The 72,089-nt window shown below is 38.2% G+C and overlaps 1 protein-coding gene across 2 annotated transcripts; it reads left to right on the forward strand.

The window, feature by feature from the left end:
- The first annotated feature begins 8,550 nt into the window (after window positions 1-8,550).
- VAPA (VAMP associated protein A) lies at window positions 8,551-52,444 on the forward strand. Of its 2 annotated transcripts, XM_039219079.1 has the most exons (7): window positions 8,551-8,887; window positions 30,592-30,744; window positions 34,829-34,932; window positions 35,329-35,409; window positions 41,842-41,976; window positions 46,435-46,608; window positions 49,767-52,444. In XM_039219079.1, the coding sequence occupies exons 1-7, from the start codon at window positions 8,809-8,811 to the stop codon at window positions 49,923-49,925; spliced, it is 885 nt and encodes a 294-aa protein (XP_039075010.1). In that variant the 5' UTR covers window positions 8,551-8,808; the 3' UTR covers window positions 49,926-52,444. The 2 variants fall into 2 exon arrangements, with proteins under 2 accessions (XP_039075010.1, XP_039075011.1); XM_039219080.1 differs by lacking the exon at window positions 41,842-41,976 and having other exon boundaries at window positions 8,556-8,887.
- The last annotated feature ends 19,645 nt before the right edge of the window (window positions 52,445-72,089 follow it).

Genomic DNA, 72,089 nt, shown 5'->3' on the forward strand with positions numbered 1-72,089 from the left:
TCTCAAAGTGTCTTGTTACAAGGGACTTATCTCAAAGGGAAAAATAGTAACTTTACAGTGAAGAACCTGGCAGACACCACCTTAGCCACACGAGCAAAGCTATGAAAACCAGAAATAAACTGGCATTAAGTACATCTGATTAAATGTACTGAGAAGGGCCGGCTATCATTACTGCAGTATCCTTGCTAAAAATGCAGAACCTCAAGCCAATCAGGAGGAAAAAAATCAGACAAACCCCAAATGCGGGGCATTCTAAAATAATTGGCCAATACCCTTCAAAAATATTAAGGTTATGAAAGTCAAAAAAGACTAAGTAATTGTTCCAGATTGGAGGAGATGAGGGAGAGGTCACAACTAAATGCAAGATGGGGACCTGAATTGTATCCTGGACAAGTCAGAGGACATTAGTGGGAAAACTTTGAGAAATTCCAAGAAGGTCTATGAACTAGTCAACAGTATAGAAGCAATATTGTTTTCCTGTTTTCAGTACTTGTTCTAGGGTTATGTGAGATATTAACTTTAGGGGGAGCCAAGTGAGGGCAAGGCGTAAGTGGAACTTGATGAACTCTTTTTGCAACTTTTCTGTAGGTCTAAAATTATTTCCAAGTAACAATGATATAAGAATAAATGTATATTGAGTACCTTCTCTATTCCAGGCCCTGTTCCAGATGCTGGAGATACAGCAGTGAACAAACTGAGGTCCCTGCTCTCAGAGGCTACATTGTTATAGGCCTCATGTTAAACACTGACCGTTTGTAATAGAGACAATAAGAATACGGTCTTTACAGATAGAATTATTCTGACTCCAGGTTTACATAATTTATGGTGACACTCTGCTTCCATCTCAATGGTTTCATAAAAGCAAAGGTACGATCAAGGACCGAGCATTGTTTACCTCATTGCCAAACAATTCTGGAATTTATATACTGCTTTCTAAAATGGCATGGGGACTAAATCTTCGTGGTGAGCATAGTCTAATTTCAGCATAATCTGTTTCTTCTGAAATTGAACCATGCTGGTAAGACTGATGTGTGATAAACCACGCGTTATCTGGATTTGCACTTTATTTGTAGCTATAGAAATGTAAAGAACAATTCATACACATTAAAATCCATAGCTCGCATCTGAATTTTGATTTCATTTCCATTCTTAAGCTTTATAATTCCTCAAAATCTGTGATTCTATTGATTTTTCAACCAGATTAAAAATAGGATGACTTATATATCCCAGGTGTTTTGTGCTTGAATTTGTTTGAGTTGTGTCAAATCACCCTTTCTTGGTGAGGAAACTGGGCAAGGGGTAGCCTGGGCAGGTCGGTTCTGATGCTGACTCTTGTCCCTGACCACAGGCTGCAATGGCAGTGTTATTGAAGAAAAAGCCTGTAAGGTGAAACTGACCAGAAATGAGGATGGGTGCTCTAAGTCTGGAGTCAGAGCTCTGATGTTTAGATGACTTATTTTTTGTCCACGTGGGCCAGCCCTGGTGGACCAGTCCTATAAAGGGAGTTGAGAGAAGATAAATAGAATGTGGGGGGGAAAAAAAAAGGCAACGTCTGTGTTTTTCCAAGGTTTCCAGCATTTTTATAACATTTTTTACATCTGTAAGGAAGTAAAATCTTGTGAACAACTGAGGCTATGGTAAATTTCTCAGAGCCTTTTAATTCTAAATAGAATGTCCAATTTGAGGAAGCAGCTCAATGAATTTCTTCAAGTTTCGACGGCCATGTAATTGTATCTAAATAAAATTAAATCTACATATTTGGTTTCAACTTCTTTCAAACATGTTACAAACTGGCAATGGCTGCTAAGTAAACTACAAGGAAAATTGTACCAAGGGCAGTACCGAGAATGCTTACAATGTAGAACACTTCTCTATAATATCAGCTCTCTACTTGACTCACACATTTCAGGGCACAAACTGCCCAAAAGAAGATGGCAAGAATATTGTTACCGAATGAAATGAACAACATTTGTGCTAAACAAAACAAATGTTTTTATTCTTTTATTTTATTGTGGTAAGCTGTACCCAACATAAAATTTACCAGGTTGACCATTTTTAAGTTTACAGTTCAGTGGCATTAAGCGCATTCACACCTTCTTGCTGCCGTTACCACCATCCATCCACACTGAATGGAAACTCTGTAACCAAGAAACACTAACTTCCCATTCCCACTCCCTCCATCTGCCCCCCCCCCCCCCCCCCCCCCCCCCCCCCCCCCCCAGCAACCACCATTCTACTTCCTGTCTCTGTGAATTTGACCACTTAATGTACCTTATAGAAGTGGAACCACAGAGTATTTGTTCTTTTGTGTCTGGCTTATTTCACTTAGCATAATGTCTTCAAGGTTCATTCCTATAGTAGCATGTGTCAGAATTTCCTTTTTAAGGCTGAATAATATTCTCTTGTATGTATGTACCACGTTTTGCTTAACCATGCATCCGTTGATGGACGTCACGGCTGCTTTCAGATTTTGGCTATGGCGAATAATGCTGCTATGAACATCAAATTGTTTTGTTCTTGGAGGTGAAAACAACAACAAAACAACAACAACAACAAACTGAAAAACACCCTCTAGAGGAAATAAATTGTTGTAGTAGAAAATCTTAGAAAGATGAGTGTGAGTGAGTGTGTATGTGTGCAGGCATATGTGTTAATATGTACCTGGATATAAAAAAAATGTCATGATCTTGAAATGGCCAGATATCTGCAAAGCATGTCTGGATTCACGAGGATTTAATCCCTCCTGACAACCATAATTCAATTCCTTCTCTTAAAGCCCATCACACATTGGGTTATGCGTGTTTAAGTCCATTTAGACTGTCACATTCTTCAGGACTTAAATTAAGTGTAAGTCTTCTTTGTGTTTGCTTTAGCCTATACCACAGGGCTTGGCCCAAAGCAAGTCATCCACCAACACCTGGAATAAAGGAAAACAAAAAAAGAATCCTCATTACTTTCAGAATACTCTAGGAAATTATTTCTGGTTTATAAAGTTTCTCATTAAGAAGATTACATTTCGTTGTGGGTTTAAATGTCCAATAATTAACATATATATGGCTTATATTTCAAAGGAGATATAAAATTTTGTGATCATATCATAATCATTAAATGCCAAGCACGATGCTAAGTACTTTATACACAGTATACCTTCTAGTATGCACAGACAATATTGAATATAGTATATATTGTTGCTATTTTATAGATAAGGCCATAGTATTTAATTGTATACCAGGGATGGAGTCAGAATTCCAGTCTGTCTGATGTCCCAATCTATGTTTTCCATCCCCCATCTACTCTAGGTTTTGTTAGGGCTATACAAAGAAGCCTGTGTGTTCAGAGACTCTGAGAAGTCAGGCACGATGTCAAATGTGGATTTTATGTTCACAGGTATCTTTAAATTTCTTCTTGTTTGGCTGCCTTCAAGAATAACTGTATTCATGGGAGAAAATACATTAAAAGCTGCTAGGTGCCTGGGTGGCTCAGTCGGTTAAGCGTCCGACTTTGGTTCAGGTCATGATCTCATAGTTTGTGGGTTCGAGCTCTGCGTCGGGCTCTGTGCTGACAGCTAGCTCAGAACCTGGAGCCCGATTTGGATTCTGTGTTTCCCTCTCTTTCTGACCCTCCCCTGTTCACGCTGTCTCTATCTCAGAAATAAATAAAAAACATTAAAAAAATTTTTTTTTAAAAAGCTGCAGAAAATCTGGTTCCTTATAGGTCCTCTAATCCTTGCTACTGAGAGAAGGAAAATGAAGCAAGCAAGAGAAGAAGATGGATTCAGTGAGCAAGAACAGATTCAATGAAAACGTACAATTTTGGAGGTCAGAATATTGACCCAAATAGTCCAAGGATACTTATATGCCTCTTCTTCAGCTGCTGGTGTGCAATGGGGTCTAGTGCCTGGTGACAATGCGGGCAGACAGACATCCTCAATATGTTCCTGATGGAGGTGTGAGTTGTTACAACTTTTTGGTTAAAAGTATGCAATATATATTGAAACAGAAAATATCTTTGATCCAGTGATCCCACCACTGGATTATCTCCCTGTGGAAAAAAAAGTATTCTATGATGAAGATATACATACAAGGATGTTTACTGCGGTGCTGTTAGTTGTGATAGAAGTCCAGATCAATTTACATGTTTATCAATAAGGGAGCAAATGGTTCTAGAGTAGGGTAATCTATTCCATGGATTTAGCTGTTAAAAGACTGAGTTAGATCTATGCCAAATTGACCTGACCAGTTATCAATAATATACTATAAAGTGAATACAGCAACGGTATGGTAACATGTTATAATTTGTGTTAAACAAACAAACAAAAAACCCACCAAAAAGCAAACTGGCTGTGTTTGTATAAGTGTGGATACGGTTAGAGAGTGATATACAATCCGGGCAGTTAAACTGGTTACCCTAAGTGGAGTAGAAATGGGAAGTGTAGGAAGAAACTTTTTGTCCATATGCTTTTGGATTATGTCCTGTGTTACAACGGCACATATTGCTTTTACAGTAGAAAAGATTAACTGAGGAAACACATATTCTTCAAATGATTTTTCATAAACAAAGATGATTAATCTTACAGTCTTAACTGTTTTAAATGGTTATAAAAAGAAAAATCCCCAAGATAAATCTTTTTTTTCTAACTCTTCTTCCAGCCTTGATTTTATCTGGTGAGGCTCCCATCTGCCTTCCTTGAGAATCTGTATTTCTCACAGAGGTCTGACAAATATGCTACAATAAGCACCACCAACGAATCCACATTTATATGACATCGTATCCCTGTGATACTTCCTGGCCTCGTACATATTTTAGTCAGTTATCGGTCTCCTGTCTCCATATATCTCTATTTTAGACCCATCTCTTTGTGTGCATTGACTCTGCTTCATTCCTGTTTTACCCCCCAGCATCCTTGTTACTCAGTCAGGAGAATGGTTTGCAGTCCCTGCCTTCTAGAACAGCTCAGCAGATTTCCATCCTATTGACCTCCTTCTTGACCCACTCTTGGCTTCCCTGATGCCTCCCTCTCTGCAATACTTTAGTTAACATCATAAGCTGAAAGAACACAGTGAAGGGAATCAGGTGCTTGAAAATTTGGGGGAGAGGTGGAGAAGCAGGCTCTATATAAGGCTCTCCAGGAATGACTCCGGGGCAAGACTGAACTGCCCCACCGGGGCAGCTGCCCTCTCTGAGGCTGCACTTCTTGCCTCTGACCCAGGGATCAAGAAGCTAGACCCAAGAAGGGGCCACTGCTCCTGCTGACTTGCAATAATGGTCTCTTGATATCTAGGAAGCAAGCTAGTAAATGGCCACTGGCATGTTGGTGCAGAAAACTGCAAGTCTTCGGGCCCTCGCCTTGCCTCAGCAGAAAAACAGCCAGAAGGGACAAAAAGCTGGCCTTTGCTCTCACGTCTAACTTTCAAATCTTGTCTGAGTGTATTTCACTACTCAGACTTAACTTCAAGAACAGAATCCTAGCTACCAGGGAGTTACTTCATGTTTGGCTCTCCTGCTTGAATGTAGCCCTACAGGCGCAGAGATCATGTCTCCTGGCTCACCATTATACCACCAGCACCTACCACAGTACCGGGCACACAGCAATAATTCCACATTTAGCATGTATAAGGTAACAATGACGGATCCAGGCACTACCCTAAGCTCTTCGTGTGTGTTAACTTATTTCATCCTCACAACAAGACTCAGAGGCAGGTATTCTTAGCCTCCCCAGTTTATACATGTAGAACAGGCACAGAGAGGTGCTGTAAGCTGCTAAGATCGTACGGTGGTAAACAGGACTTGAACCCAGCAGTTGAGACCCAAGGTCTATAATCTTAATCCAACACGCTTTACTGCCTCAACCTTTATTGTGGGTATGACCATTTAAACGTTTACTGAGTTGTCTTATACCGAGAATCGACCATATATAAATTCATAATTACAGAGCACATTTATAAAGTAAAGTTTAACATGTTTAACTATGGAGAAGATAGTTTTACTTTGTTACCATAGGTACTGGTAACATTTTTTCTATCCTTGCCAAACCTATGAGATAATCTGTCCAAAGGTGAATACTATTAGTAATTCTAGTAGGTCGAAGTAATATTTAAGGACTTCATACTTCTGAGACTCATAAAAACTTCTTAGTAGCTAGAGAAATATACTTGAATTTACTCAACATATGTATATATACTCTCTCGCTCTTTCTCTACACTTGCTAATACCTTAAGAGAACATATATATGTATGGAGAAAGAGAGGGATTGCACACAGGTGAGAGAGCAAGAGCAAACAATGAACATTGTTCTCTTAATCACTTTCAGTTTTCATTTCATTGTGGCTTTGGGAAAAGCAAAAATGCACAGGATGGAAGATTGGGCAACCCCCCCCCCCCCATAGTTTAGCTCTATTACTGCCATGAGATGCTCTCACCTGTGTTTTCATTTCTCTGTTTAACAACAAATATAAAACTTGCTGATAGTTGTTCTGAGAAGAGTGTAATGATGTTTGTAAGGATCTTTGAACTGCTGGAAGAAATGTAATCATAAATACCAAAGCACAAACCACTTAAATAGTGCACTATTTAATGAGGGATAGATGATTCAGGAGGACTCTGAGTCATTATTAATGTAATGCTCTAAAACAGTAGTAGGGGAATTATTCCAAAGATGTTTCATGTATTCTTAGACTACCAGATATTTAAATTCTTATAGAGTTTAACCCTATATCTATATGATATTTGAAGCAATATTGAGAAGACAAAAATGGTTGATTCTGAAGGTGATGACGTAAATGGACTGGAAAATTGGAATACATCCAATTCAGGCTTCCCATTGAATTCATGGTGAATGGGCAACCACTGTCCCATATGGGAGTGACTGAGAACTTCCTCAGCATGTTATACTTGCTAATTGCTGTTTGCACACTGGGATTCCCAAATGCTTTCCGGTAAGAGAAATGCCTATCTAGCTGTGGAGGAGCCAGTTCAGCCAAGGCTAATTTGCCCCACGGATAACAGTTCTGAGGCAAGCAAAGATACTGGAGGGTTGTCAGTTCACAACTGAACATGTGTGAGACACCATCCTATGGAGTAATCGTTAACCTCACCTTTTTTTTTTTTTTTTAAACCTCAAGCCCTCTTTTGATAAACATACAATTGTATTTTCCTTTAATGATGATTGAAATTTCAAAATACATTTTGTGAATGAAATCAAAGGACAGGTAAATTTAGAATATATTTTTGAAACTATTTAAGCACTTCTGGCCTCCGAGGTTTTTCACAGCTTAAGACGCACAGTACAATCGTCTGTGGATGCTAGGTTAGCTATACTGGAGAGCAATTCCCAGATGGGCTTTGATAGATACTTGGATTGCTCTTGAAGACTTGGACTTTGTGCCTACGCTTAGATTACTGTTCATTTGCTCATTTATTTTCAAGACAAACTGGGCTGCTCCTTCGTGGCAGCAGCATCAATATGTCCTTTCTTTTGTGGTGCTTCCTAGAGACTTCTAGTACTGTACAGATTTATTTACGGCACCTTCATTTGCTTCATTTGATGTTCCTGTCCCCGATTACCCTGGCAATCGGTTAAAGATCTGTCACCGCCTTTGCTCACGAGATTTTCCTCATTTGGTTCAGTTTACTACACGTTACCATAAACGATGCGGATGGAATTCATTTCCAATACGGGAACATGAACAACTGTTTCGGTTTTTGTCTATCATTAATAAAACCCAAGAGACGCCAGCAACTGAACGCTGTAGATTTTGAATTCTATTTCTAGCTTGGTAAATGTTCCTTGTCAGATTTCCCCAACGGCGCGTTTGCTTCCTAAACGTGGTGTGTTTCCTCATTTGCTTTTTGCATCACCGGATTGAATTCAGGAAACAGTAGACGTTGGCTTGGAATACAACAGAGAATGTAGCCCTACCAATAGAGGGATGGGTAGATTTAGAGAACAGATTGACAAATCCTGGCCTGTTTTTCACGGGGTATATTTGACATTTCTAAGCGGGAGACCTCGGGTAAGTTTTCAAAAGTTTTTTTTTTTTTTTTTCTTTTTAGCGCAGACAGTCTCTGGGAGCCAAAAATGCGTGTCAGCGCGCCCCACCCATTCGCCGCCAACGGACCTCATTATCTTTCCCGCCCACAAACAGCCACTACTACAATTCCCAGCAAGCATCGCGCAGTGCCGCAAAAGGACTAGGTCCCACTGGTACGCTGGGAGTTGTAGTGAATAAGCCTGACTACGCTTTCCTTCCACTAGGCATTCCCACTCGGAAGACGGTGATGTGCTGCTATAGTATCTTCTCTAGTTTCGTAACCGGAGCTAAACGTGACCTGCAATTGAGCCCTTCTGCCCTGCGGTGCGCACCGCGTCGGCGCCACGGAGTTTAGCCCCGCCCCCTGCCCACACCCGTTCCCTTGACAGCTCGAGCTCCCGGCGGCTGAGAGGCCCAGAGCGCGCAGGCGCACCAGCCGGCGCCGCGCTGGGCAGAACTCGAGGGCGGGACGAGCGCTAGGGGCTCCCGGCCGCCGGGGCGCGCACGTAGGCACGCAGGGGCCGTCACGTGGGGCGCCGAGGATCGCAGTGCGCGTGGCCGCGGCGGCTGGTGTGGGGTTTAGTCAGTTGTGAGAGCCGGAGCTGGTGACCCAGCGGGCGGCCCAGTGGCCCGGCCACAGAGCGGCAGGCGTCGGGGGTTCGGGAGCGGTGAGCTGGCCGCATCATAGAGCTCGACCGAGCGGGCGCCGCCGTCGTCCCCCGCCCCCAGCTAGCAAACCGCCGCCGCGGGCGCGCCCCCGCTCTGCGCTGTCTCTCCGATGGCGTCCGCCTCCGGGGCCATGGCGAAGCACGAGCAGATCCTGGTCCTCGACCCGCCCACAGACCTCAAATTCAAAGGTAGGCTGGGAGAGGGCAGCTGACCTGGGTGCGGCGGGCGGACGGCGAGATTTAGGGTGGGTGGGGGGCCGAGGGAAGGTCGGCGGCGGGCCGCGAGTGAGCGTCCCCTCCCCCACGCCCCGCCACTTTCCATTCTCCGGCTGCGCCCGGCTCCTGTCCCCGACCCGCCTGTCTCGCGCCGGGCCCGCTCCTTCCCTCGCCCGCTTGCGCCTCGGTGCGCGCGCCGGCCGGGGCGAGGCGGAGGGGCCCGGCCCTGGCGCCGCCGCCGCCATCTTGCGGTCCCGCGGGGGCGCCTCCCGGGTGCTGTCCGCGCCGCTGCCCGCGCCTGGCACTTGTCCTTGGCCCCCGAGGGCCGTCGGGCGTTGTCTGAGAGGGTGTGGGTGGGCGGTGACCTTAGAGCGTGCGCTCTGGTCTGCGGCGGGAAGGGGGGCTCTGGGGGTGGCGCAAGCGCGTCGGTCGCCGGCGCCGGCTGTCAGCGGCGGTGGGAGGGGAGGCGAGGCAGCGGTGCGGCGGCCCTGGACTTGGTTCCGAGAGAGAACCACTCCTCGGCCTCGAGCAGAGGCTGGGTGGAGCCGGCCCTCGGCCCTCGCAGACGGGGTTGCTGCCTACCTTTTTACCTTGTTTAGAACTCGCTGTCAGGTATCTGGAGCGCTAGGGAGGCGGAGAAGCCCGTGAAGTCCTCTGGTTATGACTTACCCGGTTGTGTTGGCAGAGACCCAAGCGCGTGCGGGCAGGAAAGCTATGCGTCAGCCCTGGAATTGATAGTAGTAGGTTAATAGTAGACGTCTTCCTGGTCCTCCGGTATGACATTTCAGCTCACCTTCCGCGCAGGGAGGCCCTGGTGTGTGTCTGCTCTTGGTTAGCCCTTTAACTTAGCTCATTTGCTGCGGAATCTTAAGTATTGGTGACTTTTGCCTTTATGTTTGCGGTTTGTGTGGGGGCTGATGAGGTGTTACTCAGCTCTGGAGCGTCCTTGATGTATTTTGTAGCAGTGCCTGTGATTAATATCATGAGTCCGATTTTGGTGATTCCTGAGGAATAATCTGAGGGGCCCTTCGGCCCATTTGGGTACTTTAGGGAAAAGAGTTAAACTAGTTTCTTTTTAGGAATACCGAAAGCGTGCGGAGCTCCGAAATGAAAAGCAGGTTCCTTCCGTTCTTCATCTAAGTGTATTGTGAATCGCCTTTCGGATGATTCATTATCTTGTATTTCAATTTCAGTAGTTATGATGAGAAAATTTTTATGAAGTGTGTAGCCATTCCAGTGCTTAAAACGAATGAAATCCTTCACTGTTGTACAAGAGTGAGTCCAAAGGAAAAACAATTGTTTTCCATAGGAAGCGTTTTGAATAGTTTTAGGAATTTAAAAATACTGTCTTCTGGTATTATGAAGGTAATACTGTGTAACTATTTTGTAAGCTTTTTAGTACATTTGCAAATTTCTCTGAATGGATATGTAAGTGAGCTGCTTGTTCTAGTAAGGGTTTGGTTTTGAGACCGCTCTTTTTTTTTTTCCCAAGAATGATGCATTCAATTTTTTAAATGTTTTATTTATTTTTGAGAGAGAGATAGAAACAGCATGAGCAGGGGAGGGTCAGAGAGAGAGGGAGACACAGAATCTGAAACAGGCTCCAGGTTCTGAGCTGTCAGCACAGAGCCCGACGCGGGGCTCGAACCCACGAACCGTGAGATCATGACCTGAGCTGAAGTCGGACGCTTAACTGAGTGAGCCACCCAGGCGCCCTGAGACCACTCTTAAATATTTTGAGGGGCACTAGGTGCTTTTTATTGTAACAAGTTCGTTTGTGTGGCATGATTCCACATAACTTTAGCTGAAAGAAAAAAAAAACAGCCTTTGGGGAATCGTGAACTTATTTTAGGTAGACATTATCTTTGGTTGCAGGAATTTAATGTAAACCTCTATAATGGTATATAATATAACTTTTGAGAAGTTAAAAGAACTTTTGCTTTTACTTGTTGACAGACTGACTTTACAGAGCAAATTTCCTTTACTGGATGAGCATGTGTGTATTACCATTAGGGACTTAGAATCCTTAAATAACCAATTTTAGGCCAGGAAATGTTTACAGAGTTTGAAGCTTTCTCCCTAGAGAAGTTATATGTCACCATAGTAAGAGACTAATAATAGTGGAGAACAAGCTAAAAAAAAAAAACCTAAAACCCTGCACAATAATATTCATATTATTTCACTTACTTTAGGTATTGAAGAATTATTAATTATAATTATAGAACAGGTTCTTGTGTTATGGATGGAAGTAATTTACAAGGACCATTTTTAAAAGTTTGGATATCAGTGACCACTTTTAAAATTGACTTAAACAAAAAGTGTTTCATTGAATAGTTTATAGAAACACATTCAGACGGGCCACTTAGGGAACACTTATTGAAAGCTTTGTGCCATCCCTGTATTTAAGACTATTCAACAATGAGTAATTCAAGTTACTAGTTTATATTTGGGCATTGAGTGCTCAACAAGGTAGGGAAAAGATTTGCAGTTTGTAGTTTAATGGGGAAAGCATACAGTTAAACAGTAAACTGTGTTAGGTTTTTTCTTTGGCCTTGAAGAACTCTGAGACTATTGAGGGAGATATAAATGGCAGATAGGTGCTATAACAGAGGCAAAACTTGAAGAAGCCCTGCCCTTTAGGAAACTTTCTTAGAAGAGGCTTATTTTCTTTTGGTAGGGAAGGATTGGGCTAGGGAGTGGTTGTTTACTCAACCCCTGATGTGAGAGAACATGTGGCTTATGCTTAAATACCGTGTCGTTTGCTGTGTGCTTCTGTTTTAGGGAGGGAGGAGGGATAGGATGAATTAGGAGGTGGCCTTTGGTGTCATTTGATTCCTTCTTAATGTTATTCTTCTAGTCAAAGGTAAATGGTTTGTTTTGATGTATTCAGTTGCACAGTTCAACACTAAGACTCATTTAGAATCAACAGTGTATGCTTAGTTTGATGATGATATTAAAAAGTCATTTCATTCTGACTTGCACTAAATCACTTGTAATTGTTAAAGTATGTTAAAGAATAGTTTGCAAAATTCTTTGTCTTTCAGTAGGTTTATTTGAATTAGCTTATTTTTTTTTTTTTATATATTTTTTATCTTTTCTTTTTTTTTCTAGGAGAGAGAGAGAGAGAGACAGCGTGAGCAGGGGAGGGTCAGAGAGAGAGAGGGAGTCACAGACTGAAACAGGCTCCAGGCTCTGAGCTAGCAGTCAGCACAGAGCCCAACGCAGGGCTCGAACCCACGAACTGCGAGATCATGACCCAAGCGAAAGTCGGACGCTTTACCGACTAAGCCACCCAGGCGCCCCTATTTGAATTAGTTTAAACTCTACATTTGACTAGCAGGGATTCTCTTAAGTGACTCATTTAATCATTCTGAGGATAGGTGGTGAATTTTTCTGTCACATGCATAACAATCCTCTTGATACGAATTATCAGCATTTTGCACAGTTATGGAGAAAGATACCAGTTTAATGCATAAAAAAAAAATACCTCTGTATCTTACTTAAAAACTTTGTTTTAAGGGCATCTGCGTGGCTTAGTTGGTTGAGCGTCCAACCTTCAGTTCAGGCCATGGATATCGAGGTTCCTGAATTCAAGCCCCACATCCAGGCTCGCTGCTGTTAGCCTTTCAGCCCCAGCCCACTTCCAATCCTCTGTCTCCCTCTTTCTGCCCCTCCTCCTCTTGCACTCTCCCCAAAATAAATAAATATTAAAAAAATGTTTTTGTTTTATGTGATTGTCAATATGTGAAAGTGCTTTTATAATTCTACAGTAGCTCTTCTGTTGCATTGGTTTAAGGAAAAAGAGGTAGATATTTTCAAATTATGTTGAAACCCTGTCAGTAATTTGACATAGAATTCAGATTTGAAATTTGATGTTACATACGGGAGACGATTTTTTTTTGTCCTTAAATTTTTTACTATTATAAAATTTCTTCCTTTGTCTTCTACATTTTGTTTCTCCTATTTATTAGTAGTTTTGGAGAAAAGTTGGAAGAAGGGAATTTAGAAATTGCTAAAATGAATTGTGAACATACTCTTCCTCCTAATAATCAGAGAAAGGAAAATAGAATGAAACCATTGTGTTAAAGGCGGCCCATAACAGTATCACACCAATAAAGAAAATTAAGTTCTCTGAGGAACCCAGGAGCCTGTGGTGTGTCAGCCAGAGCATCTTTGAATAGCAGCACAGTACTGAGAAGTACAAATGAGGATAGAGAGTACTTTTGCTGTTGGTAGATATTTGGCACATTTTTAGGTGTTTCAGATCAGCTCCTGTTTCACAGTGGCTGCATCAGATCCCTGGGGAGATTTCCCCTCCTTTCCTGGGCCACAGATGACATCTTATTACTCCATTCCTTAAAAGCTTTCAAGTAGCTCTTGATTGCCCACTGGGTAAAAGTCTGATTTTTTTTAGTATGGCATTTAAGCCCTTCCATGATGTGCTGTCTTCTCTTATACCACCTGTTCATCTGCACACATCTATACTTGCCTGAGAAAGAAAAACCCTCCTCATATCCAAGCTTATTTGTTCTGCTGTTTTTGTTGATTAAGGTAAAATCCCTCGACTCACACTTAGACCATGTTCCCTCAGATACTTTCCCTCTCATGTTTTCAATCACTGGATTCTTCCTTTAAACATATAAATATACTTAAATTTTTCCTTTTAAAAGAAGCAAACAAAATATTTCCTTGACTCCCAACTGCTTCTGGTACATGTCCCTTCCCGTCCCACATTTCCTTTGCAGTCAGACTTGGAAAAATAGTCAGTGTTCCCTATCTGTTCTGTTTCTCACCTCCTGTTCACTGTAGTACTACTTGTGTCCTCACTGCTTATTGATTGCTGACCAAATTGATCATTTCCAATTTTTATCTCTTTTTGCACTTGACATCATTGGCAATTCCTTTTTTTAAACAGTCAATTCTTTTGACTTTCATATAATTGCCTTCTATTGCTCCCTTTATTGTCTCATTTGTGGGCTTTTTCTTAACTGCTAATGTTTCTGAGGTTCTGATTTGGTTTTTGTTTTGTCTCTGTAAACTTTCGTTGTTCAGTCTCATTGTTTTGTTGGCTTTTCTTCCTATTCTTTACTCTCTCTTGGCACATGTTGGTACACATTCACATTTGTGTTTTTTTAAATGTTTATTTAAAGGAGGGGAGTGGCACAGAGAGAGGGAGGCAGGGAGTCAGAAGTAGGCTCTAGGCTGGCTCTGAGCTGTCAGCACAGAGCCTGACATGGGGCTTGAACTCATAAACCCTGAGAGCATGACCTGAGCTGGAGCTGGACACTTGACTGAGCCACCCAGGAGCCCCTCACATTTGTATTTTAATTGAGACTTTACAGTGAGTTAGAATTACTTAGTGACTATCTGGATTTGAGTTTTAACTCAGACACTTAAAACTCAACATATCACGAACAGGTTTTTTTGTTTGTTTGTTTTGTTTTGTTTTGTTTACAACCCAAGCCTATTCGTCTTCTCGTCTTTTTAATTTTTTGGTGGCATTGTGATTATGCATACCAGAAATAACTCTGTATAGCTACTAATTAAAATCTGTGTTTCTACATCCCAGAGATAATTCTTGAATCTGTACCCTTTAATGCAGCTTTACTTTTAAAATTCGTTTATTTTAATTTGTTTGATTATACAATAAAGATGGGACTTTCTGCTCTATGTAATGTGTTGAATAGTGTTAGAATTACAGTTTGAGTAAAACACAATCTTTGTTTTCATGAGGCAATTCCAATGGGAGAGATGGACACTGATCATGTATTCAGAAGGAAATATAACAATGAAGAGGAGTGTAGTACTATGAAAATGTAAAATATAGGGTTGCCTGGGTGACTCAGTTGGTTAAGCATTCGACTTCGGCGCAGATCAGGGTCTCATGATTCATAAGTTCGAGCCCTGCATCAGGCTGTATGCTGACAGCTCAGAGTCTGGAGTCTCCTTCAGATTCTGTGTCTCCCCTCTCTCTGCCCCTTCCTTGCTTGCCCTCTTCTCTCAAAAGTGAATAAACATTAGCAAAATTTAAAAAATGTAAAATATAGAGAATTTTGATCTGGTCAGGGAAGACACAGCTGGACTAAGGTTTTCTAAAAATGAGTAGAAGCTATTACCTAGGTGAAGAAGAAAGGAAAATACAGTAGAAGCAATATGTATTTACCAAGATCCTGTGGCAGGAGTGAACATGGAGCATTTGCTGTTACTTAACGTGTTAAAGTAATATCTCATGTTATTTACAAGTCTGAGTCAGTGTAATAGTAGTGGAGACAGCCAAGATGAGTGTGGTGCTGCTTTGTAGCTTGACTAAAAACTTGTGTTTTTATCCTAGCCCACTGAGAGATTTTAAGTGGGTGGAATGGTAGAAATAGAGAGAATGGAGTGATATCACATTTGTATTTAAAAAAAGCCATAATTGGGGCTCCTGGGTGGCTTAGTCGGTTAAGCGTCTGACTTTCGCTTAGGTCATGATCTCGCGGTTCGTGGGTTCGTGCCCTGCGTCGGGCTCTGTGCTGACTGCCAGCTCAGAGCCTGGAGCCTGTTTCAGTCTGTGACTCCCTCTCTCTCTGACCCTCCCCTGCTCACGCTGTCTCTCTCTCTCTCCTAGAAATAAATAAAACATTAAAAATAAAAATAAAAAAAGCCATAATTCTGGGGTCGGCTGGGTGGCTCAGTTGGTTATATGTCCAACTCTGGTTTAGGCTCAGGTCATGATCTCACAGTTTCATAGGTTCCATGCTGACAATGCTGAGCCTGCTGGGGATTTTCAGTCTCCTCTCTCTGCCCCTCCCCCATTTGTACTGTCTCTGTTTCTCTCAAAATAGATAAATAAACTTAAAAAAGATAATTCTGGTAACAACATAAAGTAATATTAGAAGGGAACTAGAGATGAATTAGTTTCCTCAGTCCAGGCAAGAGGTGACTACTTGGTCTGAGGGACTGGTATTAGAGATGGTGAAAAGTTAGGGTCAGGCCAGTAAAACTTGGTGGTCTATTAGATGTGCTCACTGAGAGTAGGGGTGTCTTGGATGTCTGAGATTCCTGGCTTACGAAACTGGAGGAATGGTGGTGCTGTGTGCTGAGCTAAAAAAGGAAACACTGCTTATTTGAATGAGGACCACATGCATTTTACTTGGCATGTGTGGAAGAGTGCTAGGAGAAGGATCCTGAGCTCATCAGGTATGTTAGGTGTGTTTAGGACCTTTCAAGATATTAATGAAAAGGTAACTAGTAGGTTTTGGTTATATGGATGTGTTCTTCAGGGAGACATCTGGGCTTTGGATAATTACTTCACTTCAGGTGATTATCTCTGGTCTTTTTTTTACTAGTCTGTGAACACGCCTGCTTTTCTGTAGCGTCTCTTTAGCCACACTGCTGCTGGAACTACCTTTTGTAAAATGCAAACCTGATACTGTTGCTACCTGGATTAATAAAAAACCTGGCATATTTTCCCATTATGTAGGTGAAAAAGCCAAAATCCAGTGCCTGCCTCTCCATTTCTCTTCTACACATAGCTTTTGCCTATATGAAACCATTTTCCCAAATTCTTTAAGCTGTTGCAAGACTTTGCACATGCTCTGTCCAGAATATTGTTCTTGTTCATATCTGTCAAGCAAGAATCCCTTCCTTTTGTGAAGTCTTGGATTCTTGCAGTCCAAGTTGGTCACTGCTTTCTTCAGGCCACTAATGAAGCTTATGCTTATCGGTGATATCAGCACTTAAATACCACATAACACAGTATTTATGTTTACATATTTTTTCTCTCCCAAACTGTATGGTTAACTACTTGAGGATATATTCATTTCTTTTATTTTTATATCCATGGTAACAAGATCTGGCATGGATGATTGCCAAATAAAAGTTGATATATTGATAGTACTCTAGTGGTTTCTCCTATAACTCCCATGTTTTTCGTCTTAGATCTTTTTTCAGTAGAGTTTTTCATCTGCCTTTGCAGATAGTTGTGTTTTTAAAAATTTTTTAGTTCCAGGAAAGGGATAATAGGGTATTTTGTTAAAAGCTGACTAACCGTAGATCATTTTTTTTTTTTCATTTTTCTGCTTCATCTTTTTCATTTGTGGAGTGAGAGACAGGACTAGGTAATTTCCTTGGTGTTCTGGCTCTAAGGAGTTTAAATATGTTTGACAGCTGAGAACAAAAAGAAAACAGGATTTTTCTATGAAGTAGACAAATAATATATAGTAAAACTGGTTTGTGAGCAGTTTGTTCTGGAAACATGCCTGTAATCCAAAGTCTTCTGTATATCAAGGTAAATTTAAAGAACCATTGGCTCAGTTGTGATCATGTGATATTCAGCATCATGTACTACTTGTATTGCAGTATATCACTCACTTATCAAATTAAAATTTATTTTGAAATGTTTGCTTCTCTTATGGAACATTTGCAGACCAAGTTACCCACAGTCCAAGGTTTTACGGTATAAGGAATTGGGAAAACTTGATTTGTACTTCAGAGTTTGGTATTTTGTGATTGTCAGCGTTGGTAGTTTTGTTATTGGTTTACTGCATTAATTACCTTTTATTAATTTTATTTTTTAAATTTTTTAAAATGTTTATTTTTGAGAGAGAGATCCAGAGAGAGCATGAACAGGGAAGAGTCAGAGAGAGAGGGAGGGAAGGAGGGAGGGAGACACAGAATTTGAAGCAGGCTCCAGGCTCTGAGCTATCAGCACTGAGCCTGAAGCGGGGCTCAAATTCACGAACTGCAAGATCATGACCCGAGCCGAAATCAGATGCTTAACCAACTGAGCCACCCAGTCACCCCAGCTGCTGTATTTTAAAATAGATTCTGGATAACAAACATTTCAAACCTAATTACTTGAGTTTTCTTTCCTAATAAACCGAGACATTTTCTTTACATAGTTAAGATGTCAATATCTTAAAACCAAAAATAATTATTAACGTTATCTAATATTTAACCTGTTGAGATTTTCCCAGTTGTACTTCTCTTTTTTCATTTTCATTTTTATTTTTTTTTAAAGTTTATTTATTTTGAGAGTGAGAAAGCAGGCAGGGGAGGGACAGAGAAAGAGGGAGAGAGAGAATCCCAAGCAGGCTCTGTACTCTCAGGGTATACTCTGAAGTAGGGCTCAAACTCAGGAACCATGAGATCATGACATGTGCTGAGACCAAGAGTTGGATACTTAACCGACTGGGCCACCCCGGCTCCCATGTACTTCTGTTTTTTCAGCTGGTTTGTTCAGCTTATGCATTGCATTTGTTTATCATGTATCCAAGTCTTAATTTTAAACACTGCCCCTCCACCTTAAAAAAAAATTTATTTTTTTTTATCATACTCTTGTTGAAAAGATCAGGTGGTTGAATTGTCTAATAGTGGAGGTATGTGTGGGATGTCTTTCCTGTAAATTTGGATTTAGATTTGAGGGCTTGATTAGATTTAGGTTTCAGTATTTATTGGTAAAAAAAGTTCATAAATGGGATTGTGTCACATCAGGTCTGGTTTTACCAGTTTTAGTGATGCTGATTGGTGGTAACAACCTTAGCTTTTCATTGAAAAGTTGCCTAAATATGAGCCTGTTTATGGTAATATGTGCAAAAAAAAAAGATTGGAAAGAAAATGTTAACAGTCATTAGCTCTACTTTAGGATGTGAGTGTCTTTTGTATTTTTACTTTTTTGTTTTCCGGGACTTCTACAGTGAATTCTTTTTTTTATAAGAGAAAAAGTTAAATTGTTTTGTTATTAGACTTGATACCTTTGGAAGACTAGATCAGAAGGTTTTCATTTGTCCCTCCTATATTATTTAATTTTTAATTAATAACTTAAGTCTTTACAGTCTGTCTTAATTTTCTTTTTAATAATAAGGGAAGCTATAGAAAGGTAAATAGAAAACAAGTCTAATGTTTGCAATCTTTCAGTAACAGTTCACAAATCAAGGTATATAAAGACAAGCAGAAAACCATGATTATCTGAAAGTAAATCTTATTTATATATCTAAATCTAATATGCAAATTATAACTGTATATAAATGTGTCATTCCTGGGTCCTGGGTGGCTCAGCCATTTAAGCCTCCGACTTCAGCTCAGGTCGTGATCTCACAGTTCTTGAGTCTGAGCCCCGCATTGGGCTCTGTGCTGATAGCTCAGAGCCTAAAGCCTGCTTTGGATTCTGTGTCTCCCTCTCTCTCTGCCCCTCTCCCGATCACACTCTGTCTCTCTCAAAAATAAATAAACATTAAAGTTTTTTAAATGTGTCATTTCTTTGAGCTCTTGCTGTTGGCATCAATTGATGGTCTCTTGTAAGAAGTATGATCGGTTTGTTTGGGGCTATTTATTTCTCTGAGAATGGCTCCTGCTTATAGATTATATTAAAGAACCAGGTAGGTCTGAGCAGCAGATACATTTTTAGTATTCCTCTTCCCCCCAGTGTAGATTGGTTTATGGTGAGCACCTAACCCAAGGCCAGCCAATATGTACACTGATGACTGATAGTCAAAAATTTGAAGCCACCCCTTTAAACACACATAGATAGTTAGATGATAGGCTTTAGGTCTTTAAAGCAGGCTGATTTGTGCCATATGTAAGCAGAAGCAACTAGTTGAGAGAGAAGAGGGAGAAAAAAGCAGGCTAGAGGTCTTGAGGTCCCAGGAACCAGTTTCTCTTGAATGCAGCTCTTCTTTTGAGGCCAGCTGTACTTCATTTCCTATGTTATAGAGACTTCTTATATCTTTGTAATAACTCTTAAGTGTGATTTCTGTTCTTCACAATAAACTCATTGCTTAAACAAGCTTGGACTTCATAATTTGTGGAGATATGTTCAATTTAATGATTGTCCATATACGTCACTTTATGAAAATAATCTAAAACCTGTGTCTTAAATTTTTATGGAAAAAACAGCCACATAGATAATTTGAAGACTTGTCATTAATATACCATAGTTTGCCTGGCTGCTTTTCACTGGCATTTGGAATGTTCTTATAACTAGAGTAATCATGAACATTTTGTACTGTTTTCAAAATTCAGGTTTAAATGAATGGGTATAGTTAATGTGTATTTTAGCTTTTTAAGGGTGTGATTAAATTCAGTTACCATTTTTAAAAAGATATTAATTTAAAAAGAATTGTTAACATGAGAGGACTTTACAATACTTGGCTTGCAATACAATTTGATAGGTTTCTTATGGGCCTGCATTTTTACAGCTTTTATTTTGTAGCTCTGTACTTCCATATATATCCATCCATACACGTATCCATTTATATATGTTTAGTACTTGGATAATCTGACATTAGTTGGAGTGACTACCATACTTTTAAAGGTATAGGTAGTTTCCTGTTTAGTTGTTTTCTTTTTTAAAAATTACTTTTATAACTTATTAGGGAAGATTAATCACTTGGTCTTGTTTGCTGAGTACTGTTCCACTGCCAAAAACTTTAATAACGATAAAATCCTCAGATGTGTTTCTCTGAATCTTTTCAGTTTTCCTCCAGCACGTGACAAATAAAAGATTTTATGAACAAATGAAATTAATATGCGTACATGTTTAAATGTCCCATTGATTATAAAATCAATACCTAATGTAGACAGTTGTAAAAGGATGGAAACGTGTAAAGAAAATAAAAATTAGTCTGACCACCTAGAAATAACCACTGTTATTAACATTAGATATGTTTCTTTTTATATGTTTTCTGTGTATAATTCTGCACACTTATTTTTGTTGATGTTATCATTTTCTTATGTTAGAAATATTTTGCTTCTAATCTAACAAGAGTTTTAGCTCTGTAAATGGTGCTAAAAACATTTATTTCAGTTTCTCCCCAAATCCCATTTTCCTTTAATTTCCTACTATCCTACTTATCTAGATTTTAAAACTTACCGAAACTCTTCAGATATGGAGCACCTCTATTTTAATAAAGGTGTTAAATTAAGTAGCCTGCATCCTTCATGTTTGGCCTTGAATGGAAATATTCTCTTTCAAATAATTTTTTAGGTGTGTGTACATCTTTTCTTTAGTAGATGGTTACACAGTGGAAGGACATAATTTGTTTAAAGTTACAAATCACAAGGATGCTTCATCTCTGTGAAAAGATAATTTATTGCTTATGCTCTTCCTCATGTTTTCAAGACACTGGGATTTGTTTAAGTCAGAGTGAACAGCCTGTAAAAGGTCTGAAGAAGCACTTCTAAAATGTTTACAGTAACCTTATAAGGCTGTGAGAATTTAGGATTGAATTATCTGCCATTTTACTGTGGAGAAGATCGGCAGTAGTTGAAGTTGACCATAATGTCACATAATGTTAAAGCCCAGAGGAGCCTTGAAAGATCATTCTGCCTACTAATGACCCCTGTCTACTATAGGGGTTAGACTGTCCTGGAGAAGTCAAGTGATTTGGTCAAGGTCAATCACCTGGCTAATAGTTTTAGATCTTAAGCCTCAAAACCAGTGTACTACATTATGTACTACTATAAAAGTCATAGTGCACCATTGATGACAGGAACCAGCCCTTCCCTCTCCAAAAGGCTTCCAAAGGAATGAAGAAAATAGATGTTTTGACTTTTGACTTAGGTGCTTTTCCATGTGAAGGTAATGGAGGAGTATTTAATTGTGTGATCAGAACACTACTACATTATTTGAAAATGGTATAGAAATAAGACATGGTTTCTGCCTGTTGATAAATTCTTTTAACTATTACTTTAAGACCTTAGGATGGGAAAATTGACTGTTTTTCGAATGGCTACCCACTTCTGTATTAAGTGGATTTTGGAAATTTTTTTATAATGCACTTATGAGTATATGTTCATGATACATTATTAATAGTCAGGATCCATCTTTTTTTAATTAATGTTAGTGAAACTTTATAACAAAATATGTTTAGTATTTTTAAAACCTTGAATAGAATTGACTTGTTTTGTTTTCCAGAAAGTAGTACTCTGTACAAAAATATTTGTACAATAATATTTATTCACTACCTGCTATGCCAGGGATTTTTACAGCTGCTGAGGATATAGTAGAGAACAGCACAAAGACCCAGTCTTCATGGACCCCACATTTAAGTCTGAGATTTCAGTGTGTTTGGAAAAAAAAAAAAGAAAATGCAAATAAATGAAGGTGACTTCATTTTAAAAAATTCTAATGAAAATGTTTTAGGGCTTTCTTGAGTGTAAAACCCAGGATATTTTCTCAGTGTTTATGATACAGATTTCAGGAAATACTCAGTTTTTGACCTGTGTATGGTACCAAGGAGAATATATAATATCCATTTAAATTCTTTTTCATATATTGCTGATTTGACTGCAGTTTCATGCTTTATTGCTGCAGAAATCCACCTGGAATGCTTTTGAATTAGGAAGTAATTGTAGCTAGGTAGTTTGCATAAGATACATACAGAATTTATGAGAGTTCAGGCTCTGGAGTCAGACCAAGTTTGACTGTCAACTTTGTAGTTTATGACAAGTGTTTGAAAATGTTTCAGGTGACTTATCTGTAAAATGGGGATAATAAAGTGTCTTGTTAAAGCCTATAAAGGGCAAGACTATGAGGGACATAATTCATGCAAAGTTCTTGATACATGAAGAACTTTCATGTATCAATATTGAATGCTCAATAAAGGCTAGCTGTTTTAAAAACTTTTTTGTTGTTAGCACTATTTTTTATTATTACTACTACTGCCATGCTACTATTACTGTGGAAATTTTTAACTGATACTCTGTATGCTATACTGTATGTACTTCACATGCATGATGTAGTATGATGTCGTCTTCATGTAACTGGAAAACTATTTAGTCATTGATATAGCTATTAATTTGCTAAAACCTTTGGAAACATTGAAGTGTAGTCATCACCTGCTTTGCTGCAGTAAAATTATGTATGTATTTGAGCTGAGCATCTAGCCTTCCTCATTAGAAGTTTTACGTATTCTGTTTCAGTAAAGGTAGGATGAAGGAGTAAAAAAATGTAATGGTTGACATAAATGGTCAACATTAGAAGACCTAAGAGTCCTAGCATTTGAAACAACATACATATTTCTGATATTTTTGTCGTTATATGCTGATTAAAAAGAATTCATGTGACTGTCCAACCATACTTCCAGTGTGTATTTACCTAACAAATAATATTAAGCAGCTATTATGACTTAAGGTGTGTGTTAATTCATTCAGGGATGAAGTGAATGTTTCTTTTTAGGGAGCTTATAGTTTAGTTGGATAAGACATGTACATAAATAATAAAGTAAGTGAGAAGGGCCACTGAGAGGGGTATAGACTATGTATTGTGTGAATTGTATGGTCACTCATGTTTATCCTCCGAGATTCATGCTTTGGTTCATTGCACTGTCTGGATTTAATCATGCAGAGGTTACTTACTGAGTCTGTACCCTGTAGCCAAGAACTCAGAAAGATCTTGTCAAGAACTGAAAGGTCTAAAAATTGAGTGTACTACAATTTTATGAATATTGGCAGAAGATATATGTGATTCCTGGGTTTAGAGACAAAAGACTTTATTCATGACACTACCTACAGCATGAGCTTTGCATTTGTGTTACTTTCCTTTGCCCCCTCAAAGGGCAACACACAGGGTGGTTCAGTTTAGGCAGCTGTTGCTCCCATGGTGGTTCTGTGTCATAGCTGAGAAAGAAGCCCTTGAGTGTAAGGAGCCTGAATCTTTCCTAATGGGCTGCCCGGAAACTTACCTGACCTTTTTTCTTAGAGGAAGACCTTATCTTTATTATACTGACCAATAAGCAAACCTGTTCTCTCCTTAGGAGGGAGACATCGTTTTCCAAGACTGTTCACTATTTAAAGACATCCTTGAGAAGATAGTCTGGATAAAAGCCCCAGTACCTCCACTTGGCAAAACATGTAGAAATGCTAGAGGCCTGTAGAGACTTATCTCCTAATAGGCCTGGGAGTAGGTCGTCTAAATGGAAGTCAGAGTTCAAGAATTAATGTTCATGTGTGTTGCCTACTTATTTTAAGCTGCATCTCAGAAGCCTTTTCTCTCTCTTCTTTTTCTTCTTCTTTTTTAAAATGTTTTTATTTATTTTTGAGAGAGAAAAAGAGATAGGGCATGAGCAGGGGAGGGGCAGAGAGGAGGCACAATCTAAAGCAGGCTCCGGGCCCTGAGCTGTCCACATAGAGCCTGATGTGGGGCTCTGACTACCAGATCATGACCTGAGCTGAGTTGGACACTTAACCAACTGAGCCACCCAGGCTCCCCTCAGAGACCTTTTCTGTTTCCAAAGTGCTCTATGCTATATACTACTGCTTATTATGAATTAAAATTTGATTCTCTTCAGAGTAAGCGAATAGTGAACTCAAATTGATAGGCATGTTGAGGTGTTCAGTAGAAGTGAGTGTGCTAATGTCTTCAGCTTATTTTGGAATGCATTAAATATAAGATGGATGGGCAGAGATGGGTAAATAGATTGAAAGGTCTTAAAGTAAATGCAGTGAATGTTAATTATAGAATCTGGGTAATGGGTATATGATTGTTTATAATGATTTCAATTTCTTTGTATGAAAATTTCAATAAAATGTTGGGGGAAAAGCCAACTGCATTCTTCTGTTCTCTCTTCCGTTTTCTTTGCACCTAAACTCATCTTGACATTTCAAGAAAACTTCAGTGGCCGTTCATATCAAAATATGGATGGATGACAACATTTTAAAAATTGTTTAGTCAGAGTGGCTGTACTTTTTAAAGCTTATTGGGGTTCCTTTTAATATTGGGGGTTTGGAGAATAAGGGTCCCATTATTTAAAAGGAAATCATTGCTCTGAATGCCAGCATTTTAGGTATACAGCCTGAGTATAAAGGGTATTTCATGCTGGAAAAAAATATTTTTAGGTAGAGAAGGCAGGCTAGACCCACCTGGGACATCCTTCTGGGTGAGGTGATTAAACTTGTACTACATTTTTGAAATTTTAGGTTCCAGGTTTTTTCAAATTTATGTCCGGACTTTTTTTTTTCACATAGAGACTATATATGTGTGTGTTATATTTCTGATTTTTAGAATTTGTGGCTCTGTATAGGATTTTGGCTTACTGGAAATAACAATTGTAGTTGGAATTAGAATACTTGGTGACAGGAAATGTTATGGCTGCTTAAAAGTGAGACTAAAGGAGGAGACAACCCATGTAATTGTAGAAGGTGGGGTAATTTTGATTATATTTTTTTTTTTTTCAGTTGATGAGTACAAGTAAATGTAAACTGTATTGTGTGTAGTTCTCTTGTTTTATATGGAATATAAATAGTGAAATTTACATATAAATTGTGAAATTTCGTCTCTAACATAGGATGTATGTATGGTAGCTGTGATTGGTGACTAGAATACTATTAGGTAATCTTAAAATGGACGCTTTCAGTAATTGTTTGTAAATGTTAAATTAAGCATTGACATTAGACAACTGACAGGATTTTCCTCAACAGAGGGAATTTTAGTAGCCCTCAAAACATGAGTATTTGTTTTTTACATAAATTGCTTCAGATGTTCACTTTCTCATCAAAATTGCTTTTCACTGTTGTTTTCAGTTTTTTTAAGTAGGTTACATCAAGGATCAGCTTTTCTTAAAAAATGTTTTGCATAAATGAAAAATATGTATTGTTTATAGAATTATCAAAAAATAAATAACCCATATAATCACTGCCTAAGACAAGAACTAGAACTTGGGTATTATTCTAAAAACCTTCCTTGTACCCAGTCCTAGTTACTATCTCTTTCCTTGCAAAGTTGATCTCTATCCTGACTTGAAAGTAATTATTTACTTGTTTTTCTTTTTTTCCCTCTCTCTCTCTTTTCTTTCTCTCTCTCTCTCTTTTTCTGAGTGAGAACTCACACATTTGTGCGTGTGAGTTTGGGAGCTGAGGGGGTGGGGAGAGAGAAAGAAAGAAAGAATAAAAGAAAGAATCTTAAACAGGCTCCACACCCCACTCGCAGCCAGAGGAAGGGCTCTATCTCACTACTGTGAGATCATGACCTGAATCCAAATCAAGAGTTGGACACTTAACTGACTGAGCCACTCAGGTGCTTCTACTTGTTTTTTTCTTTTCTTTTCTTTTCTTTTCTTTTCTTTTCTTTTCTTTTCTTTTCTTTTCTTTTCTTTTCTTTTCTTTTCTTTTCTTTTCTTTCTTTATGTTTTATTTATTTTTGAGAGTGAGAGCACAAGCAGGGGAGAGACGAGGGCAGGGGAGAAGATCTGAAGTGGGTTGCACTGACAGCAGCAAGCCCATTGTGGGGCTTGAATTCACAAACTGTGAGATCATGACCTGATGTCCTGTGTCCAACCAACTCAACCACCCAGGCACCCGTACTTGTTTTTCTTAATGGTTTTAACCACCTAAGCATTGCAAAGGATAAGTTTTCAGTTAGTCAAGCAGATTACTGATACAATGCAGTGGTTTTTAATCCTGTTGGACACAATATGCCATTTGTATATTTTATATTATTTAATACTTGCTTTACTATCTCAAAATGAAATTTATACATAAAATTATCTACCAGCATAAAAATTAAAGTTTTGAAGCTTTTTTTTAAATGTTCATTTTTTAAGAGAGAGAGTGTAAGTGGGGGAGTGATAGAGAGGTGGGAACAGAGGATCTGAAGCAGGCCCCACCCATGCTGACAGCAGCAAGCTTGATGTGGGGCTGGAACCCACAGACAGTGAGATCATGACCTGAGCTGAATGAAGTTGGACGCTTAGCCAACTGAGCCAGTCAGGTGCCCCCAAATTAAAATTTTAATATAGTGTCCTAACCTTATCATAAAAGAGAACTGAAAAAATAAATTTATAATGAAATATGCCTTTAAGTGTAAATGTTTGGGCATGACTATAACAGAAGACATAATGAACTAGCCAGATACTTGTAACCTTCCTAATAACAAATAAGTTTGGATTTAAGAGAATGCAACAGTTGCCTGAATTGGACTGATTTTCTTTAACATTTTGAAATAAGGGTGAAATAAGATTTATGCATATGGATAGAATTGGGTGAGTATGTCACCTACAAATGTCTTCTGACTGATACAAGTGTGTTCTGGTGATTCAAGCATCATGAGTGGCATTGCTGTTGGTAGAATAATTTTCTATAATGGCAAACTTAACCTTTTCAAGAGGAAAGAACAAATTTTTCCTTTTTTACACAGTAGATATATTTCTGGAAGAGAGATTTTTTTCACCAGCATGAATCTGAAGGAGTATTTGGTAATTAGGTAAGATGAGAACATGATACTTCATTGTATGGGACTGCCCAGGCATTGTAGAATGTCTAAGACTTTTGTTGTTCTTCTCCCCCCACCAGTAGCACCACCCACCCAGTCTTAATGTTAGACAGAAATACCTGTGAGGGGAATCACCCTCGGATTTAGGATTTGGTTGTAGTGCTTATAATAAATTATATAACTTTTCCTCTCTTTTTGAGGGTCTGTAAAGGTGGATTTCATCAGGTCTTTCTAACCTGGAGGCTCAGGGATCTATGATACACCCCCAGTACTGCCCCCACCCTAATCTTCCTGTCTCACCCATACCCCCCATTGCTCCCCCCCCAAAAAAAAATTCCATGTAAAATTTTTGTGAACATTTCACTTACGTTTGTTATTCTGGGGTAGTATATAGCTTTCATTACATTCTCAACAGGTTCTAAGACCCACAAAAGTAGATCCAGATGTTTCTTTCCAAGGCCTCTTAAATGTGTTTATTATTCTTATGCTAACATTCATCAGTATCTGCTGATTTTCTATTTTAACCAGGAAAATGGGCTCAGACTCTGAACTGTCTGCTGAGAGTTATTTCTGCTGGGATAGCACTATTACTATGCTTGGTTAGAGGGACACAGTGGAGCAGAAAAATTCAGATTCATATCTTAGGTGGGCTTATTCATTTGTAGGTAGGTAATTTCCCATTTTACTGATAAGGTGTTAATATATCCAGTTAAGAACTTTTTTTAAATTGGTGGGTTTTTTTTTTTTTGACCTGTTATCTTCATCTTTAGATAGTTTACATATAAATTTTAAGTATTATTTCAGGATTCATATGTTGATGGAACTTGACACATGGTCATTTTCTGAATCAGTTTTAAAAGTCAGTTATTTTGGGCAGCTGGGTGTCAGTTGGTTGTGTCTGACTCTTGATTTTGGCTCAGGTCATTATCTCACAGTCCTGGGATTGAGCTCTGCCTCAGGCTTCTCGCTGAGGTGTGGAGCCTGCTTGGGATTCTCTCTCTCTCCCCCTCTCTCTCTCTGCCCCACCCCTGCTTGTGTTATTTTACCTTATTTTGGAAAATTGTTGTTTTCCTCTAAAATTGGGATGATTTTATTTTTTTATTTTTCGTTCATAGTTTATTGTAAAATTGGGATGATTTAAAAAGTCTTACATAAGTATGTTATGAAAGCATAGGATTGTTAAAAATTAAAGTTTTGTGAAAGGTTTCTTTTGTTATGTTACTAAGAAATTGTTTTTTTGGCCATGCTTGCTGCTAATGTTAAAGTCCTAGTTGAAAGAGTCCTTTAAAAATTTATATATTCTCAAATATCTGTAGTTATCTATGAATTTTGAGAATATTAAGAAATGGAATCTATAAGACTCCTGGTTTCATCGGTAATTTAAAATGTGTTGGTAGCCAATGGTATTGTGGATTAAAGTGCAAAATGGACAGATTGCAATATTACCCTGTATCTCTCTTATGCTTAGTGTATGGTGGAGTTGTTAATTAGCTGCTTGTTGAAAAATGCAAGCATTTGGGATTAAAGAAGCAAAGGGAGTAAGATAATATACAAATTGAATGATTTATTTGATCATATAATTAAAACAAGCTCTTCAGAAGATCATACTGTGTAAATATACTTTTAAAAGATATACGTAACTGTTGATTTAAATGGCTGTTTTTCTTTAATTTTTTTGTAACTGTTTCTCTGTCTTTATGTCTTCTAATGTTTTCTCATTTCTGTCTTTTCCCTCTTCCTGGTTCTATGTCTTTGTTAAAAAATATTTTATAACTTAAAATTTTAAGCATAGGATAAGATCATTTCACTCCTTAGGACTTGAAATAAGTACCATTTAATGGTTTTGGTTCTGAAGTCTGTTTCTTTTCCTCTAGGTGTTAGGCAGATCTGTTTTCATGCCCTGCAGTCTTCTAATGCCTCTTTTTATTTGATTGTATTTGTTGCTCCCTTTCAAACCTTTGTCTTAGATGGTTTTCTAGTATTCAACTAAATGGGAAACTACCAGGTGGAGCTGAAAATTTCTGATTCTGCGCTCCATATGATAAAGTTACAAAAGACATGCTTACTCTTGTTTACGTAAATAAAGATAGCCTTTGTAATAGTAGTCTTTGATTTCAGCCTTTTTTGCTTTTTAAAGAATAGAACTTAATGGGGCCCCTGGATGGCTCAGTTGGTTGAGCATCCACTCTTGATTTTGGCTCAGGTTATGATCTCACAGTTTCATCAGTTCAGACCCTGTGTTGGGTCCTGTGTCGACAGCTCAGAGCCTGCTTGGGATTCTGTCTTCTCTCTCTGTCCCTCTCCTGCTCGGTCTCTATCTGTCTCTCGAAAGAAAGAGGAGGGAAGAAAGACATTAAAAAATATAACTTAAAACTGATTGCTTTGAAAACCATTTAAAGTTGCTTTTGGATTTAGTTAGAAGTTTTATGGTTATTTCTTCCTCTTGGGATATACTTTTTTTTTTTTTAATGTTTTATTTATTTTTGAGACAGAGAGAGATGAATTGTGAGCAGGGAAGGGGCAGAGAGAGAGGGAGACACAGAATCCGAAGCAGGCTCCAGACTCTGAGCTGTCAGCACAGAGCCTGATGCAGGGCTCGACCCCACCAACCATGAGATAATGACCTGAGCTGAAGTTGGACGCTTAACCAACTGAGCTACCCAGGCGCCCCAGGACATACTTTTAAAATTTATCTAATGTGTCCAACGTAAAAAGTATTTATTTTATTGTTTAATTTGGTATACATAATGCCTTACAGGTTTTTTGTTTTGTGTTTTTAGGCCAAGATAAAAAATGGCTATAACCTTCCTTTTACCCACCTTTAAAAAATGAGGTTCTAATAGTTTAGGATTTACTTAATTCAAGCAGGACTGGATTATCTTTCTGGATTCTTTGTTTTATAATTTCATGTTTGGGTACATAACCAAAGCTTAAAAGTTTGTATTTAGAGCATTTGACACAGCACTCATAATAAACACTTAACAAAATACGTGAGTGAATGGATGAGTGAATGAATCAAACCTAATTGAGATGTAAATCAAGAGCACTATTGTCATTGGATGCAGTATCTTCAGATGTATAGATTTTTGAAGTTTTCTTGGTAAGTGGATTTGAAGACTGGCACTGGTTTGCAGACCACTGGAAAAACCTGATCTTTTCAGTAATGTGGTAAGAGCACACTACGTAAATAAAATTGTGGGCTTAGTTCATAAATTACAATGTTTGAAATACTTTTTATTTGATAGAAATAAAACATGTTCAAGTAGAAATTTTGTAAAATATAGTAAGGAATGAAGAAGAAACTAAAACTCATTTGTAAATCTAGTACCTGGGAAAAAGTACTGTTAAGTGTTTTGGTTTAGTTAGATACACAGATTTCATTATATACTTTAAATAAAATTGAGATTGTATACATTCAATTTTGAATTCTGCTTTGTATGTGTGAGTCCAATTAAATTTGTTTTCTGTTTTTGTTTTTTAAACCTTACAGGCCCCTTCACAGATGTAGTCACTACAAATCTTAAGTTGCGAAATCCATCTGATAGAAAAGTGTGTTTCAAAGTGAAGACTACAGCACCTCGTCGGTACTGTGTGAGGCCCAACAGTGGAATTATTGACCCAGGGTTGACTGTGACTGTTTCAGGTAGCAAATCATGTTCTCATTTTGAACAGTATTGAATTCGGACATTTTTGTGGTTATGTTTAATTTGGTCTTAATTAATAGGGTTCATCTGGAGGGAGACAAATTGTTTTTAAGTTATTCTGACTTGCCTCTAATGATGTTCTTCTCTTACCTTACTATATGTCAACTGTTGCACATTTCTCAACCTTACTTTGTGGTTGGGAGTGTCTTGGTCAATTTATAAGCAGTTATTGTCGTTTATTTGTTTATTTTTTTAACATTTACACATTTTTGAGAGATGGAGAGAGACAGAGCCTGAGTGGGGAGGAGCAGAGAGAGAGGGAGACAGAATACGAAGCTGGCTCCAGGCTTTAAGCTGTCAGCACAGAGCCTGGCACGGGGATTGAACCCACAAACCATGAGATCATGACTTGAACCAAAGTCGGATGCTTAACTGACTGAGCCACCCAGGCGCCCTGAAATTATTGTCAGTTTAAAATTTTATGTCTTTTATTTCTATAGCTCACCACCACGTTCTCTGCCCTTATTGTCTTTGAAATAGTACATCATTTTTGTGATTGATCCTTCTCTTCAGATCTCTAGCTGTGTTACATATTGCATGCAGCTGTACAAGTATTATTCAAAATCTTAAAAACGTACAATGCCTCTTTTTTGCTGATTGTATCAAATTAGACGAATGTTCTCCTTTCATTGTAAATGCCAAACAGTTTAGTTTCGTGACTCCCTTTTGTGTTTACTTGTAATCCAAGGAGTATGCTTGGTTTCTCCTGTATATGGATTGCTTACTCCTGCTGTGGACTCTGTGCTGGTGTCATCCTTAATGCCCTCTATAAATTTCCTATCTTCTGTCAGACTTCCCAAGATAGTTCTCCTTAACAGTATTAGCTGACATAGCTGAGAGATAGGAAGCAAGTATGAGAACAGTACCTTGATTATGGGAGAATCTCTTAAGCTTCACACGGAGACCATTTATTCTTCCTTACTAGCAGTAGATTTTGTTTCCCACTATATGTCATGATAACACGCAGAGCAAGAATACACATGGACATCTCTTAGCTCAGAATATCTGAGGGCATGACCCAGCCATGTATATGTTTTTTTTTTTTTAAAAGAAAACATCCCTATGTGATCCTGATAAGTATTCTTAAGATAATTCTGTATTAGTTGCCTGGTTTTTAAGTCCACAGCAAATTAAAAACACCAAATTATACAAAGAGTGAGGGCCTATAGCAAGCCCACGAAAAGTGCTTAGAAGTAGAACTTGACTGCAAAGGCAGTGAAGGACAGGCTGCAGAGTTGTTTGCGACACTGAAGACTCATTTCCCTAGGAAGACTCAAAGAATCGGAGCTAGGAGTCCTTCTAGAAAAGATGTTTTTAGTGAGTCTTATGATGCGGTGGCCTGGGAGGAATGTGTTTGTGTTTGTCCAAGTTGTCAGCTGATGGATGGGAAAGATGGATGGAAAAGAAGATAATATAATGAGTACACTCATTCTGGAAATTGCTTTCTAAATCTTTAAGCCTTTTAGCTAAATTGGAAGACAGAATTATTTCTATCCATGTAGCTAAAAATAGTTTTTTGGTGCTACCAGTTTTATCCTTAGGAATCCATAAAACTATTCAGAATGACTTTTTCTTGGAGACTTCTAGATTGCTGAAGTTTCATTGTATTTATTTATTAAAAGTTTGAGTTGCGCAGGTCCAATTACATGTGAGTTTTTACCTATGAAGAAGTATAGTACTATGAATACATTTTCTCTTCTTTATGATTTTCTTGATAACATTTTCTTTAGCTTACTTTATTATAAGAATACAGTACAAAATACAGCATACAAAATAAACATTAATCCATGGTTTATGTTCTTGGTAAGGCTTCTGGTCAACAGTAGGCTATTAGTGGTTAAGTTTTTGGGGAGCTAAAAGTTGTATGTGGATTTTCAACCCTGAGTCCATGTGTTGTTCAGGGGATAGCCTGTACTTTTCAGAACACTTTCTCTCACATAGCCCCTTGTGTTGAGCACTTGATGTATTAAAAACTCTAGACATACTAGTTACTATTTACATAGTGCGCCCTTAAATCTTGTCCACTGAGAATTTAGCTCTTTAGTTTTTAGTGTATTACCTTCCCTTATAAGGAGCCACTCAAACTGTGCTTCCACTAGCAACTGTTCCTTGATTGACTCTTGTGCTACACCTCCATTTCTTTTTTTCCTTTCTCCGTTTAGCACTTAGTTTTGTGGGCTTGTTCTTTCAATTTGATTTATATATATATATATGTATGTATATACACATATGTATATATAAAGATGATTTAATTCTTGTTATATGGTCTGCAATAACTTAGACTGTAACTGTCATTAAGTCACATACTTAACTGTCATTAAGTATGTATACATACATACATATATATACATATATATATATAGATGATTTAATTCTTGTTATATGGTCTCTAATAACTTAGACTGTAACTGTCATTAAGTCACAACCATGTTTTAAGTTTTTTTTTTATTCAGTTCCTAGTGATGAGCCTACAGTGATTGCTCAGTGAAGGGTATTAATGGGACATTTATGTGCTTTATCTGGATTCTGAGGCATTTATCCTGTGCGTTTTTTTTCTGCTAGGTATTTGGCCCTTTAAAGATTTTTTCAACCATGATGGTAGTTAACAGACTTCTCAGATACACCTTAAAAATAAAATTTTCTAATAGGTATTTCTCATCATTATTTAATTACATTTGTTTTATTGAAAGGGTTGACACACATAAAAAGAAGGTATATCTTAGAAGTAATTTACATATTAGCAGGGGAATATTTTATATAATACCATATACATATTTTGTGTAACCGCAGATCCATTCTTTGAGTCTTTTATTAAGTTCATTAAGTATATATTACATAATTTGGCATCAGTTATAATCACATGGAACCTAGAGAAATCCTTTAAAAGACTACTGAAAAGCTTAAGTACTTAGACAAATTTGAATTTGTAATTATTGGGACATAAGGAAAATTCTTGAAATCATGGGAGTATATGCCTTTTCCTTGTATACTTTGTTTTTTTAGAATCAGATATAAACAAATTGATAAACTTCCTGAATAGGTGTTTATTTAAAATCTGTTTTTCAAAAATTAGTTTTTAAAACATTTTAAAAATGTTTTTATTTATATTTGAGAGAGAGAGAGAGAGAGAGAGACAGAGTATGAGTGGGGGAGGGGCAGAGAGAGAGGGAGACACAGAGTCTGAGAAGCAGGCTCAAGGCTCTGAGTTGTCAGCACAGAGCCCTATGTAGGGTTTGAACTCTTGAACCACAAGATCATGACCTCACCCAAAGCCAGACGCTTAACCAACTGAGCCACCCAAGTGCCCGTCAAAAATTAGTTTTATTAGAACGCTAACATATGGTTGTGAGTTTTGAAGTTAACTTTTAATTTTTCCTTTATGTATCCTAGCTAATTCTAAAGATAATATCACTAAATACCAAAATGAAGCCTTATATTTATAACTAGTTTTAATAGACAACTTACTAGATTTTAATCTGAGTTTACAGGTATTATAATAGTTAATGTCAGCAGTATTTAGAAAATTTACCCAAACCTAAATTTAGAGAGGACATAGATTTATATTTATGTTTTATTTTATTTATTTTTTTAATATTTTTATTTTATTTCTAGGAGAGAGAGAGACAGCGTGAGCAGGGGTGGGTCAGAGAGAGAGGGAGATATAGACTCCGAAATAGGCTCCAGGCTCTGAGCTGGCAGTCAGCACAGAGCACAACACGGGGCTCAAACCCACGAACCGCGAGATCATGACCCAAGCGAAAGTCGGACGCTTAACCGACTAAGCCACCCAGGCGCCCCTATATTTATTTTTTAAATAGCTACTTATTTTGTGGGTTGTTAAGATAGCTGGAAGCTATAAAGGTGATTCGGGATCCTTACTGTAAATAATCCATTATTAAGTTTCTTGAATTCGTTCTTTCTGGTTTTCTTTAAATTGGTATCTTAGTGAATGAAATAATAGGAGTGATAAGAAGCAAACACATTCAGGATACACAAAGTAATATGTCCTTTTTTTTCATTTAGTAATGCTACAGCCTTTTGACTATGATCCCAATGAGAAGAGTAAACACAAGTTTATGGTACAAACAATCTTTGCTCCACCAAACACTTCAGATATGGAAGCTGTGGTAAGTATAGATGTGGAACAGAATTTATTGTGGGGAATGTTTTTTAAACTGTGGATTTTGTGTAGTTCTCAGCTGAGAAAGCTAATTTTTAAAATAAAAAAAGTAAATCTGTTTATTACAGATAATTTCAAAAATTAAAGAATTTTGAAATAGTAGAAATAGTATTTCTTAGAAGCACTTTAGAAATGCTACTACTAAGAAGTCCTGGCAATAGTAGATTTCCTTAGGATTATATAAAAAGTTCTGTGGCATTGCTGGGTAACAGTGGCAGGGTGATCAGTACAGCTTCCTGACTGAGCCACAGACTCTACTCCTGCTCCAGACAGCTATGGTTGTCCCTAAGGGGAAACCTGTTTGTCACAATCATGTCTCATGTTTGGTTTTGTTTGTTTGTAGTGGAAAGAGGCAAAACCTGATGAATTAATGGATTCTAAATTGAGATGTATATTTGAAATGCCCAACGAAAATGATAAATTGGTAAGTAGGAAAATGTAAGATGATCAGAGGCTGTTAAGTTCTCATTTACTTTGAGATTAATTTCACTTCTCTTTTTGGCCTTTTTGGGTTGTGTAATGATGCTCTTCTGCTTTATAAGATTCAGTGCTTATTTAAGTTTTAAAAAACTTGATATGCTTTTTTCATTTTAGAACATTTTGTCCATTCAAGAAGAAAAATACTTTTAGATATAATTTTCGTGATGAAGAATCATTTAATTTCCCCAATTTTTACCACTTTTAAGCCACCTCAAGTTCTTTAGAATGAGACCTGTATATGCATAAATATGATTAAATAATAGACATAAACCCCTTTTTGACAACTATATACCAGCAGTCTGGGAATAAAAGATGTAATTTACATGAACAAGCAGTTTATTCCCAAATTTGGCTGTTCCCAGGTATTTTACTCACTGTTGATTTTGGTCAACATCCATCTGATATTATTTCTTAGTAAATAATTTTTATGTTGCTTTTTGGTTAGTGTGAGGCAGATACAGTTTGGAGGACTGAGGTATAGATGTGTGTAGTTTAGAAAGTCGTCTGTGATTAATAGAATTGGTTGTGGTCATTTTCCCTATTGCCCTTCTGAAATTCAGATGTTAGTTTTTTTCTGTGTTTTGTAGGAGGGACTAGAAAAAGTTAAGCGAGTTTTTTCTTTTGGTGACTTAATATATAAAATAATATGGGTAAATAGAAATGTTGAGTACAGGTAGGTTATAGTGTAACATAGCTGTTGCTTTTATCTGGAAGCCATTTGTCCTATTGAAAAGTAAATTCATAGATTAGATTTATACATGGGCTCAATTATTGTGTTCCTCTTTTAGGATAAACTGAAATGAAAGAGTCCCTGAATGGTAACTAGGTGTCAATCAAATTATTTGTGTTCTTTTAATGTCCTTTTAAAGAGATGTTGAGATATCTGCCAAAAATTAAAAATGTAAATGCATGTATTCTTACTTGGAAGAGAGAGTTCAGTGGCATGTTTATGCTTCCCATTTGTGGTTTACTTTCTCTTTTGCCAGTGCTGCTAGAAAGCTAATAGCTTGCATAGCTCTTAGTTTTGGAAGCTCTTAGTTTTGGAACTGAGAAAATGTAATAGCACATTGCCTGGGCTAATAATAATTTCCCAGTTTTATTGAGACAGAGGTGACATACAGTATTGTGTAAGTTCAAGGCATACAACATAATGACTTAACATACATCTATTGTGAAATGATAACCATAAAAAGTTTAGTTAACGTCCATTATGCCATTTAGATAAAGAAAAAGGAAAAAATTTTTTTTTCCTTGTGATGAGATCTCTTAGGGTTTACTGTCTTAACTTTCAAATATACATGTATTAGGTATAGTCATCATGTTGTACATTATATCCCCAGGACTTAATTTGTCTCTTAATTGGAAGTATTACACATTTTGACCACCTTCAACAAGAACCCCCATCTCCCTACCGCCTCTGTTAACCACAAATATGATCTCTTTTTCCATTGGTGGTGGTGGTTTTTTTTAGATTCCACATATCAGTGAGCTCATACAATATTTGTCTTTCTCTGACTTCACTTAATATAGTGCCCTCCAGGTCCATCCGTGTTGTCACAGATGGCAGGATTTCCTTTTTTTTATGGTTGACTAATATTCCATTTTATTCGTCTCTCACCCCGTCCCCCATATATATCTATATGAGATATACTCACAACTTCTTTATTCATTGATTGGTCAGTAGCCATGTAGGTGGTTTTCATGTTTTCACTGTTGTAAATTATACTACAGTGAACATGGGGATGCTGATATCTCTTTGTAGTGGTATTATTTCCTTTGGATCTACTCCCCAAAGTAAAACTGAGTGGAATAAAGGTTGACTTATTTCAAAAGCACATTTAGATATTTTCTCACTTGGAGTTTTATGTCCGCTTTTATAATACTTTAATTTTAAATGTAGTTCTTTTTAAAAAAAATTTTTTTAATGTTTTATTTATTTTTGAGAGAGAGAGAGAGACAGTGTGAGCAGGGGAGGGTCAGAAAAAAAGGGAGACCAAATCCAAAGACATGCTCCAGGCTCTGAGCTGTCAGCACAGAGCCTGATGCAGGGCTTGAACCCATGAACCGTGAGATCATGACCTGAGCCGAAGCCGGACGCTCAACTGACCGAGCCACCCAGGCGCCCCAGTATTAAATGTAGTTATAACTGATTGTTTTTCATCTGGACTTCTGTTATACTCTGTGTAGCAGACAATTTGAGATGATAACTCTGAAAAAGTCTAGAACGCAAGTACTTGATAATTGTTGATTAAGAGGAAAAAGCCAAACCAGAAGTTGATGGAAGTGATATGGCTATGGTAGTAGTGCCTAGATGTTTTAAGTACCCCATAGAGGAGAGTAGCAGGTGTACCTACCTATAGGTATAGCACATAGTAATCCAAGAAAGCAGTTTTGGATATGCTAAAGGGCTTGAATAAGTATTGAGTGGAGTTTCTAGAGTCCCATACCATGGAGCATGAGCAGAAATGGTTTGGCCCTGGGGCGCCTGGGTGGCTCAGTTGGTTGAGCGTCCAACTTCGGCTCAGGTCGTGATCTCATGGTTCATGGGTTCGAGCCCCACGTTGGGCTCTGTGCTGACAGCTCAGAGCCTGGATCCTGCTTCAGATTCTGTGTCTCCCTCTCTCTGACCCTCTCCTGCTCACACTGCCTCTCTCTCTCTCTCAGAAATAAATAAAACATTTAAAAAAATTTAAAAAGGGGCGCCTGGGTGGCTTAGTCGGTTAAGCGTCCGACTTTCGCTTAGGTCATGATCTCGGTGGTTCTGGGTTCGAGCCCCGCGTTGGGCTCTGTGCTGACTGCCAGCTCAGAGCCTGGAGCCTGTTTCAGAGTCTGTCACTCCCTCTCTCTGACCCTTCCCTGCTCACACTGTCTCTCTCTCTCTCTCTGTCTCTCTCTCTGTCTCTCTCTCTCTCTCCCTCCCCCTCCCTCCCTCCTAGAAAGAAATAAAACATAAAAAAAAAAATTAAAAAATTAAAAAAAAAAAAAAATGGTTTGGCCCTGAAACCTTTTCAGATCAGGTATTATTAGGAACCTAAAGTCTGTTCAGTAATTTCAAAGTACTTCCAGACACTGTCTGATTCTAAGCTTGGATGAACTAGCTGCAGAATGTATTTCTGCTAATAGAACTACTTGGACTTGGGGTGTAGTTATTACCCATTTAAATGGTAAGGAGTAAGTGTTAAAGATAATAATTTTTTAAAAAACATTTTATTTGGAAAAACTCGAAACACTTAACAGAGGTACAGTGGGCCCCTGTTAACACCTGACGAGCTTTAACCAGTTTATGGTTAGTTTTCTTTCATCTAACCCTCACCACTTTTCATTTCACGTATTGTTTTAAACCGAGCCCAGATGTAATATAATTTTATCTGTAACTGTTTTGGTATATATCATTTAGAGAGAAGTTTTAAAAAAAGGAAAAAAGAATTGAATGACAATACTATCATCAAGCCTTTAAAATTAGCTTAAAATGTCATTAATATCAAACTAGTCAGCATTCAGAAATGTCTCATGAATGCCATTAAAAAAGTTTTTTTGCAGTTTGTTTGAACTGAGATTCAAAGTTGGTCCAAGGGTTGTGGGGTTATCGTTAAGCTGAATTGAGATTCGAATAAAGTCCACATACTCCTATTGGATGATATGGTTCCTGAATCTCTTAATCTGTAGATTCCCTCTGTTTTTCCTCTTGCAAATTATTTATTGAAGAAACTGGTTTTGTCTTACAGACTTCCCCCATAGACTAGATTTTGCTGTTTGCATCCTTGTGTTGTCATTTAACTTTTCTTGTTTTGTATATCCTAAAATCAGGTCTAGAGGCTTGATCAGATTTTGATTTGTTGTTGTTAACTGGGGAGAGGTGCTGCTTTGTGGGTGGGTGATACATTCTCTCAAGGAGGCATGTAATATCAGGTTGTTATTTTTTTGTGTGTGTGTGAAGTTCACTAACCACTGGTGTGCAGTGTGTGGGTGAGTGGTTCTCAGCCAGGGGTAATTTTGCCCTTGAGGGGACATTTGTCAATGTCTGGAGACATTTTTGGTTGTCTCAGCTAATGGGGAGGGGTCCTATAGGCATCTAGTTGGTAGAGGCCAGGGATACTGCTCAGCTCCCGTAGTGCCTAAGACCACGCTCCGAACAAGGAATTATCTGGCCCCAAACACCAATAAAGTCAAAACTGAGAAACAATAGTTTAGATTCATTAATTTATTTGATTGCATAATGATATTTTGTCATTATTTTATTAGTTATATTTGTTTAGAAGGAAATTTGGCTCATCTAATATTTGGTTATTTATTCAGTGGTAGAGTTTATAAAGGCAAGGTAAATTCCTGTCTTTCTCTTGAGTTACAGGTTTTCAAAAAATGAATTGGTCACAAATGTTCTCTGATACGACTACAGTCAGCCAGCCTCCCTTCCATCTTCTTTCCCTCCCTCTTTCCCACATTATTATAAACTCACAGACTTGAATGTATTTGTGTTTCAACTTCTTGCAGTTCTTATCAATATTAGTCTTATATTGACCAATAGAAGCCTCCTCTTGTTTGTTTTTCTGAGTCCTTTTACTATAGTTGTCTTCGGGAATTTTTCTTTTAATTTCAGATTTTTAGTTAAGTTCTACTAAGTTAACATGGTAAAATTTGTTTCTGCCTATATGTAGAATTTAGCGATTCATCACTTACCTATAAAACCCAGTGCTCATCACAAAAGTGCCCTCCTTAGTACCATCACCCAGAGAATTTTCTTGATGTCTAGTATGGCAGGATATTTCAGGCCCAGACCTGGAGTCATTCACTTCTTTCAGCAGCTCTGGAATTTTTCAGTGGGAGATGGTATTTGGAAGACCACAGTCTGGGTGCTGGGGTAAAACAATGATTTTTAGTTTTGTCAAACTTTCTATAAGACCATTCTTTTGGCCAAGATTAGAATGGAACCTGATTGTCATTTGAAGACACTTCTTCAGATGGTAAAATTTTAATGGTAGAATCTGTGTCAGCAGCACATAGGATGATGTATATCCTTTTTTTCTTAAGGTAGTGATTGTATCTTATCGTTGGGATATATTCTTGAAGATGTAGGATAACTTAAAATGTGTAAAATCTAGTACTGACCCTGGGTACCCAGCAGGTACCCAGTAAATTGTGTAAGTGCAGTTGTGATGTATTGACTCCGATGGCTTGCTAGCCTTGCTGGCATGATTCCTTGATTGATGGTTTTTGTTGTTTTTTTAAAATTTTCTCTTTCATGTTTATTTGCTTTTTTGAGAGAGAGAGAGAGACTGAGCACAAGCAGGGTAGGGGCAGAGAGAGAGGGAGACACAAAATCTAAAGTAGGTTCTAGGCTCTGAGCTGTCAGCAGAGAGCCCGAAGCGGAGCTTGAACTTACAGACTGTGAGATCATGGCCTGAGCCAAAGTCGGATGCTTAACCAAGTGAGCCACCCAGGTGCCCCTGATCAGGCTTTTTTAAGTGTTTGGAATTCACATTTCAAGTTTTGCATATAAAATGAGACTTTTAATATTTCAATATGTTAGTATTTCAAATTTATATACTTCAAATGTGTAAAAAAAATTCTGTCTAAATTATCTAGAGGTGGCCTTAATTGAGTAATGTGCATGCTTTAAAAAGATGGGCTGAAACACAGTTGTGTTTTATAAGGCAGTATTTTCCAAAGTGTATTTTTTTATTTTTATTTTTTATAGTTTATTGTCAAGTTGGTTTCCGTACAACACCCAGTGCTTATCCCCACAGGTGCCCTCCATGCCCGTCTCCCCCCATGAGTCCTCAGTTTGTTCTCAGCATTCAAGAGTCTCTCATGGTTTGCCTTCTACCCTCTCTCTCACTATTTCCCCCTTCTTCTCCCCCATGATCCTCCGTTAAGTTCCTCCTAATCCTCCTATACGTGCATACTTATATAGCTTTATAAAACATTGCAGTTTTTGAACCTCAAGGGAAAAATTTATTTATTTTAAAATTGTTCACACTGTCGCCAAAGGTAAGAAGATATGAAGTGTTTGCTTCACATATTGACAAGGATTAATTAGCAATGAAAATTAAGAGCTGCAAAATTAGAAGTTATTCATTTTAGGACAACATGAGGTGAGCATAAATTGTATGAGGTTTATACATTTAATTAGCATAATGCAAATTGATCTTAGCTAATTTTTGGGAAATAATATAAAAAGCTAGTTCAGAAACTTTTCTACTTTTGGCTTTAACCTAGTTATTATTTATTAGTGTTAGATCTTATGCATAATACATTTTTATAGAATAAAATGTGAATGTTTTAGAGCCTAATGATTTCTGTGTTAGTCATTCCCAGTACCATACAGGAGAAGTCAGTTTGAAGCGAATCTGAGAATATGTTTCCCATGCCACCTCAGGGTATAACTCCACCAGGGACTGCTCCGGCTGTCACTTCAATGAGCAGCATCAACAACACAGTTCCAACACCTGCCAGTTATAATACGAAGAATGAACCCAGGGGACTCAGTGTGTTCAAACAGGAGAAGCAGAAGGTTTGTTTTAGGGAGCTAACAGCTGTAGGAGTTTACTAGTATTACTAGTTAAGTTAATGTAGTTACCTAGCACATATATGGTATTGTGAGTGTATTATGTGAAGTGCATAGAATTGACATTTTCAGCCATGTTTAAAAATAAAATAGAACCACAGATTGCTTAAAAATCATGCACCAAAACTATTCTCTGTTCTAATAAAGCAGATTGAACACTTAAATTCTCAATAGTGAGCAGGATAAATGGTGGAAGTGTGAACATTATTATGAAGTTGGTCTAACTTTTTCTTTCATTGAGGTTTGGGAGCATTCTCTAAAAAACAGGAGCTTATCTGAATAGACTAGCAGTATCCAGGCAAGTTTTTATTCATATTTAAAAAAATTTTTTTTTATGTTTTATTTATTTCTGAGAGAGAGAGAGAGAGAGCATGAACAGGGGAGGGTCAGAGAGAGAGGGAGACACAGAATCTGAGGCAGGCTCCATCCAGGCTCTGAGCTAGTTGTCAGCACAGAGCCTGATGTGGGGCTCGAACCCATGAACCATGAGATAATGACCTGAGCCGAAGTCGGACGCTTAACCGACTGAGCCACCCAGGCACCCGTATATAGTTTTTAAAAATAAAATTACTATTTTATATTTTGTTATCAAACACAAATAATGGTAACCCCTCTTTAACTGTCATTGTTAGCTCTTTACAGCGTCCATGGTAGGAGAGGTTGTGGTTAAACCCTAAATATCTTAGGTCATAGTTGAACTTTGTGTGTGTGTGTGTGTGTGCGTGCGTGCGCACGTGTATGTGTGTGCATACACTTAACATTCATTCAAGTAGGATGACAGCGACATCAATAAGATAATGGTGACCGTGGGTGGTGTAATGGTTTCTATATGATTCCCTTTACTATTTTGTGCTTTCTAGAAATTTCAGGAACCCCATAGTTTGAACAGGTTGGTTATACTTTGATTTGGCTTTGCAGAGAATATGTGTACTAAGTCTTAAAAGTTTGATCCTTTATCTAAATGTCTAATACTTTCTTGATTTTGTGATTTTAGTAACTTATTTCTGGGAATCATGATTCTACAGAAACAGTAAATTGGTTTTTTAGAGTGGAAATAAGTCATCAGTAATCTTGTTATTCAGATACTGTCTCTCCCCAGGTCAAGGCCTTAATTATGCTTCTGACAGTTTTATGCCATAACACTTAGTTTTAGTTTTTTAATTCCATTTAAATACATTTACATCCCATCACAGGAACATAGCCCTGTATTTACGTTCTTTAGCCTCTTTGCCCCTCTCAGCTTCACTTGCAAAAACCTGTTTTGCCTTATATTTTACTTTTCCCCTTCTGTTTCCAATCCCTTGCTCTCTTTTTCTGATTACCTCCAATAGAAATAATTTAAAATATTGGAATTGAACTTCTGAAGGTCATTAAAAAGAAATATGGAAGTAAATTCAGTTCATGGATGGAAAGTGTTTACAGCAGAGAGGCTCAATAATCTAAAATAGTGGGAAATGTACAAGATGTAGCATATTTTCTTGTCTTACTTGATACCATGGCCTTGACCTTCCCATTTATTCTAGTTTGCAGTGTTAAATATAATGTTCATATAATGTTACTATTCATCAGTTTCCTAAGAGTCACAGTATGTTGAATCCCTCTAGTGTGCTTGTTTCATGGTTCTCAGAACAACCAGTCTCCTCTTTCTGGACCAGTCTGAAGCAACTCTCAAGGAACGAGCTGTTTTCCTGGAGCCAAACCTCACTAATGGAGCTCCGGAATGGAAGTATATATATTTAAAGTCCCAGCAGCCTTAGTGTTCCCATCAGGCTCTTCAGATGGTTACTACATGAGTGACTCAGCTCCCTACCAACTCCCCCTCTTTTTTTAACTCCCAATTAAGTTAGGTTATATATGCTTATACTTTAAATATACACAAATAAATTAGATTTCATTGCATCTGCTATGTATGTTGACTGGTTTGTAGGGGGCCCAAATAATAGTAACTGATAGATGTGTACTCCAAGTAACTTGTTTCATGTCTTCCTTGACTCACTGTTGAAAATGTGTTTAAGCTTCACTGTATCCTTTGTGTTCTATATGTTTATGCTCCACAAATTGGTTATGACATTTTCTTTTTGTTATAAAAGCACTATAACTTTAAGAAAATTTCAGTGAAAAAGAAAAATCAAATTCTGCCAACCGTGAGAGATGTTTGTTGACATGTTTAAAATTCTGGAGAGAGGGAAGCTACCCATCAAACGTGTGATAAGAGGGAGATGTTTATTTACTTTTTTGAGAGAATGTGCATGCATGTACTCAAAAGCTGGGGAGGGGCAGAGGGAAAGAGATGATCAAGCAGGCTCCAGACTGAGCGTGGAGCCCCATGGGCTCAATTTCACGACCTTGAGGTCATGACCTGAGCAGAACTCGAGTCAGAGGCTTAACTGACTGAACCACCCAGGCACCCTAAGTAATTTTAGTTAAGCACAGAATAGAATAATTTAATGACATTGTATCATTTAAAATGATAAAACATGTACATATAAATGGATAATGATAAAAATGTTGCAGTGCATGCTGATTTTATAAAATGTGCATGTGAGAAAATATTGGAAGACACTAAATAAAGGTTGGGTTGGGTTGATGAGATAGGTAGTCTTTTCTTGTTCCCTCTCATGATTCTAAATTTTCTGGAATTTCAAGGATTTATTTAAGTATGAAAAGCCAATTGTGAAGAGTTTGATGATTCTTTAATTTTTTTCTTTTATTGACCATATGTATCTCCTCTTAATTTTTAGTCAGCATTCTCATATGAGTATTTTTTCCCAGATTCTTAGAAACTGAGGATTCTTTAGTTGCCATGTTATTGACTACTGCTTTCATCTTTATAGAGGAATGCAGTGAACTGCCCTTATTTTCAGAATTTGGACTTGTTCTAGGTTGGAATTGGGGCACACTTGAAAAGTCAGTTTGAAATGAATTCTAATTACTGTTAAGGGAAAGACTAAGAATATTGGTGGAGAAAAGATATATCCAATACACATTTTGTCCTAATAATAGGACAAGGGAGGATAGGGTGAAGAACAAGAAAGCTAGCAAGAGAAAAACTCAGAGGAGGAAATTGGAAGTAGGCTTCTTAAAAACCCTTCACAGCTTGAGAAGCTTCTGAAGAAAAATATAAAAATCTCGAGTGTTGACAGGTCAAATATATGGTATTGTACATTGGAACCTCATAACATTATTAATTTTTAATGGATTTAGGGATAGTGATCAAATCAAATTCCCTTCATAAGAAATGCTAGTTTTACCCCTTGAACAAGCAATTGTTTACACGTAATATAAATTTGGGACCTAGGATGGTGTGATTGGTGTATAACCTATAACGAAATCTTATTGAGGACTGTGGGATGCCATAAAGTTGCTTTTGGAAATGTTTTCTTAGAGCTTATATCTGAATAAAGCAGTTTTTAAAAAAAATCTAACAAGTTAGATTTCTAGCAAGTAAAATTTTAAAAAGGTCACTCGTTGCACTAATACTCAATGTGTGTGTGTGTGATGGTATAAATGACATAAGGGCAAAGGATACTGAGGCACTTTAGACCACAGGCTCAAGGATACTTACTTAGGTGTTGTCTTAGATGTTTATCTGTATTGGGTAAGCTGGTAAGAATGACAGTTTTAAAACTAAGTACTATGGTGATTCCATATTGAATTTCATGAATTAAAGCAAACAGTGTTCGAAATGATTTGAAAGAATCATTTATGTTTGAATTAACTCCCCTTTCTCCTCCCCTCCCCTATGATACGTTTGTGTTCATTATCTCCCCTCCAGTGTTTATATCCTTCAATTACTTTTTCCCATAGTAGAAGTTAGGTTTTCTTTTAAATGTTTTTCTTAGGTAGTCTCCTAATTTCATTGGAATTATTATGATAATGTCCCCCCTACCCCTCCCAGAATCTCATTTGAATTGCAGAATCAGAGCACTGAAAATGACCTTCATATTTGGATTTTGGTTGGCGTCAGTCATTCAACATACTTTCATTGAATAACTACTCTTGGCCAAAGTGCTGGGTTTAGGGGTAAATACAAAGAGAAATGACTCTTACTCTCCCAGCCTTTGAAGTGTTGTAGGAAAGAACATCAAAAATACATTATTATGATATATGATAAGTGCTATGGTAGAGGTAAGTGAAAAGGGTTTGGGGAATAGAGGAGGGAGTGGGCTTATTTTGACTTCTCTAACTGCCGACCTTTATTGATTTAGTCCTAAAAATTGTTCACAGACATCGTAACATTTGGAATTTTAAAAAATTCATATTAATGAAACCACAACCTCAAAATTTTCCATTTAACTACTTTTTTGGAAAAGAAAAGTGTGGAGTTTCAACTTGTATTTATTTGTTTAAAACCTGTAAGGAGATTTGGTCAGTTAAAAAAGTCTTGCTATCTTTGTAATACAGAATGACCTGGAACCCAGCAAAAACGTTCCACTGAATGCCTCTAAACAAGATGGACCCATGCCAAAACCGCATAGTGTTTCACTCAATGATACTGAAACAAGGAAACTCATGGAAGAATGTAAAAGACTTCAGGGAGAAATGATGAAACTATCAGAAGAAAATCGACACCTGAGAGTAAGTTGCTTTTTGAAAATAAGTTGATTTAAATGAAGGCATAGAATATGTGAATATTATTAGGCCATTTTATCTATCAGTTTTTACATTTATCCTTGGTCAGTTCCTTTTCCCCAGTTTGATTATGTTTTTGCTTCCTACTCTGGCCTGTTTTACAGTTTTACCATGGCTTCTCATTGCTTGCAAGTTCCTTCCCTAGTAGATGTCCTAGTTATTTGTGATCTGGCATGTGACATACTAGCTTCCTCTCTTGTTAGTAAAGTCCTTCACATTCTGTTTCATATGAAGCTTCTGAAATGGTGCTATCCCACATAGTAGGGAACATATGGGACTGTTGAGCACTTGAAATGTGGTTAGTTTGAATTGACATATGTTGGGAATGTAAGATACTCCTTGATTTATTAGACTTAGTACAGAAAAGTAAAATACCTTCTTTTTATATTGTTATTTATTGAAAAAGTTTTTTGGTTGTATTGGATTGAATAAAATAGAATATATTGGATTGAATTTTATTATTAAAATTCATATAACCAATTTCTTTTTACCTTTTTAATGTGTTGTTAGAAATTTTAAAGTATGTAAGTGACTCACATTTGAAGCTTATATTATGTTTATATTGGACAGCGTTGGACTGTCCTGAAGAAGCCTCTCTGTTTATGATCTCTTTTTTGCTTTAGCTCAAACTCTTCCTTCTGACTAGAATGCCCTGAAATCCTGTTCCTGCCCCTACAAGCATATTTATACCCATGCTCTTGTCTTTTGGTACTCGGTTCTTGTCACCTTTCAGTATAACCTTTTCTAGGACTCTTCTTCCCTTTAGAAGACAAGAAATACGGTTTTGGAATGCTCTCTTCATTACCGTGAAGCCTCTGTCATGTTTCGGCTCCTGTTTGTTGGAGGTTTTTCTCCCTCTAGTGGGCAGTAGTTCTTTGGGGGCAAGGGCTGTACTCATTTATCTTTGCATTCGTAGAACATGCATACAGTAGTTATTTATATATTTGAATAAATGGATGAACTGGTGAATGAGGACTAATTTGAATATGTGTGGAGTGTATGAATAATATGCCTTTGAAAAATATTTATTTCAAGACCTGAATACTTTTAAATTGCCTTTTTAAAGCTTTGTTTGAAGCTTTTTTTTTTAAATCAAAGTAGGTGATACAAAAATGTATAGACGTAAATAAGCTAAATGAAGGGAAGTAATCTACATTGGATTATTCCATCTGTTAGGTGTATATAGGAACTATATGTACTCTGGATCAGAGGCACTATGTCTTAAATTGATCTGTGCTGAAATAATTGTTCTTTCCTGTTTCACAGTACCCCCTCAGGGGCTCCTGGTACCTCTCTGGATAGTGGAAAGATTATCTTCCATTTCATCCACACACCATAGATTTTTAAGGATGTTGTTTTTGTTACCTTTATTTTATCTGCCATGAGTTCCGTGACACAGTCTTCATTGATGAAAGATATGCTCCTTAGCATACTCAGTACATTTGTTCCTCTCTTCGCAGGAGGGGAGAAGTGGAAATAGTAGGAATAACATAAGTAGGGCAGGGCTGGAAAATAGCAAGAGTGGACAGGGAGAGAGGTGAGTGAGATTTGGGTGCTGGTCTCTCTTTATAGGCTAATGTGCTATAGGAAATGTTATTTGAAAAAAGCATTCTGCTGTTTACAAGATAAAACAAAAGAACTTTGAAGACCACTGGCTTATAGAATCAGTTATAGGCCCTTTAACATTTCATATGTAAGGCCCATCATAATTTGTTGGCAGATTAACTTTCTTGAACATGTCTGATCACTGTTTGTTCCTTTTTATTCCCCTAGTCCTGTGGTTCTTAATCCGTGCTGTGCATCTGAATCGTCTAGAGAGCTTTTAAAAATACACGTCTAGGCCCTCCCCAGACCTAGGAAATCAGAATCACTAGGAGGATTCTCTAAAGTTCTTGCCGGGATTGAGAATCATTGTTCTCTTCACAGAGGACTAATGAACATAAGACTAAAAAAATCCCACAAACCCTCAGAGAATCCACTAATTGCCAATAAAACAGTATTTGCTGAGGTGGACTCTTTTACTTGGTATTAATAAGCATACTAGAAGAATCAGTGAGAGAAAAGAAAAATTAGCTTGCACTAAGGAAGTAAAAATCTGCCCTGTCATTCTTCTGGTTGGGATGATGGACACAGATAAAGTCAGTTGCCTAGATAACAGATATCAGTGTTTTTCCCAGGCTCACACTGTGGCTGGTAAATGGTCCTAACAACCTCCTCCTTTGAGCGACTACTGCTTTCTTCCTGAGAAACTTTGTCTCCTAAAATCATACTGTCAGAAAGCTTTGCTTTGTGAAATCATATCAGTAAGAACCAAGTAACCTACTCGTGTCTAGAGGATCTGAAGCACTTTGACACAGAGAAATAGTCTTCCTCTCCAGATCTAGGGGCACAGTGTCTAAAGAGGGTGTGGGTTCTGTATACAACATTCCATAGCTGTTGTAGTTTTGTTTCTGAAGAATTAAGATTTGGTGTCTCCTTTGTAGTCGAGACCCAGTGGGCCTCCTGCTTTGAGTTTATCAAAAGACTTGTATTTAAATTTTATCCTGAAATTACCCCTTCCTCCAAATCCTGTAAAATCCTGCCTTTTCTTTTGGCTGGATAGTACCTGAGCCTCTGCTGTGTGGGTGCCCTGGTTGCAGTGTGTCCATAAACCTGGCCATCAGACCACAGCTTTGTTTCTGCTGGTAACCAGTGTGAAAATACCACCACGGACATAAGTGCATGCACAGAGTTCTTCCTTACTTGTATTCATACATTTTAGCAGGGTGTTCCCTTCTGTATAAATATAGCTGTATCTGATTTTTCAGGTTTTTAGGAGTATATTTTTTAGCTCTAGTTTTTAAAATTGGCAGTATGGAGGTATAATTTATGTTCCGTAAGGACACCCATTGTGAGTATACAATTCAGTCATTTTTAGTAAATCTAGAACTGTGCATCCAGTGTTAGAAAGTTTCTATCACTCTGGAAAGTCTTCTTAATGCTAGTCCCTGTTCCCATCCCAGCCACGTGCACACTGATCTCTCTGCCCGTAGACTTTAGCTCAGCAGCTTTTACTGTATGCATACTTGTTTTTAAAATCTTTTTGTGCGTGTATTTTTTTCTAGGATGAAGGCTTAAGGCTCAGAAAGGTAGCACATTCGGATAAACCTGGATCCACCTCAGCTGCATCCTTCAGAGATAATGTCGCCAGTCCTCTTCCTTCCCTTCTTGTCGTAATTGCAGCCATTTTCATCGGGTTCTTTCTAGGGAAGTTCATCTTGTAGAGTGAAGCATGCAGAGTGCTATTTCTTTTTTTTTCTCTTGACCAGAAAAAGATTTGTTTACCTACCATTTCATTGGTAGTATGGCCCACGGTGACCTTTTTTTTTTTTTTTGGTGTATACAGCGTCATATAGGCTTTGCCTTTAATGATCTCTTACGGTTAGAACACACAATAAAACAAACTGTTCGGCTCCGGGACAAATTGTATATTACCAGATCATCACTAGCAGATGTCAGTTGCACATTCAGTCCTTTATGAAATTCATAAATAAAGAATTGTTCTTTCTTTGTGGTTTTAATAAGAGTTCAAGAATTGTTCAGAGTCTTGTAAATGTTATTTTAATAATCCCTTTAAATTTTATCTGTTGCTGTTACCTCTTGAAATATGATTTATTTAGATTGCTAATCCCACTCATTCAGGAAATGCCAAGAGGTATTCTGTGGGGAAATGGTGCCTCTTACAGTGTAAATTTTCTCCTTTACCTTTGCTAATATCATGGCAGAATTTTTCTTATCCCTTGTGAGGCAGTTGTTGACTGAGTTTTTCATCCTTACAATCCTGTCCCATGGTATTTAACATAAAAAAAAAATAAAACTGTTAACAGATTCTTGCTCGATAGCTTGTTTGTGTGTCGTGTCATTAGGCGGGGATACCAGAGAGTCCACTGTATGGGAATTTGAAATTTATGATGCATAATTTTATCTTGCATTGAAACCCTTTCAGATATTACAGTATTTGTAGTTAAAAGTCCTCATATTGTTAAGGAAAGGAATTGATAATACTTCAAGCTACTTTTGGTATTTTGGAAGATCACAATCAGTTTGTCTTCAAGATAATATAAAATAAGGAAACCCATGAGAATAAAAGTACTGTAATTTTAGTCAGTTTATATGTGTATGCCTTGTGGCTCTGTTGCATTTGATTTACCGCATTCCTACCAGTTTCATCTAGAGTCTTCTTGGGGAAGACTAATTCTCTGTGGATTCTAGTCAAGTGCTTTTCAACCAGCCTAATAACTACGTTTATTTTAGAACATTTCATCATAATAGTTAAGAGCAGCTGTTTTTCCTGTCCAATCTGACATCAAGAATAAATTTCTATTATGGAAATTTGGAATTAGTAAGCAAGCTTGAAAATTTTCTTTGTGGAAAATGACTTTATCCTTTACAGATCTACCTGTTAATGTGAAACGTATAAATCGGCATTTTAGGGTATGATGCTTTCATGCACTTAGTCTTATGTCTTCATTTATTTCACTTGTGCCAGCATAGAAAAGTTTGGAACCAGACACAGTATATGCAGTTTTTCTACTGAGTGCAGTCTGTTACAAGTGAGTCTTGATTCTTGAAAATAGGTGTTTTTTTAAAAGAAGCACTGCTTTCAGAAAGAGCAGTTGGACTTTGGGACTTGATGTGGAGCAATGAAGTACGTTAGGCTCAGGTCTGTGTATACATTTTATAAAAGAATGAAATGTTCCCCAAAGTATGTTTGTTGCCTTTTCATTTTGAGTATGTTTTGAATTTGTCAGATCACATGTATCATCGTGCTCTATGGTATCTTTTTAAAAACCTCTCACTTGTGTGCAGAAGTAACTAAAAACAAACACAAGTAATGCCATCACTAGCATGCTATACAGGTAATGTGTCCATTGTTGTTCCAACCCTTTTCAGTCACTGTAAAATTTCCCTCCCTTTCTGATAACTGGAAAAGCATGCTCACGAAATGTCTTGCATTTTGTCCCATACATGCAGAATCAATACTTCCTTGGCTTAAAGCTCTCTATGTAATCAGCATTACTGGTGATATGTATCAAGCTTGATATTTCATAGGTATAATTTTTTTTAAATTTAAGTTCTCAAAAATTTAGCAAAATCCCGTTTTATGGGAATGCTCCTTAGAACTCCTTTATTTCAGTCCCTTTGTTTTATAGTAAAGGAATCTGAGGCCTTTCTGAGAATCAAGGGAACTTGTCCTGTGTCTCACAGATAGGTAGAGGCAGAGCTGGAACTAGAAATCTGCTCTCCTGACTCTAGCTCAGTGTCTTTTCTGGTAACTTTGTAGAAAAAAATTTGTCCTAATTTGACATGACTGAAATTATGAACGTAAGATGCTATTTAATCAATGTGTGAAATTTCCCATCATAAGATTGAATTCTAGGCTACTTTTGAATAGTCCCATGCATATGTTTTTAGTGTTTTGGTTAGAAATCCACCCACCCGCCCCCAATAATGAATACTATGAAATAGAATGTATTTTTAGACAGGCATTTTACAGAACACATTCTGCAAAGGTTGGTTCTGGGATAGATTGTAGTCTGGGCAGCATCTGCAAAATAAAGTTATACGTGGGGTTTTTAACTGCTTTACATGTGGGGAGATGCTCTCATTGTATACAAGACTTAATTTCTACTCTTTTTAATTGCTGTATCAAATGTGATCAGATTATTTTACTACCAGCAGTTACTTTGAAAGAGTCCAACTGTATTGACTGATAATATATAGATTAAATTGTTTATCTTCATTCCTTACATGTTTAGAAATTTTTGCTTTGCCTGCTTACTTGTGTTCATAAGCATGAGGGAAATCTGTTGCTAATATTGAAATTACAATCAAGTAACTAAGGCCTTAAGTTCATATGTGACGCTAAATGCACTACCTTATTTCATTCTTTCTATAACTAATGTACCTTAACTTTGCCCATTCTTGTATTTACAAGAAACAAATTTAAGAATTGTATTCTGAGTGTGTGGTTTGTTACCTCTAAAAATAGAAAAAGAAATGACACTTGGAAAAAAATGTATCAGTTTCAAAAATTCTGGTCAAACAAAATATTTTTACTTTCTCCTTCAAGTATCTTAGCTCAAAAGTTCTCTTAAATTGATATTATCTGCGCTGGGGATTACTTTTGGATTTTAATCATTCAAAATACACCACTTTGAAAACAAATTTTATCAAGAAGATAAAAGTTCTTATAGGGTGTCCCCAAATTCTGATCTTCTCCCACTTTGAAAACATTTTGCACATTCCTATTCAGTGATTTTGGCGTGTGCATAGATTTTTAAAAATTCACCTTTATGAGAGTTAGGGAAAGATCAATGTTTACCATATGGAAAAACAACAAAGTAAGAAGGTAAATAAATGATCTTTATTTTCTAGCTTTCAAAAGAAATCAAACTATTGCGTGAATAAATAAACTGTTTAAAAACATGGTGAAGTGTCATTTTCCTTTCCAAGAAACAACAACAACAAAAAATTTGATTTCAACAGATTATGATGGTTTGTATGTTTATGTTCTGTTAATACTGGTCACTCACTGGCACTTGAGTTCTGATGGCATATAGTCTTTTGCTTGGTGACCTAGAGGTAAAGTACTTTTTAGCGGGAAGTGGGAACATCTGGGTTTTTCAGTTGTACATCTCATAGCCCACTGTTATTAGAAGCCATGCTTCTGGAGAGTTCTGTGCAGGAACAGTGGCCTCTTGGGAATGCTCAGCCTGATAGAGATCGGTGTGAAGTTTGAACATCTGTCCTTAAAAAAGGAATTTTATCTTCCTACATTTCTGATTGTAGAAATAATGTGTTCATTGTAGGGAATTTGGAGAATTGTAAAAATGTAAAAAGTAATGGCAAATCCTGCCATCCAGCAACATCAATTTGTGTGAACATTTGTTTTCCCTGTAGTATTAATTAAACCCTTTAAGCATAATCATCATACATACAACTTTGTATCCCATATTTTTTATTTTTTTTTATTTATTTATTTTTTTTTTTTTTTAATTTTTTTTTTTTGTATCCCATATTTTTTAATCATTTCTCTGTAGTATATTGAAAACCAAGTAGAAGTGATTGCAAAACTGCTTTGTTTACAATCCTTTTCTTGACCATAAGTTTATGAACATTTCATGTAGGATGGAAAGCTTGATTGGGTGAGTGGTTCCCTTTCTAGTTGGGCACATCCTCCTAATTACCTCATTTGTTTTAGAACTCTGTTTCTTGTTTTCCAGTTGTTTTTTTTGTATTAACACCTATCTTGAAAGAAGGACAGGGAATTATTAAGATAACCATTCTGGTTTTTTGCATTGGCATTCAACTCCAGTAGTACATTAACTCATGTGAGGAGCTTAAAAAAATAAAGATGCTGATGCTTGAACAGTATGTCCAGTGACAGATAATTGGTTTGGAGTGGTGACCTGACATGGTCGTTTGTTTTAAGCCCCAGTCCTTTTAATCTGCAACCAGACAACTGCTTTATAGGCTTTTAAATGCCAAAGGCAGATACAAATTAAGTTTATGTGAGACTTAAGTCTTACAACATGGGGAAATTGCATTTTCAGGATTCTTTGTGTATTAATCTTTAAAAAGTTAAGTTGCAGGAATTACCTTTAGGTATTGCTTAATTCCAGAACTATCTTTGTAAAAGTTAAAATTGTTAAAACACCAGCAAATGTTCTGTAAATAAATGTGCGCTGTCTGCAAAAATGAGAAATTTTATAGGATTCACTTCTACCACTTCGCTGACACCTCAAGTGATCACCCACCTAAGAAATTTCTTTTGCTTGTCAGATATTGCTCAAAGCATGCGATGGTTTTCAAGGTGCTTATGAGTATGTGCCAGATGTTTTATGTCAACTCATTTCATCTTCACCCAGATCCTATGAAATAGGTACTGTTCTTAACTCTATATTGTGTGCCAGGGCACACAGGCTTAAAGAGGTTAAACATGCTCAAGTTTGCACAGCTTTTTAACAGGGTGGGAGTTTGATCCTGATGGTCTGGTCCTAGAGCCCGTACTTTTAACCATTGTAATCTAGAAGGAAAGGAAATAACTTGTACCCTCGTCCAAGTCCTGTCCACAGAAAGTATGGTAATACTGTGATGTCTTTGTTCTCTTTAAAAGCTGTACTTATATTACTTTGTGATAACATTTGATCTAAATATTCAAAGAGGTTTTTTCTTGCCCTTACCTCCCAAAGAAGTGCAAAGAAACAAACTACTGCTTATTAACAATCTCAACTCGAACAAAATCAATAGAAGGATCCTTACCGAATAATCTATTAGTGTATTAAAGAAGAGTTATGTAGCCAAGGCTGGAGTGGTCCTTTAAGATTTAACCATTATAGGGGTGCCTGGGTGGCTCAGTCCATTAAGGGTCCAGTTTCGGCTCAGGTCATGATCTCGTGGTCCTTGGGATTCGAGCCCCACATCAGGGGCTGCTGACCACTCAGAGCCTGGAGCCTGCTTCAGATTCTGTGTCTCCTCTCTCCGCCCCTCCCTGCTCACGCTCTGTTTGTCTCTCAAAACATTAAAAAAAAAAAAAAAAAAAGATTTAGCCATTATTTAAGTATCTGAATTTTGATACATTGTGGTGTAAATTCTTAATACTGTTCTACAAGGAACAAAGGGTGTCAAGTAATAGATGTTTAAGACGAAAAATTTTTTTGAGGGAGAGAAGTTATTGAGACTTAAGTTCTAAGAAAGTGTTGTGGAGCGTTGAAATTGTGATTGAAACCTATTTTATATACCTGAGCAATAGGAATTCCTCATTTTAGTACTTGTTTCAAGAAGTCGATGTTTGTTAGGAGCTCTAAAAAGGTGTTAATATGGTTTTGGGGGGGAAACTTGCTTTTTTTGTGTTACGTTAATTGAAAGTATATCGTTAAATGTATAATATGTAGGTAAATATATGGGGGGGTGTATCATGCCACTTTAAATTTAGGGAAATGCTTCACTTGAGAAATTTCAACTTGAGAGAAATCAAAGGAAAGCTATGTTGCAAATATTTGGATGCTTTTTTTACTTCACTATCCAAGTTTTATAATTTTACTGTGATAAAATTTAGCTTTTTGTTTAAAAGTTTAATGATCATGTTTAATTATCGTCTCCCCAAGGGAAAAATGCTCTAGGATTTTGAGACTTTCCTGGAATTTGTCATTTGGGGGATTTCATTATATATGTTTTAATATATGTAAGAAATGATTTCTTAGATTTTTACTGCAATGAGGCAATGTCTTAATAAGAGCCTTAACGTTAATTGGGTAAAGTGGGTCCTTTGTAAAGTAAGTTGTGGGTGGGATGGGAATTTTAGGGAGTTGAGTATATTGGAATATATGCCAGAAGAGCTATAAATTTATGTGTTCGTCATAATGCTTGCATAACAATGTGATAAGGGGACTACGCCTGTTCCTGAGAGCAAGTCGTGTGACATCTTTGCAATTACTTGACGTAGTAAACGGTATAAACGTTTCCAGCAATGGTGTTTTAAACTACGTAAATGTGTAAATAATCCTTTGCATCCAATACTTGATATCTTAACTCCAAAAAGGTACATTGCAGACGCCAATAGATAATGAGATTTTATGTTTGTATAACATGTTCCCCATCTCCTAGTGTGGGGGTAGGAGGGGCTGTGTGGCCGCAGAATGCTGTTACCTTTTCCCTTTTGCTTTGATTTTATTATCATTATGAAGTTTCCCCCAGGTTTTATTTTTCCATTTAGGTCTTTTAAAAAATTTTTTTAGGTCATCAAAAGTAATAACTGAAATTGTCTTTATACCCTTCCCTGAGCGCATTTTCCTTTGTCAAACCACTAGCCTGAGGTTTGTGTGTATTCTTGTCCATGCATAGATTTTACTATATATGTGTGTAATAATCAGTTATATAGTGTGTTTCACCTATTTTAAAATGTAACATAAGTGTTTTGTACTTAGAATATGACTTCTCTAGCTCTGGCTTCACCTAAGATTTCTTATTTGGAAGTCCCCACACTTTGAAGTAGTATATCCTTTGTGTATATGTGTTCCATGAACTAACACACTTCACTCTATCAGCTTGGATCTGTGTTTCTGTTGCTGCTGCTGCTACAATTGAAATTATGACACTAATACCTGCCAAAGGACGTGGCCACTGCTCCTGAAGCTGCTGGCCAGAGGACAGTTGGTGGGACAAATGTAGCCCTAACTGCTGTCTCCTACTGTGTGTGACTGTGTATGTACATATGCACACATGATTTTAGTTAAATTTTTAAAAAATTATTTTTGAGACAGTGCACGAGCAGGGTAGGGGCGGAGAGAGAGGGAGACAGAATCTGAAGCAGGCTCCAGGCTCTGAGCTGTTAGCACAGAGCTGGATGTGGGGCTCGAACTCATGAACTGTGAGATCATGACTGAGCCAAAGTCTGATGCTTAACCCATTGAGCCACTGAGCCAGGCGCCCCCATAATTTTAGAAGTGAGTAAAACAAGCCTAAGGGAAGGGATGAGGTGCTCAAGTACACATGTGAGATTGCATTACTGTGCATCTTGGCTGTTTATGTGTTTCTACGTGTGCTTGGAGACTGTTATGGAAGTGGTTTCTCTTGCACATTCCTAAAAATAGAAAAATGTCCCCAAAAATACCCCTTGGAATTCCTCCTTTTCAAAAATTGTGGAGATTTGGCGCACAAAACTTGCATTCCCATCTCTTCTCTGTGTGCTGTCCTGCATACTAGTCACCCGCATAATCACCATGTTCACCTGGATATGTGACTCAGCTTAGATACTCACCGCATAGTACTGAATTCCTACCCTGGCCTGCACACCAGTGAGAGTGCAAGTGGAATGTACACTGGGATCTAGGGGGTTCCTGTTGTCAGGAGGCAAAAGAATACTTAAGGACGCTTGGGCCCAGAATGCCCCCAAAACATGGTCAGTTGAAACAGGCATAAGATTTGAGGAACATTAAAAACTATTTTTATGGAGTACCTAATGTATATCAGGTACTTTATTTACACTATCTCTTCTTCAGAACAGCCTTTTAAACTTTTTAATAGAGAAGACCTTGGAGAAATGAACATGTCTGTTCTGTGGTGGAGTATTTCCCAGACTTAGGCCCCTCACTGTGCCATAGAGCCTTTGAAAAAGGGAATCAATACAGCGAAATAGACTTCATGGCATTAATTAAAAAGATAGCTTGCTTTGGTCTTGGTCACTATTGGAAGTATAAACTAAAAAATTGTTTCTGCTTTTGAAGATCTTGGCAAATAATATACCTACGGCCCATTACACACTACACTGGTGGCCAGAGGGTGGGGTGTGGCAGCAACAAGCTTGCAGAATTTAAGGTATTTTGGAATTCAGACTCTTTACAGCTGGCCTTTCAACCAGTTAACCTAGATTATAGCTTTATAAGTGGTGTTTATAGCATTATAGTTTCATATATTAAGCATGAGTAGCTTGGGAAGGAAGCATATGAAAGAAGTTAGGAGCACGGGGTCTGGAGAGATGCTGTATAGGCTGTGATTTTGGCTTGGTCATTCTACTAGTTACGACCTTAGGCATTTTATTTCCCTGTGCCTCAGCTTTCTCCTCTAGAGAAAGGGTACTGACCAGGCCTGCACCCCCGGGTGCGCAGGGAATAAAAGAGGTGCGGCTCCTGGAAAAGAGCGTGGCACCAAGCTCAGCAAATGTCAGCAGTTATTGTTTACGTACACACGAGGTGGGAAATTGGGCAGTTGTCTGATTATTTGGGTTAAAAATTAAATGAGCTATCTAGACAGTGGGTAATTGGCTTGGAACTTTTTCAAGTTATAAGCCCGTTCTGCTGTTGAAGGCATTATCTGGCCGTTTAGATGCAACAGCCTTTTTATGGAGCACCTTTAGAGAGGCAATAGGAGAGACAGCGTGGGTGTTCGAGGATAGACTTGGATTTGGATTTCAGCTGCGCCCTTGACAGGACATGTGCTCTTGAACAAAATGATGGAACCTCTCCAAAGCGCAGCTTCGTCGCCAAGGATGCCATCCGGTTTTCACACTCTTCCTGTAACCTTGTGGGGTTGTGGTGAGGACTGTAAGACAGTTTGACGAATGTAGCATAGTTTCTGGTACATGATAAACATGGAAATTGCATTTTTACCCTGTCCTTCAATCAGGTATCAAAAAGATATAGCAAGAATTTACAAGTTTTAAGAGGTGCATAATGATAATGGATGATCTTGAGTTAGAAAATGTAAGAACACTTTAAAATTTAAGAGGCTGTTCTTGCAGGGAAGCAGCGTATGGGTCTGTTAGCCTATGAACCTATTAGCCTATGAGCGCTAATGTGCACATTTCTTTTTTCTGAAGATGAAGGTGCCATTAATTGATGTCAGTTAATTGATTACAGAAGCTTGGAAATTATAGGAAAAAAAATACATAGTAGAACAAACTTCCCACTCCCCAGAGACAACTTGCTATTAACAGTTTCTTAAATGTCTAGATGAATATCAGATATATATAATGTTTTATTTAGTGTAAATATATATTAATAGTAGCAAAGTCAACAACATGTATGCTTTTGTAAACCAACTGGCAATTAATTCACTTCTTATCTGGAAACAGTTTTTGAAATTCTTTAGTACAAAAAACACCCATATAACCTTTCAGGCAGATTAACCAGTTGTTAGCATGGTGCCCCATTTCCTTCGATATTTGAGCTCTCTTCACACATAAATACATACACATTTTTATGCATACATACATATATGTGCACACATGCATCCCTAATCTATAACACATATATACAGACACATAACGTGTACATTCACAAATGTGCATATATACCCATGTTTCATTTTCTCTTAAAAGCATTCAAGACTAATTTGCAAATGGCATTTGGCATGCATATATTACCCCTAACCACTTTAGTGTGTATTCCCTAAGAATAAGGCCCTTCTCTGGCCTAATCCTACGACAGCTGTCACCTTGAATATATTGAAAACTGAGAGAATACTTATTTTTCCCAAACCCATCATCCACATCCATCCAAACTCATTTACAGCATTCCCTCCAGGGCCAGGTTCAGGCTGGGGTCACATGTTGCATTTAATTGTCATGTCTCCCTACTGTCTAATCTCAGCCTTGGTCTTTTATTACATTGATGTTTCTGAAGAATACAGTCATCCCTCTCCTCCACCTTTATTTAAAATAGAATATCTCATTGAGCTTTCTTTGACATTTCCTCACGATTAGGTTCAGATTGCAGATTCTTAGCTGGATTACTACAGAAATGGTATTCTGTCCTCAGGGCCTTATGCCCAGGGGCCCATGAGGCTCTACCCCTCATTGTGAAGAAGGCACAGAAAGAAGGCAGACACACTCTGGATTTCGGGCTCTGGAGTCACACACTGCCTGGGTTCCATGCTGGCTTTGCCCTGTCACCCGTGAACAGTCTTCAACATTGTTGTGCCTCAGTTTCCTCATCTGTGAAACAGGAATTTAAAAACTGCATTGATACTCACCTCCTAAGGGTCTTGGAATTTGATGACTTAACCTAGGTAGAGTGCTGAAGAAGGTGACTGGCTCATAGTTAACAATGTATCATTGTCCATATTGGTTCTTCCAACCATGTAATTATTACCGTTATTTTGAAAAGTGAAGAAACAAAGCCTCAGAAATGCTGAAATGCTATGTGCATTGTTTCAGCTCACACAGGTAGGATCCTAATTTCTCATAAGCTAACTACTAAGCTTTCCTTACTCGTGATAATCTCTCTTTGGGTTTTATAAGATCTGCTGCAAGCAAGAGCGATTTCTACAGAAGAGGTTTGGAAGATATCCGGAGAGCACATTGCTGTCTCACATAGTGGCAGAGCCTCTCAGAGAGAAGTTGGAACTGTTCCCACACTCAGTCTGTCTAGAGAAGTATACATTGTGCTCTGGCTCCGCCTTTGACCAGAACTTGTTCATTTGGAAGCTAGTGATCACTGTTGAAGTTGGCACTACCAGATAAAACATTAATTTTACTTTGAAAGATCTTGGAACATTTGCGGAAAGTATTTGGAGCTTTTTAAGGGTCAAAATGGCACTAATTTCCAAGCTGACTCTCAGGCATTGGGATAAAATTTGAAGGCTTCCTTTATGTGACTTGACAAGTGTATTTGCAGAGAACTGTGATCACTTGGGACCTGCACATCCACTTCTCTCTCTTTGTTTTTGGAGAAGGCTTCTTTCTGTGCATTGGCACCGGTAGAGGAAACATGTTGAAAACTAGCTAGGTCTTCTCTCCTTTGCATAGATATTCACTTGAAATGATGTAGATCTCTTGCAATGTCTTATTTTGGGAAAGGATTTGATCCCATTGATTTTGTAGGGGGGAAGCCCCGCAATCCAGAAACTCTCACTGCAAAAGGTGAAGTAGATGTATAAGCAGAACCAAGGCCCTTCCAGGTGACAGCCTGCCCAATGGAATGTGTGGAATTTTCCACACCACGCTAGCAAAACCCCACCCGTTTCCCTACCTGCCCTGACTCCTGTGTCTCGAGTCATGAGTGGCTTAGGACAGTGAGGTGGAGAGAGTGGAAGGAGGGCAACGATCTGAGCTTATCAAAAGGAAGAACTGCACCGGGAGAAATGGAAACAGGTCAGCTGTGTTTTCAACCAGATTTCATTCCCTCTTCTTTTTGTAGTGAAACCCCGATTCCCTTCTGGGGAAGTGTTAGTTTCCTATGGCCACTGTAACAAATGGCCACAAATGTAGTGGCTACAAACAACACAGATTTATGACAGTTCTGGAGGAGGTCGAAAGTCCAAAATCAGTCTTTGGACTCCCAAGTCTGAGCAGTTTGCAAGTTTGCCTTCCTGGAGGAAGCTCCACGGGAGCATCTCTTTCTTGCCTTTTTTCCATCATCTAGAGGCCGCCTGCTGGTGGATTGCAGCCCAGCAACCACATCACTCTGACCTCTGCCTCCACATCACGCCTTCGCTTGCTGCGACCCTTCTACCTTCCTCTTAGAGACCCTGTGATGACTGTCCACCTGGATAACCCAGGATAATCTCTTCATCTCATGACCCTTCACCCAATCATATCTTCAAAGTCCCTTTGTGTAAGGTAACATGTCCCCATATTGTGGGGATTAGGATGCTGGCATCTTTGGGGGCTGCTATTCTGCTGACCACAGGCACCATCGTTTCCGAACTCTCCGAGTTCTTTGGGTTGGACCCCACATCCAGCAGAGGGGAAGTAGAAGAGCTTTATCTAAGCCAACTGGTGCAGTCTCGTTGGTTCAGAGAGAAGTGTGACAGCCGATGGGATAAAACAAAACTGCACCTCTTAAGGGGATTTCAGGGTTTGCTGTTGTTCAGATTAGTGTAGTCTTTCTTGTGTTCAACTCAAGGTTCATTACCAATGCTACTGTCATCTCAAAGATTTGGATTTGGACCAGTGCTGCTGGCCGTTGGGTCTCAGAAACACGCTGCCCCGAAGCTTTCCTGTCTCATCCTGATCTCATAGTCTCCCCCACCTCTACTTGTTTCTCTAGATTGACTTCCTGCTCCTTCCTTCCCTCTGTCCTGCTGGTCTTTGGGTATTTGTGGAATAATCCAGGACATTCTAGGCTCACAGACCGACATTGTTGCGTCTGTGTGAATGCTCCTCCCTGTGTCCTGTGGCTCACCCTCACGTCTCTCAGGCCGTCACTCAGGAGACCTTCCCTGGTCTCTCCAGCTAAAACTGTACCACTCTGCCTCCGTCTGTGCTCTCTTCCCATGTGTCCCTCACTCCCATTGAATATGCCCCATACTTGATCTGTTTATTGTCTGCTCTGACACCAGAATGAAAATTCTGTAAGAGCAGACATTTTGTGTGTTTTGTTCACTGCTGGGCCCCCAATGCCTAGAACTGACTGGTGTATAGTAGGTGCTCAAAAAGCTTTTGTTGGGGAGGATGGACAGGGAGGCAGAGGGAGGGTGAAGTCATGCATGCATCCAGGTTAACAATGTAAAATGCATTCCTACTATGGGATTTGTTTAAAACCCCACCTTGTCTCAGTCTGACTACATCCCTCACCCTTCCCCTTATCCTAAATTGCACAGAGCTTCAGAATTCACAATGTGTGATCAACAAACTTCCTCTACGGATGGCCGTTGGCCACCATGCTCTCACAAAAACCTAGATATCAAATGCAGAAGAAACTTCAAAGCCAGGAGGAGGGGCTGGTTTCCTTCCTCATTTTCACATTTGTTCTGAATTCCTCTTGCAAAAGCTGCTACCATTTCTAACACACTCCATCCATGCCCCCTTCCCTCCTTGCACAGCTGTTCTCTGCTCATGGCCACGTGGCTTCCCATTCCCGTAACAGGGCAGCTTCGGGCTCAGTGCCCTTCTCTCCACCCTGCGCTCGTAGCTCCCAGTGACCTCACAGGGTGCGGTTCTAGTTTCTGACCTCCCCTCTCCGGTGGCTCTGTTCTCCCCACACCTCTGCCACTCACTCTCCAGTCTTCCTGGTGGTTGTCAACCACAAGGACAGAAATGGCCTGGGGATTTTGGCTGCAGATACACCACTTTACAACTATGGCTTTCTCTCCTTTCATCTTCGTGCCCAAATACCCTCTGTGGCCACAGTTTTGGACCCTAACTCTTCCAGCCACAAAACTGACCACTTTCTCACTAAGAAGAGGGTGGGTTTTTTTTTTTTTGGTCCTCATTCAGATTTAGTTCCACTGTCCATGATTATAATCTTGCTTCGACAATACTCTTAACTTTATTACTTCCACTCACCATCTGGCAAACACCAGCTCTCTCTGGGTTCACAGAGAGCCATCTAGCCCCAGGGAAGATTCCAGAAAATGCAGAGACCTTGAGATGGCTCAGGCATCCCATCCCCTTCATTTCAGTTTAGGTCCCTTCAGTACTTCCTTCAAGATGAGCATGTGGGTGTAAAACCAAACAACCTTGTCTTTAGGAAGTGAACCTATGCTGGCTTCTTAATGACTGTTGGGACCCCAGGGACTGGGTGAAGACTTTTCTGGAATGGTATTGATGTGCCCATTAGTGGTCATTCTGGAGGTGGTTACTTGGAAATGAGGTAAGCCTTGGGTCTTGGGATAAGAGGGACTTCAGTGTTTCTCGGGCCCCAATCCAAGAACAGGGAGGCAGGGGCAGCTTGGGTGGTGGGAGATCTGCCCACGCTCTTGTGAAACTTGGTTTCTTCTGACCAGGGAGATGTCTGAGGCTGGGGGGGGGGGGGAGTGCTTTCTAGCCTCAGGGGACATGTGAGTTCTTACCACACTCTCAAGCAATGGGAAGAACTGAGGAGAGGAGGGCCCCTTCCCTGCTCAAGGGGCCTGAGGCTCAGGTGAGAATGTCTCAACTCAGCCACCAGAGTTCTTAGGGCAGAATGGCTGCCAGGGTGTGAATTTGAACAGTAGATCCTGAAACGCTGCAAGTTTTCCCGAGAGAAACTCTCAAGCATCTTCCTTAGTCCTGTGAGGAGTCGAGGGTGAATCTCAGGGAAGGGCAGTGGAGCTGAGCTGAGGCTCTGAGACCAGAGGCAGGGATTGGCTCTCAGAGAAGAGCCAGAGGAGCTCCATGTGTGCCTTGCTAGTGCAAGCGGTGGCACAGGTGAAGCTGAGGGGGGCCGGGTGCTGGCAAAACCACCTCTGAGTGTCCTTGTACATATTAAGGAGGCAGCCCCAGATAGACCACGTGCTTCTTCATGCTTGACTCCTTAATCCTATTATGAAGATATGTGTGGCCTTAATATGCTAATTGGGTCAAATTTATACAACAATTAGCATTATTTGTAAATGGTATCAGTTTGAAATAGGAATCAGCTTGCTGAGTTGTTTTAGCATCATAAAGCTTCCCATGGAAGAGACAAGTCACCAGCAAACCCTGAAGAATGACCCTCACGGTAGACCTTCCAGGATACTCCGAGGAAGTGCCTATCTCTTCCACCATCACATGGAAGGAGTAGCTTTGGGCTTCTCTATCCACGAAATGTTGGTGATTATGCTAAATCACTCATTCTTCTGGAATTCTCTGTAATATCTCAACCCCAAAATTTCAACTGTTGTAATGTGTTTGAAAAGGAAATCATAATCACTTCTTTGATTTAAGTAACACCTATGCTTGGAGCTTATTTTATGCTTTCTGAAACTAGGTAACTACGTTTGAGTTGTTAATCTCCAAAGCTTTACTGATTTTATTTTGGCTAAATGGCCCTGCTGAATTTCAAAGTAAACAAAGGAGGCTTCTTGGAAGTTCTGATGTGCCACTCTGGGCAATGAGATTGTCAGTCGGGGTGGGGCAATGTTCCACAGAAGGAATTGGGCTAATGGCTTTTCTAAGCTTTGGCATTCATTCCAAGTACATTTTGTTTAAATTTGTCACCTCCAACACTCAGTCCCTCATATCCTTTCATTTTTCTTGAAGTTAAACAATAACCACCGAAAACACCTACTTTTCACTTTTTAAATAGTAAATCAAAAGCTAGGGAACTCTCAAAATGAATTTTTGCAAAATTTGATCCCGCCACTAGGTGGCAGTGTGGTCTTATGTCTTGAGGCTTTCTGGACCATGGAAAAACTTAAGTTGGTTTATCCCAACTATACTGATGTGTGAATTTCTCTTAAAAACCCACGTCTTAAACAAAATCAAACTATTATATTTTTTATTCAAAATTTAATTACTAACTGAAGGAAGTGTTTGTCTTGGTTTTAAGGATAAATACAAAACCTCTTGCCCCTCCTTGGAATATGTTAGATAGTTGATATAAAGTTTGTTTTTCCATTATAAAATTGGGGTAATTATAGCAATAATGTGGGTGAACCCTTTAATCTTTGATTAAAAGATACTATAGAATAATATATTTAATTTCATTATTAACTTTCATCTGTGTGATTTATTTTGTTGCAGGTATTAATTTTTTATAATGTCTTAAAATTGCATAAGGTGTTTATTTTTATCTGGTCCTTCACTCAGATGTTGAATAACTTTTTGATTTAACAATTGAAATTATTGAATTCTGACTTCCATATATATCTTCCTTCCCTCCCCAGATTAACATGTAAATGGCCTGTCCTACCTGCCAGTTGTCAAATGGAAACCCTGGTCAAGGAGAGGTCAAAGCTTGAGTAAGGGCTTAAAAATAATAATATTTAAAAAAGCAAAAACTCCTAAATTTCTCTTTGTAGAAAAGTTAATATATAGCTGTCTTTAAATTTACTGTTTTGGGGGCGCCTGGGTGGCTCAGTTGGTTGGGCGTCTGACTTCGGCTCAGGTCATGATCTCACAGTTTGTGGGTTCAAACCCCATGTCGGGCTCTGTCCTGACAGCTCAGAGCCTGGAGCCTGTTTCAGATTCTGTGATTTCCTCTCTCTGTGCCCCTCCCCTACTAATGCTCTCTCTCTCTCTCTCTCTGTCTCAAAAATAAATAAACTATTAAAAAAGTAAATTTACTGTTTTGGGAGCTAATGAGAGTAATGTCATTAACTTTATTACTTTTAACATTTTTTTTAAAGTAGGCTTCATGCTCAGCATGGAGCCCAATGCAAGGCTTGAACTCACGACCCTGAGATCAAGACTTGAATTGAGATTGAGCTGGATGCTGAATTAACTGAGCCACCCAGGTGCCCCTAACTTTATTATTTTTATTTTATTTTTTATTTTTTTAAAGTTTATTTATTTATTCTGAGAGAGACAGAGACAGCATGAGTGGGGGAAGGACAGAAAGAGAGGGAGAGAGAATCCCAGAGCCCAATACAGGGCTTGAACTCATGAAACCATGAGTAGGACGCTTAACTGACTGAGCCACCCAGGCACCCCCTAACTTTATTACTTCTAAAAGCCAATTTAGTTTTTCTCTGTTTCAGACAGGCATTATATATGCCTGCTTTTGTGCACACTTGTTTGGAATAGATCTCACTAAATACACAGTGTCTGTGCTCCGGCATACTACCCTAGCTAAGAGCCAAGGACTAAAAAGATGGTATTCATGAGTCTGGGTTTTGTTTTGTCTTGTTTCTTGGGATTCCACATATAAATGAAATCATGCAATATTTGTCTTTCTCTGCTTTATTGCACTTAGAATAATATTCTCATGATCCATCCATGTTGTAACAAATGGCAAGATTTCATTCTTTTTTATGGCTGAGTAATATTCCATTGTAAGTGTATGTACCCCATCTTCTTTACCCATTCACTCATCTATGGACACTTAGGTTGTTTCCATATCTTAGCTATTATAAATGGTGCATTGAACGTGGCGTTGCATATATCTTTTCTTTCTTTAAAAATTTTTAATGTTTGTTTATTTCTGAGAGAGAGAGAGAGAAAGCAAATGGAGGAGGGACAGAGAAAGAGAGGGAGACACAGAATCTGAAGCAGTCTCCAGGCTCTGAGCTGTCAGCACAGAGCCCAACACGGGGCTCAAACTCATGAGCTGTGAGATCATGACCCAGGCGGAAGCCAGATGCTAACTGACTGAGCCACCCAGGCATCCTGCATATACCTTTTTGAATTAGTGTTTTTGTTTTCTTTGTATAGATACACAGCACTGGAATTGCTGGATCAAATAGGAGTTCTATTTTTAATTTTTTTGAAGAACTTCCATACTGTTTCCAGAGTGGCTGCACCAGTTTACATATGCACCAACTGTGCATGAGGGTTCCTTTTTTCTCCACGTCCTTACCAACACCTTTTATTCCTTGTCTTTTGATAATAGCCATTCTGACAGGTGTCAGGTGATACCTCATTATGGTTTTGGTTTGCATTTCCCTGATGATGAGTGATGTTGAGCATCTTCTTGTGTACCTTTTGTCCATCAGTATGTCTTCTTTGGAAAAATGTTTGTTCATATCCTCTGCCCATTTTTAAATCTGATTTTTTTTTTGTTATTGATTTGTATGAGTTCTTTATACATTTTGGATATTAGTCCCTTATCAAACATATCATTTGCAAACATCTTCTGTCATTCATTTTGTTGACAGTTTCCTTTGATGTGTAGAGCTTTTTAGCTTAATGCAGTCCCATTTGTTTATTTCTGCTTTTGTTTTCCATGCCTTTAGAGTCAGATCCAGAAAACACTGCTAAGACAGATGTCAGGGAGCTCACCATATATGCTTTATTCCAGGAATTTTATGGTTTCAGGTCTTACATTCAAGTCTTTAGTCCATTTTGAGTTTGTTTTTGTGTATGGCGTAAGATGAGTTGTCCACTTTCATTCTTTTGCATGTTGCTGTCCAGTTTTCCCAACACCTTTTGTTGAAAAAACTGTCTTCCCCATTGCATATTCTTGCCCCTGTGTCATAGATTAATTGACCATATATGTACAGGTTTATTTCTGGGCTCTCTATTTGCTGCAATTGATCTATGTGTCTGTTTTTATGCCCATACCATGTAATTTTGATGACTATAGCTTTGTAGTATAGTTTGAAATCAGGGAGTGTGATACTTCACCACTGTTTTTTCTTAAGATTATGTTGGCTATTTGAAGTCTTTTGTGGTTCCTTATAAATTTTAGAATTATTTATTCTAAGTCCTTGCAAAATGCCATTGGAATTTTGATAGGGATTGAACTGAATCTGTACATTACTTTGTCTGGTTTTGGTATCAGGGTAATATGAAAATGAGTTTGGAAGCATTCTCACCTCTTCAGTATTTTGGAAGAGTTTGAGAAGGATAGGTATTAAGTCTTTGAATGTTTGATAGAGTTCACCAGTGAAGCTGTCTGATTCTGGAATTTTATTTATTGGGAGGTTTTTGATTACTGATTCAATCTTCTTACTATCTAACTAGTAAGTTAGTTGTAACTTACTAGTGACTTCTATTCAGATTTTTTATTCTTTCATGATTTAGTTTTGGAAGATTTTTAAGTTTCTAGGAATTTTGTTCATTTCTTCTAAGTTGCCCAGTGTGTTCATATAGTTGTTCATAGTAGCCTTTTACGATTCTCTGTATTTATGTGGTATCAGTTGTAACCTCTCTTTCATTTCTGATTATTTCTTATTTTCTTGGGGAGTCTAACTAAAGGTTTGTCTATTTTGCTTATCTTTTCAAAGAACCAGCTATTAGTTTCATTGATCTTTTCTATTGCCTTTTTTGTGTCTGTTTCATTTATTTCTGCTCTATTCTTTATTATATCCTCCCTTCTACTAACTCTGGGCTTCATTTAGTCCTCTTTTTCTAGTTCCCCTAGGTGTAAATTTAAATTGTTTATTTGTAATTTCTCTTATGTCTTGCAATAGGCCTGTGTTGCTACAAACTTCTCCCAGAACCCCTTTTGCTTGGGTGCCTGGGTCTCTCAGTTGGTTAAGTGTGTGACTTTGGCTCAGGTCATGATTTCACGGTTTGTGGGTTTGAGACCCATGTTGGGGTCTGCACTGACACCATGGAGGGAGCTTCCTTGGTATTCTGTCTCCCTGTCTCTCTGCCCCTCCCTGGCTTATACTCTCTCTCACAAAAATAAATAAATAAACATTAAAAAAAGAAAAAGAACTGCTTTTGCTGCATCCCATAGATTTTGGTATGTTCTATTTCTGCTTCCATTTGCCTTAGGTATTTTTTTAAATTAAATTAAATTTTAATTTTAATTTTTTAATGTTTTATTTATTTCTGAGAGAGAAAGAGAGAGAGAGAGAGAGACGACGTGAGCAGGAGAGTGTCAGAGAGAGAGGGAGACACAGAATCTGAAGCAGGCTCCAGGCTCTGAGTTGTCAGCACAGAGCCTGACGTGGGGCTCAAACCCACGAACTGTGAGATCATGACCTGAGCTGAAGTCAGACACTTAACTGACTGAACCACCCAGGTGCCCCTAGGTTTTTTGTTTTTTTTTCTCCTTTGCTTTCTTCCATGACGTAGTGTTTATTCAGTAATGTGTTGTTCACCCTCCATGTTATTTGTAGTTTTTTTCCAGCTTTCTTCTTATAATTGACTTACAGTGTCATACCACTGTGGCCAGAAAAGGTGCTTGATATAATTTCAATCTCCTTAAATGTGAAACTTGTTTTATGGCCTCACATGTGATCTGTCCTGGAGAGTATTCCATGTGCACTTGCAAAGAATATATATTCTACTGCTTTTTGATGGGATATTCTCTATATATTTAAATTTTTTAATGTTTTATTTATTTTTGAGAGAGAGAGAGAGGCAGTGTGAGCAGGGGAGGGTCAGAGAGAGAGGGAGACACAGAATCTGAAACAGACTCCAAGGCTCTGAGCTGTCAGCACAGAGCCTGATGCGGGGCTCGAACCCACGAACCGTGAGATCATGACCTGAGCCGATGTTGGATGCTTAACCAACTGAGCCACCCAGGCGCCCCGTTCTCTATATATTTATAAATCCATCTGGTCTAATGTGTTGTTTAAGGATGATGTTTACTTACTGATTTTCTGTGTGGATGATCTATTCACAGATATAAGTTGGGTGTTGAAGTGTCTGCTGGTTTTGTATTGCTATCAGTTTCTCCCTTTGGGTCTGTTAATATTTGCTTTATATGTTTTGGTGCATCTGTGTTGGGTGTATGTATATTTATAAATGTTATATCTTCTTGCTGGATTTTATTACAGCTTTTGTTTTAAAGTCTATTTTGTCTGATATCAGTATAGCTACCCCAGTTTTCTTTTGGTTTCCGTGGATTATGTTTTTCCATCCCTTCATCTTCAGTCTGTGTGTCCTTACTTCTGAACTGAACATCTGGTGGGCATTATGTAGATGTGTCTTTTTAAAAATCTATTCAACTACTTTATGTCTTTTGACTGGAGAATTTATCCCATTTATATTTAAACTAACTATGCGTGTATTGTCATCTTGTTAATTATTTTCTGGCTTTTTTTTTTTTTTTTTTTTTTTTTTAAGAGAATGTGAGCAAGGAAGGAGCAGAAGGAAAAGAAGAGAGAATCTTAAGCAGGCTCCATGTTGAGTGTGGAGCCCAATGTGGGGCTCAATCTCATGACCATGAGATCATGACCTGAGCTGAAGTCAAGAGTCAGATGCTTAACTCATTGAGCCATCCAGGTGCCCCTTCTGGCTGTTTTTGTAGTTCCTCTGTGTTCCTTTCATCTTCTCTCTCTCTCTTCCCTTCTTGTTTGATGATTTTCTTTAGTATTATGTTTAGATTCCTTTCTCATTTTCTTGTGTTTATTACTATAAGTTTTTGCTTTCTTGTTACCATGAGGTTCACATGTATCATCCTAGGCATGTAATGGACTATTTTAAATTGATAATAACTTAAATTCAGATAAATTCCAAATCCCTACATCTTCACCCCCCACACCCACCACATTTTGTATTTTTTTTTTTTTTATATTGCATTTTATACCTTTTTACTCTGTGGATCTCTTAACTATTGTAGTTTTAGTTAATTTTGCTACTTTTGTCTTAACTTTAATAGTAGCTTTATAAATGATTAATTCACAAACTTCATTATATATTTACCTTTTTTGATGATATTTTTACTTTCATATGTTTTCTTGTTATTAATTAGTGCCATTTCTTTTCAGCTTAAAGAAATCTCTTTAACATTTACAAATACCTATGCACCAAGCATAGGTGTCCCAATATATATAAAGCAAATATTAACAATAGTGATTAACTCCTTTAGCTTTTGCTTGTCTGGGAAAATCTTTGTATTTCTTTAAATTCTTTTTTATTTTAAAGGTTTATTTTATTTTTGAGAGAGAGAGAACACAAGAGGGAGATGAGCAGAGAGAGAGTGGGACAGAGGATCCATAGTGGGTTCTGTGCTAACAGCAGAGAGCCTGATGTGGGACTCGAACTCATGAACTGTGAAATCATGACCTGAGCTGGTCAGACACTTAGCTGACTGAGCCACCCAGGCACCCCTATATCTCCTTCAGTTCTGAATGCTAACCTTGCCAGTGAAGTTTTCTTGGTTAGAGGTTTTTTTCCTTTCAGGGCTTTGAATATGTCATGCTTTTTTTCTGACCTGTAGAGTTTCTTCTGAGAAATTGGCTAATAGCCTTATGGGGTTTCCCTTGTATGTATTAACTTGTTTTTCTCTTGCTGCTTTCAAGATTCTCTCTTTAACTTTTGACATTTTAATTATAATGTGTTTTGGTGTGGATCTCCTTGGCTTCATCTTTTTTGGAACTCTCTGGGTTTCCTGGACCCAGCTGTCTTTTTCCTGCTCTAGGTTAGGGAAGTTTTCAGCCATTATTTCTTCAAGTAAGTTTTCTACCCCTTTCCCTCTCTCTTCTTCTGGGACCCCTGAATGTGAATGTTATTCCACTTCATGTTGTCCCATAGTCCTTGAAGTTATCTTCACTAAACTTTTCATTTTCTGCTCTGCCTTGGTGAGTTGCATTGCTTTAGTTTCCAGCTTGCATATCTGCTTTTCTGCTTCATCCAGTGTGATGTTGAATCCCTCTAGTTTGTTTTCCAGTTTAGTTATTGTATTCTTCAGCTTTGGGGCTTCTGT

This window comes from Hyaena hyaena, unplaced genomic scaffold (genome assembly GCF_003009895.1).
Source record: "Hyaena hyaena isolate Hyena2069 unplaced genomic scaffold, ASM300989v1 scaffold_786, whole genome shotgun sequence".
NCBI lineage: Eukaryota > Metazoa > Chordata > Mammalia > Carnivora > Hyaenidae > Hyaena > Hyaena hyaena.

Coding starts and splice junctions, on each gene's coding strand:
- VAPA (XM_039219079.1), top strand. CDS start 8,809: ATGGCGTCCGCCTCCGGGGCCATGGCGAAGCACGAGCAGATCCTGGTC. Junction 8,888..30,591: donor CACAGACCTCAAATTCAAAG/GTAGGCTGGGAG, acceptor TAAACCTTACAG/GCCCCTTCACAGATGTAGTC. Junction 46,609..49,766: donor AAGAAAATCGACACCTGAGA/GTAAGTTGCTTT, acceptor ATTTTTTTCTAG/GATGAAGGCTTAAGGCTCAG.